The following is a 72,089-nucleotide window of genomic DNA, read 5'->3' as shown; positions in this document are numbered from 1 at the left end:
TGTTAGCATTCTATCCTCAACTGCTTGGTAAGATTTAGGTTTCGCTCAACTTGTCTCCATTACTTAGAATCTGGTGGATTTCAATAGAAGAATCAATGAACCTTTAGGGGTCCTTTCTTAGCTGCCTATTACCTTAGAAGGAAAAAATATCTGTATTTATGTTATGGTAGTCCAAGGTCCCTTGGATTTCAATTTTTTCCTTAGCCGAGACTATTCTTATTCCATGAAAGTTTTCATGTCCACACTCTTTCAAGTGATGGCTTTCGTGCATAATGGAAAATTTGTGATTGTTGACCAAATTTCATTCATTGGTCCTGATTTAACTGCAAATTATTTGAATTCCCTAAACATTCCTAATATGCAAGTGGTATCCTCCCCACCATAGGTTAATTATGTGGAAAATTGTTCCATGCCTGCACCTATCAACGAAGAAGAACCTCTTGTTGTTTAATTGACTTCTTTTAACCTAGATCTAGTAGACGATATGGTAAATTATTTATTGTGAGCATCAGAGCCTAATCTTCCCACCCCTATTAGATCCATTGGTATGTATTCCTTCCAGAGAATTGTTCTTCCATCCAATGAAAACCTCTTAGAAGCCATGATCAAACCCTTGATATGTATTCCTTCCAGAGCCTTGGCCTCTTGGGAGCCATGATCAAGGTAAATAGGCTATGAGCACGGTTCTTTTACTATGTCAAGCTTGTTAAAAAATGACACAGGTCACAACGAGCATAGTTTCTTCTATGTTTTAAGCTGACATAAAAATGAAACAAAGCTTTGAGCATAGTTCTTTACTATGTCAAGCTCATTAAAAAATGAAACAAATCCCCTCTAGTTGATTTGAATCTTTGACTAGATCTTGTAAATTTTGATTTTAGTTGTTTTTAATTGATCTTAGAGTTGAAACTTCATTCCATCCACCCATATCACATGATCCTCTTCCTTCCTTCCTAGTGAACATATTTCTATTTGTAACCAGTAGTATATTTGGGTCCAGAGAAGAGTTTTCAGACGAAACAAAGCTGGGGGTGTGCCTCTATCATTATGCATTAGATCGATTGTATTAGATCCATTTTGGTGTATTATATCTAATTGATCCAGGTGGATATTGGTGGCCACCCGCTAATTCCACTTGGATCCACTCTAGTGCTTCTTACAGTTTTTATCAGTTTCCTTAATTATAGCACAGTTTACTATTTTTAGCAGTTTTTCGGGTCCTAAACTTCCGGAGCCGTTTTGAGGCCCTAAACGACGTTTTTTGGGAAATCCATCGCCAGCGAATTTTCTAATAAAAATCGTCTTTTCCGTCGTAGTACTCGGAGAGATCTTTCCAACGGGCTATCATGCACGTCAAACGGAGATAGTATGACCAATTCACGACCCCGGGAAGTTGATGTACCAACTTACCCGAAAACGGGGCCCACAATTTGGCGTTTCATCTTCTAGGGTTAGGTTTTGGAATGTGAAGGGTTTTCCATTGTTTCTCAACAATAAATAGGCCCTCGAGCCTCATTGTAACACAATTCAAAACAATTCAGAGGCATGTAGCCGACACATCTCTTCTCAGAGATAAGCTACCATCGCCCTAGCTGGGTTATTTCTATTTGTAAGCATATTTCAGTATTCTCCATTAATGAAATGAAGTATTATTTCCGCGACATCTCTGTTTTTATGGTTATCGCATATTATTATTTCTGTTGCATCTCTTTTTTTATGGTTATCGCATCTCTGTATTTATGGTTATCTATGTAATCTATTGTGTTCCTGCTTAAATCCGAATCAGTGGTATCAGAGCGGTCTGATTTTTCTCTGTTTTTCTTTGCATGTCCCCAACGAGGTCAGGATATAAGGAGTTAGGGCTTGAACTAGTCGAACCTTTGCAAGACCAGCCTCGCAAAACTCGACGTCCTCCCATGGCGGATGAGAAGAAGGACAAGGGGGCAGGAGATCCTATCAAAATCTTGCTCGAAGAAGCGCTCGAGCGGCAAAGGAACGCGATGATGGATAGCTTTGCGCAGATCCTTCAGCGGCTACCCAGAGGCGACACATCGGCTTCCAACAACTACTCTGGAAACGCCACACCGTTTAAGGTACAAGTTAATTTTGAAATCCCCATCTTCGAGGGTCAAATAGACGCAGATGTCGTAGATAAATGGTTAAATCTGCTAGATGGGTATTTTTCTGTTCACGAATTTTCAAGTCGGGAGAAGATTGTTTTCGCTCGTCTCAAAGCAGCCCCCCACGTCAAGGACTGGTGGGAAACCTATTGCGAGCAGAACGATGAAAGTACAGGCTCACTATTTTCAACCGCACCCACTTGGAATGACTTGCGGGATGCCATCAAGGAGCAGTACTACCCCGTCGGAAGCTATGAGGACAAATACATCAAATGGACCACACTGCGGCAGGGACGAGACCAAGATGTGCCGGAGTTCACAAACATTTTTCATACCCTTCGCACACAGTTGGGTATCAAAGATTCTAAGCTGCATCTGGTACTCAAATACCGCGGCTGCCTACACAGATACATCCAGGAAGAGATGGAGTTCTCGAACATCTCCTCACTCGGCACAGCATACCGATACGCTGTCAAAATCGAGCAAAAGTTCAAACAGAAGAAGCGAGACTTTGGATCTGCAAATCCAAAGCCCAAAGGACAAAGCCAAGGCGGGGTGACCCAAGACAACCCGTCGAAGCTGCAAGAAAAGAACAACACCACGAAGCCGAAGAAGGACATAGGAAAGTGGTGTGAGTTCCACAAGAGTCCCACTCATAACAAAAGTGAGTGTCGGACCAAGCAGTCGTTGGTGGCCGAGTTGAAGGCTTCCGAATCAGATGCATGTTCCGACTCTGAGTCAGAACCCGACAAGGGGAATGACAAAGGGAAGCAGATTATTGATGCGGATCCCAGCGCCACTGTTGCTACTACCAAGATCCAGAAAAATGAGACCGAAGATCCAGAGGAGGGGGAACGTCTTTTCCACTCACAAATGTGGGTGAAGGGTTCGCCGCTGCAATTCATTGTCGACAGTGGCAGCCAAAAGAACCTCATTTCAGCAGAGGTCGTGAAGCGGTTGGGCCTACCAACTACACCACACCCACAGTCGTACAGTATAGGTTGGCTTCACGAAGGACGAGATCTCAAAGTTCGCCAGCAGTGCCGCCTTCCCTATAGCATCAAGCCCTTCACAGACGAGGTATTGTGTGATGTTACACCTCTGGATGTTTGTGATGTACTATTAGGCCAGCCATACTTGTGGAGGCGACATGCTGTGTATGAGTCAAGGCCTCGCGCTGTCATCATTTCTTTGGATAATTCATTATACAGGATACCAAAGGTAGCCCCACCTACCGCCACCTCTTTGATCACTGCTAAGAAAGGAAGCAAGCTCATCTCACAGACTAGGAAATTTATTTTCTGTCTGGTTCGTTCCCAAAGTAAGGGGAAGATCGTTGCTACATCCATGACCCCCGCGAAGGGTTCCTCCACACAGCAGCAGCAACAGAGGGATACAGTCAAGATAGAACACAGGAACAACTTCTCGTTACCTGGAGGGGTACCACACAAGTTTCAGGTGGGCGACAAAGTTTGGTTACATCTGCAGAGGGAGCGCCATACCAGAACCCATCAGAAACTCAGACCACTTCGACATGGTCCTTACACCATTACCAAAGCTATGGGAGACAATGCATTTGAGCTCAGCATTCCCCCATTCCTTGGCCTGCACCTGGTGTTCAATGTCGACCGCCTTCGGCCATACTTTCCACCATTACTAGACACGTCCGACATTGCAGAACAACTCACACCCACAGAGTTAAATCCAGCTTGCATGGAACAAGTTGCAACTGATCGGATCATGGACACACAGATCAAGCACACTCGCCAGCACAATATCCAACTGTATCAAGTTGTCAAAGCAGGACAACTCCTTCACCAGGGCAAGTGGCTCACCAGGGACCAAGTGCAGCAGAAGCTCCCTCATCTCATGGAGGAACTCAACGCAATGGGGACCATTGCTTCCTAAGGGGGGAGGAATGATCCAGGTGGATATTGGTGGCCACCCGCTAATTCCACTTGGATCCACTCTAGTGCTTCTTACATTTTTTATCAGTTTCCTTAATTATAGCACAGTTTACTATTTTTAGCAGTTTTTCGGGTCCTAAATTTTCGGAGCCGTTTTGAGGCCCTAAACAACGTTTTTTGGGAAATCCATCGCCAACGATTTTTTTGATAAAAATCGTCTTTTCCGTCGTAGTCCTCGGAGAGATCTTTCCAACGGGCTATCATGCACGTCAAACGGAGATAGTATGACCAATTCGCGACCCCGGGAAGTTGATGTACCAACTTACCCGAAAACGGGGCCCACAATTTGGCGTTTCATCTTCTAGGGTTAGGTTTTGGAATGTGAAGGGTTTTCCATTGTTTCTCAACAATAAATAGGCCCTCGAGCCTCATTGTAACACAGTTCAAAACAATTCAGAGGCATGTAGCCGACACATCTCTTCTCAGAGATAAGCTACCATCGCCCTAGCTGGGTTATTTCTATTTGTAAGCATATTTCAGTATTCTCCATTAATGAAATGAAGTATTATTTCCGCGACATCTCTGTTTTTATGGTTATCGCATATTATTATTTCTGTTGCATCTCTGTTTTTATGGTTATCGCATCTCTGTATTTATGGTTATCTATGTAATCTATTGCGTTCCTGCTTAAATCCGGATCACTAATGGGGAAAAATAATCCAAAATAAGATCTAATGCAACAAAAAAATCCGTAAGATGAAGCTTAAAAAGAACATGACCTTTCTTGAAAATATTTCCAAAGATAAATCATTTTTTCTTAGCAGAACCTTCAATTATTCACATACTTTATCAGAATCATAAGTGTCAAAGGCATCTAAAAATTCATCCAAAAATTGAAACCAAGTGAAAATAGAATAGGGTAGAAAAGGATTCAAACCCATATTTGATTCGACCCCTGAAATTGAAAGCGAATAACATTATACTTGACACTTTTACACGAAAACCTATCAAAATGTTTCAATTCAGATATACTCCCTTCACCATCAAACTATAGTTTTGAGAAGTGATGAAATGTGTCAGGTGGAATGTCAGGGAATGAAAAACTAAAATCATCCTCACATACAACTATCTAGGTAGGAGAAATTGTTTAGATGTGAAAATGAAGAAATTTACTCCAATTAGGTTAGATTTGCATCCAACCTACCTTCTAGTTTGTTTGGGATGATACAAATTAGAAGGATTAAATTTGGAAATATTAGAGGTTGAGGGTTAAATGATTTAGTTATTTAATTTACCATAGACCCTCCTTCTAGTGCCATTTGTTGATGGGAAGAAATGATCACTAGTCAATAGGAGGAAACAATGCGTTCCAGGTTCATTAATAACCCAATCCATTTAAGGTAGCTTCTCCTGATAGGTTTTAAGGCTCTGCTAACCTGGTATTTCTTCCTCTAAGGAGAAAAAAATCATTGAAGCTCAAGTGATTCTAAGACCTAAATGCAATATAGATCTAAAAGGTAAACATATTGATCGAATGCAATGAAATAAAAAAATAGTATTAACAACCATACCTTGATAATTGTAAAGAAATCACATATAATCTATTAAATCCAAACTAAACTAATCTAATCCTAAAAATAAACTAGAAAGGTATCCAATGCTTAAGATAATTATATTTTTAATCATTTAAAGACATTCAAATTATAACAATATATAAGCACATTAATATTTCAAGAAAGAAAGAAAATACATTCTCTTTATCTTCCTGAATATCACTCAAGCACTAGATTTGAATCTCTAATCGTTCAACACAATTAGATTAACATTTAAGCTATATACATCGCCGAATATTAATTTGATTATATATTCAAGTTTCATAAGTATACATACATCCTACTCATACGATTTGAACATGTGAAAAATGACAGCAATAGAAACAAAATGACGACTGAAGTTGTAGGCCAAGTCTCTCTTTCTTCCCCTTTGAAAAGTCACACTTTACCCCCCCCAAAAAAAAAAAAATAATAATAATAAGAAGAAGAAGAAAAGGAGAAAGGATCATAGTCATTTTCTCTATTTTCTGAGGCCTGTCCCTACTACAATAATGTGGTAAGCTTCCCATCGTACTGCAATATGGTCCTACATCTTTTATAATAAACATAGTTCTCCATTTTAAAATAATTACATCATCCCAAAAAAGGAAATGAGACAAAGATCCTTGAAATAAACCTTCATCAGTTTCCAGCAGTTGCATAATAGTTTTTTAAATCAAGAAAATATTAACATAATTCTTTGAATTGTTTTTCTAGCAATGACCTTCAAGCTGATATGTTGTTTGGCTATGAGATCGTATAGCTCTAACCGCTTGTAATTACGACACCTGTACGAAAAAAAAATATAAAAAATATTATCTTAAATATATTAAGAGTGACCACAAAACCTACAATTCTACATTTACTCTAAATCAAAATATTTCATTACCATTTAAAAAACAAACAAACAATAAAATTGAATCCAACTTATTTCCATGGTTATCCAAATATCCTTTCAACATTCAAATATATAAATATATATAAAATGCAAACTGATGAATCAATGGTTTTTTATTTAGAACTTATCACATTCTACAAATTTCAAAACAAATTAGATCAAATAACAACTACCAACCAACAAAAATAAAGTTGTCAATCATATTTGGCTAAAGATACCAAGATACGAAACAAACAAAAATACAAGAAAACTAATATTCACTATTTTCTTTACATCTGAACTAATCCACCACTTGTTCTTTAACAATCTTAATATAGTTTCTAGGACTACCAAGTTTTTCTTTTCATTTTCCATATATTTTTTTTATCGAAATTGATTCCATACAATCCTCCAAAAGTCTGCATACCAGTTCCTGACTTGATCACTTCCATGCTTGTTCTTGAAATAACAACCATGGAAAAAGTTATAGTTCAATCCTTGATAAAATTAATTTCTAACAGTTGCAAGTATATCAAATAATCAAAATAGAGCATCCTTCATGATTTCAAATCTTCAAAATATTTCATTTTTATGTAAATTTGAATATGTTGATTGCCTAAAATGTTAGCATCAATAATGGGGAAATCACTTGGTTGGGACTTTAGAGCATGTCCTTTTTTTTTGGGATGATTACTCCAACTGGAACTATGGGACAAGTTTCCCTTTATCTGAAATTATAAGAAAAAGATTGAATAAAAGTATAAAGATATGATAGAACTAAAATTGAAAATAAAGATTAATAAAATTAATATCTATCTTTAGAATGTTGTTTGTATATGTGATTATAGAGATTGCATAATTAACATGACAATTTAGATTATTGTGTTATTATAAAGTTAAAGAAAAGAAAGATAACTATTTAATTAGATAGTTAATTAAATTAGCTTATAAATTCGTCACATATATGAGATCTCGTTGTTCATACATAAATTTATGATTCCAATCCAACATATCAATAGTGATAATGCACGATTTCTATAACGCATATATAATGAAGAAAATTAAAATTCAATTCAAGTCTAAAGAAAAGAATAACACAAGGATAGTAGTACCCAATATATCATTTCTCTGCTCATGAGAAAAATGGCATGTTTCAATAATTTATTAAGAAAAACCTTGAGTTATAATAGTGCAAGCTTAATCCTTCTTTCCAAAATTCAGAATCCCTTCTCATGAAAAATAAAGGGGATTTATAAATTCATGATAAAATAGAGATATAGAAAATATAGTTAGGTGGTTTCAACAAACATAGCCAAGATAAACAAGAAGGGTCAAATTTAGAATATGTTACAACAAATTTTCTAAGCATGGGAGGAAGATTGTCCTCCGATTCGTTGTTGCATCCTGTAGATATCTACCAGGTTCTTTAACTCTGGTGGAGACCCTGGTTGTATTCACATTTAGCTTATGAAGACTGTGTTACTCAACATTGGCATCATTTTTGTGGTGGCATTGGAAAAACATTGGAGCCTCAACCATTGACTGTGTGGTTTGGCTAAAAATTGTCAATGACCTTCCAAGTTGATATCTGACAATGCTCCTTCAAGGAAAATTGATATGAGATTGGTTTGAAACAAGTTATCACTAATTACTTCAATGAGATTATTTTAAATATCCCATTGCATGAAATATTGCTACTTTCATTTGCTTTAGGCGAACTTCCCATTCTCTAAAAGAAAAATCTTTGTGTGATTCGTCAATTCTAGGAATATTGGCTAATATTTCATGCATGCTTTCTTGCCATGTGAGGAAACCAAAAATTTTCTCCTATGTTTCCTCAAAGTAAGTCTTGACATCTGATAGTTGGTCTACCAAAGAACTAGTTGTGTTGCATAGATCATGAATAGTTGCCAATTTATGGCAAAAGACAATCTTTTTTTGAGAAAGAAGAGTGTTCAACTCTTTTCCCTCCTAAAACTTAGTTAATTTAGGATTAACAGTCATTTTTTAATAATTCTCTGTAGCTCCTGAATCTGAAGGTGTTGGACCTATAAATCCATATCATATTGAACTTTGAGGGAGTTAAAATTTTTCTAGATTTCTGTGACCTATTATTTGTTCAACGATATTTTGTTTCTCAACTTCAATACTTTCTTCCAAAAGCAAAATCCTTTCTTCTTTATCCTTTAACAAATTCTACACTTTTGTAGCTTTTTCCATTGTAGCTGAAGCATAGGCACCTATGAATTCAGTAAGCCTACCCAGCTCCTCTTAAGGAGTTTCCAAAGAGCCTTTCTGCAATACCTCAAAAGATGCATTTCCAGGGACCAAAGCCTAGAACTGATCAATTTTCCTTCTCTTCCACTCTCTTTTGACCAAAACATTGTGCTGAGGGATGTAAAAGATGTCAAGTAGAGGAATTACTTCAACTCTTAACACAACCTCAAATGAAGGGAAATCTGGTATAATTTTAATATATTCATCCTCCAAAGGCTTCTCAGACGCCTTTGTTGTTATAGGAGTCTATTCAAGGCTTTTGGAAGTGTCTTGGACCTTCTCTTGTAGAGGAGTTTTAACAACTTGAGGTTCATCGACTTTAAAATTTAGAGCCTGATTATATTGTTCCAATATTTCTTCTAGCCTAGCATTAGGCATAATACCCTCCTCTTGGGAAGAAGAGGTGGCAACTATTTATCTTGACTAAGAAACATCAGCAGATTGTGTAGAACCAACAACTATGACATCTTCAGGGACTATCCTCTCTTGAGGAATCTATAGTGAATAAATAGGAAAATTTTCTAGCCTTGAGGCCCTGCACCATGAGAACTGAATCATTTCTTGTGGAGATAACTTTTTATCTTCTTGTTTCACAACCATTGAATAAGTAGAAGACTTCTCAAACAAATTATCAAACTTGTTTGGCTCATGGGAAAATTTCTTGATGCTCGATGTTGCTGTAATATTTTTGACAGTTTGATGAGGGTCATACTATCTATTGGGAATAGTGGGGAAACCAAGCTCTTGAATAGAATTAATTTCAATGACTGCATGCTTGAAGTTATCCAAGGTATATATACCACACTAGATAGGAAAAATAGGCCACACCTTTTTATTTGATTCCTTTAAAACTTTTGAAATACTGTTTCCTACGGTCTAATAATCTCTGTCTTGGGAAAGAAACTTGTCAGGAATGAATAAAGGTAACGCATGATGGCGATATAGAATACCAAATACTCAAACATAGGTAAATAATTCTTCACTGAACTAGTTTCCTACTTGGAGCAAGTCAGTTTTGGCTTCTGGAGATACCCATGGGGTCCTTTTATAAAAATAATCTGGTAGATGGGTAGCATGACTCCATGACAAATTTTGTAAAAACGTGGTAGATATTTTGGGGTTGGGTCTTACAAAGTCGACTTCCAACCCATAGAGGAAAAGGCCATGGTGAAACATAGGGCATCCATGATATAAGCACTCATGTAAAAGGGAGGAATTACATTCTTAGAGGCTTTGCGCTTGCCTCTAAAATGCAATATGTGGGTGGCTAGGTTATGTGAGAGTATATTACCCAAATCAAAGATAAAATTCTCTAAAGTCCCATCAATAAGTGGTTTCCATTGGTCAATAACCTTCTGTGAATTAGGGTAATAAAAAAGTCCACACATCATAGCAGCTCCATGGAAATAGGGACCAAAAAGGGAGTCAACAATATACTTACTTGTTTCCTCACTTGTGCTTGTTTGGATCCCTCCTCCATCCTCTAGTTGTCTCTAATGGATGTTCGTGTTCTTTCATGAATGATTCCACAAATTTCTTCTCATATTTAAAATGTGCTTCTGGTAGATGGTACATCTCTCTCAAATCTTCATGAGTAAAGGATCCGATGATCATATGCTTCATTGTCATAATCTTTCTATTATTGATGCTTAAATTGTCTACAACCCATTGAACCATGTCTGTATAAGGAATAATTTTAGGTCGGGTGGAAATCTCTTGCAATAATGAATTAGCGACATCACTGTATGTAGTGTTTGAGATCAGGGTAGAATCGTCGGTAGTCATTGTTCTTTGTGTGTCTTTGGGTACTTCATCTTCAAAAAGTTTATACATGGATTCCCATGAGGATTGTCTAGAGCCTTTAGTGCAAATCGTGTCAGAAAATAACCCTGGCATAACATTTTTTCTTCAGTGATTTCGATTGGAGGAGTGGCAGATTGTTGCTGCGCAACAGTTTCATTCTTTCATTTCCTTGATTTAGACATTTCTTCAGTGTTATAACGGTAGAGACTAGCTTGTAGCAAAAAACACAGGGATAAGTGATACAATTTTACCCACATAGTACTTAGCGCAAATAATGAGTCTTTACAAAAACTATCTTCTTCTTTAAATAAAATCTTGATAGAATCGAACTAAAATGAATGAAATTGTTTATGATTGCAAAAAAAATAACTTCACCACTCTCAAACATTAAGTGAGGAAATATGAATTCACTTGAGGTTTCCAAATCAGCATATTGGAGGTAAAATCTCAGAGAAATGAATCTGAGGGATGTGTTTAAAAGTTACGATAATGGGAACTTCTGATGAATGGAGATTCCTATGAAGTAACGGTTATTGAAAATAGGTGGGAAGCGATATCGAGAAATTCATATCAGAGGTGGAATATCAGAGGAATCATATGGGGGTTTAAGGAAAATGCTTCTGATGTGAAAGTTTCGATAGTGAGGTTTAATGGGAATATCATAACTATCGACAATGGGAGATATTGAAAATGAAAGGCATCGGAGGTGGGAGATATCGAAGTGCAAAATATTGGAAGTGTCACATTTTAAATGTTACGTTATTGTAGGCGTCAATATAGCAATTAACAGCGGTGGGGCCACTGAAAATTGTAATATTTATCTTTATAGAGGTGCGCATGACTTATGATAAACATTTAGTAAGATATATTTAATAAATAAAGTAATTATTGGGAAAGCTATATCAGAGAGGGATTTTATCATAACTTTCACAAAAGGAAAGCTACAATATAATAAGGATTTGATGGAAGTCTTTGATAATGCTTTGATAATTCTTTGACTTTTATGAAAGAGGGTTGATCAGTGTTTATGTTTAATGTAACATTTTAAAGGTGGAGCTCCAATATATGGGTTCTGATAAGGGAAACCTTCAAGCCTATCAAATTTTATATGAGATCCAAAAATGTCCTAAATTTATTGAAATTTGAAGAATTTTATTAAAATATAAGAAGGATCTCGAATATTTATTAATAATTAAATAAAAATAAATGGAGGGTTGTTGAATACTAAAATAATTGATGACATACTAGGCAAAACAATTATATCTGTAAAGGTAAATGAAATTTTAATAACCAAAGAAAAAGACATAGAAAGATCTAAATATTTAATATTTAGATTGATTAAGATTACTCTCAATAAAAATGAACTCATTGTTTTGTAAATTTTCAAAACTTGTTATTTATAAGAACCTTCATTATCTTTGTTAGTCATTTTATCAGTTGTAAAGATAAAATAGAGAACTATAGAATTTTAGTGTTAATATAGACTTATTGTCACTGGTAGAGCCACTGCTACTATCAGGCGTCCATAGGCTTGATAGGGTTACCATTTAACCTAAATAATACCATTATCCAATCCACTTATAGTAATATTTTAGAGGTATTAATATTCTTTTTGAACTTTTCTTTTCGTTTCTTGAAATCTATTGTCTTGGTTTGGTAGCTAGATAATGACAATGCCATTCACATGTTATAATGATATTTAACAAGTCAGCTCGTGATGAGACCTCTTGTCTAATAGTTATGTAGACATTAGCCATTATCTTGGCTTGGTGACCAGTCGTGTGTCAACATCATTAGTTCCCCATGATCATGTTAAGCTCGCTCATAATGAGACCCTTTATATTTCAAGTTTTAAATATTTTTGAATTACACTCTAAAAAATGTAAAAATAGTGGTTGGGGAGGTAAAATTACTCCTTCAGAGTTGTGGATGAAAATCAAAGTCAAAAGATGCTAAAACTTAAAAATAGTCTTTAATTTTTTAAAAGAAAGTATAAATTCTAGATCAAAGGATAAGAATATCTTTTAATTTTTAAAGTCATGAAATATTTACAAACTAATGGATATAAATATTTTAGATATTATAATAGATGCAATACTAAACTTCAATGTCATAATTTCTTTCTAAAATATTCTCCTCTAATTAATAAAACTCCATGTCAATGATGAGAGACCCCAATATGAAGTCAAAATAGTACTACTCAAGATTACTAACTTAAAGACATTTATATGTACATATAATTATTTACAACAAAATATGCATTTTCAAGAAAAAAAAAATTCAAAACTAGCCCATTTAGGGGAAGAGCATCTCTCTTTCCCTGTAAATATTGAAGGATAAAATTTGATGGGCCTAGTTTTTCAATGACTTGAAGTAGGCCGAGCCACAATTTTTGGAATTTTATGTGTTTACCTTTTTCTTCATGGGCCTTATCCCATTTTAGAAGAAAGTCACTGATTTCAAAACTTTTATTACTTAATAAACTTGTATCAAGCCAAGACTTGATCATTTGTTGATGTTGAGCATGAGTTTGTTTGTATTTATCTTTTCCTTCCTCTAACTTTATAATTTGAGACATTCTTAATTGTAAAGTAGAGTAAGGATGTTCCTCTATAGATTGCACTAGGGCTAGTGAAGGAAAATCTATGTTATGAGGTAATATAACTTCTTTTCCATACACTAAGTGATAATGAGAAGTTCCTAAAGAGGATTTATGAGTAATTATGTCATCCCATAGAGAAAAAAATAGAGCTTTGTGCCAGTTCTTTCGATTCTCATCAACAGTCTGCTTAATGATTCTTATAAAAATTTTATTGGTGGATTCTGCCAATCAATTTCCTTAAGAATAGTAATTTTCAAAATATTTGACTGTAAAACCTTTGAGTGAGAATTCAGTAATAGCATTTCGAGAAAAATAAGATGCATTTTTGAACATGAGGGCATAAGGAAGGTCAAACCTGGTAATTATATATTGATCGATAAAATCGATAACAATTTTAGAATTGACCACCTTCAGGGGTATTGCTTCCACCCACTTGGTGAAATAATCCATAGCAGTTAAAATATACTTATGTTGTTTAGAAGAGTGTGGAACGATATCACCTATGATATCCAATCCCCATTTCTCAAAAGGTTTCTCAATATTAACTGGCTGCAAAGGCAAGGCTGGCTTCTTTTCCTTCCCTGAAGCTATTTGGCAGACTTTGCATTTTCTTACATAAGCATGGGTGTCTTTGAATAGAGTCAGCCAATAGTAACCAACATGAAGGATATTATGAGCAGTAGTATCCTTGATATAATCTCCATCATCTAATCCATCTTGTAGATCTCGCAACACTTTCTCTGCTTCAGGTTTCTCTAAACATCTTAGTAAGACATAATCATAATTTCTTATCCACAAGACATTATTGACAAGTTGATACTGATTGGATTTAAGCCACAAATATTTTTTTCTTTTGTAATTGAGTTCCATTGGAGCATACCCATTTCTCAAATAAAAAATTAAATTAACATACTGAGATTTAGTGTCAATAGGACATATCTTTGAAACATGAACATTGTTACCTGAATCTTCTTTAACGGAACTCTCAAAATCTCTAATTATTAACATGCAAAAACCTTGACCTATGACTATTTTGGTTGGATTTATCTCTAGGTCATACTCTTGCGAGGAAGTAACCCAATTATCTCTATTTTCTCCTAATTCTCTCTGAATGAGAAATTGTCTAACCACTGGGAAAGGAACAATCACTTTTGTATGTAATTTCAAGAGAAAAGGTATAAACTATTTTATTGAAGTAAAAAATGCAAATTCTTGTTTTTTCACTTCCAAATAATTTAACTCATCTCCTTGTAGATTATAACTAAAGAGTCAAATGGGAGCTTCAACTTGTCCTTCATTTGGTTGTGCCAAAACTACTGCATAGGACCGTTCAAAAGAAAAACTATATAGAAAAAATTCTTTAGAAAAATCTAGTGTTGATAATGAAGGAGTGTTTTCAGGAAAAGTGTCTATTCAGAACGACCCTATCCCACTGGGTTGTGACAGAGACCTCAGAAACAAACAAGGAAAACTACTCTTGTATTCTCCTTTAAGAACTATAAACGAAGATCATATGAACCGACCTGTGTCTTGCGCTAGTTGTTCGATCCAATCTATCTTCTCTTTGTCAGCTTCCACTGATTTTCTCCCTCACTTTCCCAGCGTCACCAAGTTCCTGCAAGTTCACAGAAGAGAGAAACTACACAAAGACATGGATTTATGTTCATAAAAAGCTTAGAATCAGATTTAAGCTAAACATACAAATATAACACACATCAGATATACAAGCATGTAGGAGAAACTCAAGTAGTTTTATAGATAAAACAAGAAGATCCAGGAGGAGTTACAACCGATGATTCCTGATCTAGCATCAACCTCCCAGCATATAATCCCTTCTTCACCTCCAACAAAGCATAAATCACCCAATACTCTGATATCTATCACCAAACCAACAGCAATTCTCTGCAATGTACAAAATTCCAGCCTCTTGATCTCTTGGTGAGGGATCCATATATAGATGTATGCAGAGAGGATGAGTCAGCCCATGAATTGATTATTGGCTTCTCTCTATCAGTTCTTGCTTCCACTTGGAGACTGAGAGCCTCTTACTCATCACTGGTCGAATTCAGTGAGGCAAGTGTCATTAGAGAAGATTCTAGAAGCTTCCATTGTCTCTCCACCTCGTGGAATGACTTTGCCACTTGTCATTTCCCGCTCAACGCACCCTGGTAGTGCATTCAAGTGCGTTGCAACGCACCTAGCCAGTGTATTTGGGTGCTTTGCAATGCAGCCAGCTAGTGGAGCACTTGAAATGATCCTGTTTTGACTAGTTTTGAGCAGTTTCTAGTGGAGAACTTCTGGGAGAAGCTGTAATTTGTTGACCTTGTTTCTTTAGGAGCTGGAACAACACCTTTAGGGACTTACGATCCCTTGGTTCATGGACATTTCATGCTTATAGCTGTAAGGCACAAAAATGTCTATAACAAGGAGAATCTATGGTGTCTTTCTTTATTGATTCAAAATAATTTCTTTTGGTTTTTCCCCATTTGTAGACTAACTTATTTTTTATCATGGTCTGGAAAGGCAAGACAATTGTGAAAAATTAAGGACAAATGATTTGAAAAAAATGATCTCTCCAAGAAAGGATTGCATATATTTTTTGTTGTGAGGCAGGGAATTTCTAAAATCACCTTAATTTCTTTATGGGTCTATGCAATTTCCTTCATTGGAAACAATAAAGCCTAGAATCTTACCTTCACTAAGAGCAATGAATGACTTATAGGATTCAAAGAGATTCCCAATTTTCTGCATCTTTCAAAGATTTTCTTTAGGTGATGAAGATGATTATTCCTCTTTTTTGAATATATTGTAATATCATCTAAATACAACAAAATTGATTTATCGATCAAACCTTTGAAATAAATATCCATGGCTCTTTGGAATATATCTACAACATTTATCAATCCAAAATGCATCTTCTGATAAGCATATGTTCCCCATTTAGTTTTGAATTTGGTCTTTAGTCTATCATTGGGATGCAAAAGAATTTTATTATAGCCTAAAAATCCATCTAAAAATGACATCAATTCAAAACTTGCAACAAATTGAAAAATTTGTTCCATTGCAGGCAAAGGAAAGCTATCATTTTCACATGATTGATTTAAATTCCTAAAATCTAAGAAATTCAAATGTCTCCATTACTTTTCCTAACTGGCACAAGATTCAAAACCGAATTGGAATGTTTGAAAAGGAAAATGATTTTGGATCTGAGTAGCTTATTTAACTTGGTCTTAATTTGAGCATTAGGATTAGGGTGAATCTTTCTAAGTTTTTATTGAATTGGTTTTACATCTAGCAGCATAGGTATAGTGCATTGAATGATATATATGGCATAGGTTTTTAAATCATCATAACTCCAGGAAAATACATCTCTGTATCTCTTCAACAAATGGATGAAAATAGATCTCTCATCTGGTGTAGGTCCAAGGCCTAAATTGATGTTTTGGGGTTTCTGATTAGACCCTAGATTAACCAATTCAAATCTTAGAGTACTACTCTAAAGTTTGCAATTGGTAACTTTCTTGAATCTATCTTTCAAATCATACAAGCCTTCCAATTTCAATACAGGCAAGGGCAAGGAATTCTCTTCAAAAGACTTATTTAGTTTCTTATCATGTTCACCTTCATCAATGATTTGGTCAGAATAAGACCATTCAGAAGTTAAAAGCTTATGATGTCATTATCATCATTGAATACATGCCAATTAGTTGTGTTATATGGAATGGAGGGGTGAAAAATAAACTCAATCAAAAATATATCAAGACTAAAATATTTAGGAGGAATGAGCTTTGAAGCAACATTGGCTAGGAGATTAGCACTAGCATTCTGTAATCCTAGAACCAGAGTTATATTGAATGCAATGAAAATAGTAGTTAAATATTGGATCAAGGATTGATAATGTTCGAGGTGATTAGAAACACAATGAATATTGTTTCTCTCTTTCTTACTGAAAGAGTCTGAATCACCCAAAAATTTAAGATACTTTACATCAAGATTGATAACCCTCTACAAGACTTGTACCCATGCTTCATATTCAGAAATATTGTTGGTACAATCAAATTCCAATTTGAATGAAAGCATGGTTTTTTCTCCATTTGGGTTTACTAAGATGCATCCAGCTCCTGCACCATCATTAGATTTTTATCCATCAAAGTAAAGAGTCCAAAACAATCCATCACACTTATTTACAACATTATCTAAAATATTGATACATCTTGACGAATTTGTTTGCAATTTCTTTTCTATCTGAGATAAAATAGAATAAAAAAGAAATGTAGAGTTATGAGTTGAGAAATTTCCAAAGAAAGGTTATGGAGAATAAATTCCCAGAATATTTTTTATGAACACCACTGGTTCATTTTCCTCATCTAAATCGGTCACAGAGTACTTCATATGATTTTCCCTCTCAACGTGAATTTGATAAATTTTTCCGTTGCAGGGGACCAAAGATGTGACCAATTTGTTGCAAAGTAACAATGTAGTTTCTCAGACCAGTCCTTGCTTAAAATTAGACCATAAAATTTAGGGATGTATGCGACCAATATATCAATAATCTGAAAAACTTTTGGATTTGAAGATAGTCTAATTAAGACAAAATTCATCTCTCCTAAGACTTTGACTTTTGTTCAGTCTAATTAGACAATTTGAACAACAAATTTTTGAGGTGTAACATTCAATTTGAGACAGATTGAATAAGGCATGATATTGGATGATGCACCAGAATCTACTAAACAATTATGAACATTCTTGTTAAAGATTTCAAAAGTCAAGAGAAAAGGAGGAGTGTGAGAATTTGATCTATCTCCAATCAAAATAGCATTGAAAGAATCAATCTTATCTATAGGGACATTTTGGGATTTTCCTTCCCCTTTTTAGGATTTCGAAGTAACATCAATTGAAGGTAATGGATATGTAGGGACAACATTTAATTCATTGAGTAATAATTTCTACTACTATTTTAATTTACTGACCTCATATAAGGAAATGTTAGATTTGATATTTTTTTTATGTCTTCTACCATATTATATTCAATGTTATCTGAAACTAATAATGTTTTCAATGATGAGGAAGACTTGGAATTAGTTGGAGTAGAATTAGAAGATTGAGTAGAAGTCTTTTTTATCGTTCCTTCATCTTTAGTAGAAGGAGTGGGGGACTTTTGATTTTTACTTGATGAAGTAGTATTAACAGGTCCCTTGCTTCTAGTACTTACTGCAAAAGCTTCTTCTTCTTCTTCATTATCTGAAGTAGTCAAGATGAACTCCCATAAGCCATCAGCTTCAACTATTTCCTCTTCTCGTGCTCCATCAATAGATAGATACATTTCTTCTTGTTCATCATCTTCATCAGATTTTGTGTTTGATATATCAATAGGAGGTTGTGGTTTTGATGGTTGTTTCCTTATGAAAGGCCGAAAGGACTTCCTTGAAGATTGAACAACTTGTTTCTTGATTTCAAACATCTCATTTGATATTGTTTTCATAACGTTTTCTAATCCGTCCAAATCATAAGGATCTTTAGGAGCATTTTTCTTGGATTCATCTTTAAAAGTCACTTTCTTAGTCTACTTTCTTTCTTCAATGGTAATTTTTTTCTCAAGAGCCTGAACTCTCTTTTCCACAGATAAAAATTCTTTCATGTTTTCAAGAAGTACTATTTTTTTAGCTCTATATATGAACATAGCGACATTAAAAGGAATAGAGCTAATGTGCCATTCAATCTGCACATCAGTACCCAGTCTGGAAGTATCTGGGATTTTGTTTAATAATTTTTTAAATCTTGAGTTAAAATCCTTAATTTTCTCATTTGGGTTGGTTTTGAGGTTTGACAAATCATTGATTAAAGTAGTTGTTGTTTGATCATCCCCAAATTAAAAAAAAAAATTGTTTTTAAAAAATATCCCAGTTTTTGATTGATCTGACAAGTAGGGAGAAATACCAAGACCCTGCAGATCCTTCAAATGTGTAAGGGAAAAGTCTACAAACTACATCTTCTTCTGTAACTCCATTGAGATTGATGGCCAACATAAAATTGTGAAGGTGTTCCTCTGCAAGTAAACTATCATTTGGATTAAACTTGGGTAACCATCTCTCTGAATGTTTAGGAAGAGGATGTAATGGTGGTGTCATTTGAATTTCCCCCGGGTTGTTCCATGGCTTGTTTTCCATTCTAGAGTACCAAGAATAATGAAAGTTGTAGATGATGTAGAGGTTGTAGGAGAGTTGGTAGTTGAAGAGGTTGCCCCTATAGCACTACTGATTACAATAGCACTAGTTGATTGTGATTGAGGAATGTGAATGGAAGGAATCAAAGGATGATAAGAGGAAGGTAAAGGAGAATGAGAAGAAGCAAGATCGACAGAAGGAGTATGAGGTGGGGAAGATGATGTAATCCCACTAGCTGAAGATTGAGTATCTGGAGTATTTTTCTTTTTTCGATGAGTGGGTAATGGAAACTCAAAAGGCTTGACTCCAAGTTTCTCACTCTGAGATCTAGTTAAAACTCTAGAAGATTGTAGAGATGAAGTAACACTTCCTTCAGATAAATCAGTTTGAGCAGGTTTTTCTCCAGAAATTGAAATTCCTTCCAATCTCTGAATTAAATTCTGCACTTCAGGGGACTCTGCAGGTGATTTTGTAGAAGTTTGACTGACTAACTTTGGAAGTGAGCTAGGAGATTTAGTGATTGTTTCAACAACTTCATATCTAGGATTAGGAGATTTAGAATGGGATCTTGAAGTTGGTGGAGACATCGAGGGATACTAACTCTTAAAATGAATTTTGGATTTGGAATGAAACTTTGTTTCCATTCATAGTCTGATGGACTTCCTTCTAGCACAAAAAATGTTGATTTCTTGAAATATCAGCATCAACATTAGGGGAAACCACTCGGTCGATACCTTAGAGAAGTTTTTTTTCCATTTTGGATGATGGCTCTGACTGGAATCATGGGACTGATTTCCCTTTATATGATATTATAAGAAAAATATTGAATAAAAGTGTAAAGCTCTGATATAACTAAAACCGAAAATAAAGATTAATAAACTTAGTATCTATCTCGATAATATTGTTTGTATATGTGATTATAGAGATTTCATAATTAACATGACAATGTAGATTATCGTGTAACTATGAAGTTAAAGCAAAGAAAGATAACTAATTTAATTAAATAGTTAATTAAATTAGCTTATAAATTCGTCACATATATGAGATCTCATTTTTCATACATATAATTTATGATTCAAATCCAACATATCAATAGTGATAATGCACGATTGCTATAACACATATATAATGAACAAAATTAAATTGTAATTCAACTTTAAACAAAATGATAACACGAGGATAATAGTACATGATATATCATTGTTCTCCTCATGAGAAAAATGGTGATGGTTCAACTATATATTAAGAAAAAACTTGTGTTACAATAGTGCATGCTTAAGTCTTCTTTCCAAAATTCAGAACCCCTTCTCATGAAAAATGTAGCAGATTTATAAATTCATGATAAAATAGAAATATAGAAACTACAATAACAATTTCAAGTGATTTCAAAAAATGTAGCCAAAAAAAACAAGAAGGGATAAATTTAGAATCTGTTGCAACAAAGTTTCTAAGACTAGGAGAAAGATTGTCCTCTGAGTCGTTGTTCTAGCTCTAAGATATCTACCATGTTCTTTAACTCAGGTGGAGACCTGGGTTGTATTTCCATTTTCCTGATGAAGATTGTGTTCCTCAATGCTAGTAGCATTTGTGTGGTGGTATTGGATAAACATCAGAGAATCAATCAATGAATCTTTGGTTTGACTAAACATTTCCAATGACTTTCGAAGTTGTTCTTGGTTAGCTGATCCATAACTTTGACTCTCTTCTTGGAGGATTCTTGCCACAGTTTGGTAAACGGTTTGATATTTGGTAGTTCTCCTTAGAGGAAACCTTACATGAGATTGGCTTGAAACAACTTATCTCTAACTGCTTCAATGAGATTATTTGAAATATTCCTTGCATGAAATAATGTTGCTTCCATTTGCTTGAGGCAAACTTTCCATTCTAAAAAAACATTTTCTTTGTGTGATTCTTCAATTCTAGGAAGGTTGGCCAATCTTCCATCTACGCCTTCTTTCCATGTCACGAAACCAACAATTTTCTTCTCTATTTCCTCAAAGTAAGTCTTTACATCTGATAATTGGTCTACCAGGGAACTAACTGTGTTGCATTGATCATGAATAGTTTCCAATTTCTTGCAAAAGTTAATCTGTAGTTGAGAAAGAAGAGTGCTCAAATATTTTTTCCTCCTTAAACTCAGTTAATTCAGGATTAACACTCAGATGTTCAATCCTTCTTTGTAGCTCCTGGATCTGAGAGTCTTGGGCCTGTAAATACATATCATATTTAAATTTGAGGGAGTTAAAACTATTTTGGAGTTTTGTGACCTATCATTGCCATTGTTCAATTATATTTTGTTTCTCAACTTCAATACTCTGCTCCAAGAGCACAATACTTTCTTCTTTCTCCTTTAACAATTGTTGCACTTCTGTAGCTTTGTCCATTGTAGCTGAAGCATAGGCACCTGTGAATTGGGTAAGCCTACCCAGCTCCTCTGAAGGAGTTGCCAAAGAGCCTTTCCACAATACCTCAAAAGATGCATTTCTAGGGACCAAAGCCTGGGACTAATCAATTTTCCTTTTCTTCCTCTCTCTTTTGACCACAACCTTGTGCTGAGGGCTATAAAAGATGTCAAGTGAAGGAATTTCTTCAACTATTAACACAACCTCAGATGAAGGGAAAGACGATATAATTTCAATATCATCATCGTCCAAGTGCTTCTAAGGGGGATTTTTTGTTATAAGAGTGTGTTCAAGGATTTTGGAAGTGTCTTGGACCTTCTCTTGTAGAGGAGTTTTAACAACTTGAGGTTCATCAGCCTTAAAATTTAGATCCTAATTATATTGTTCCCATATTTCTTCTAGCCTAGCATTAGGCATAAGACCCTATGCTTGGGAAGAAGAGGAGGCAACTATTTCTCTTGACTAAGAAACATCAAAAGATTTTGTAGAACCAACAATTATGACATCTTTAGGGACTGTCCCCTCTTGAGGAATTTGTAGTGAATCCATAGGCTAAATTTCTAGCCTTGAGGCCCTGTACTAGGTGAACTGAATCATTTCTTGTGGTGTTAAATTTTTCTCTGACTGTTTCAAAACCATTAAATAAGTAGAAGTCTTCTTAAACAAATCATCAAACTTTTCTGGCTCATGGGAAAATTACCTGATACTCGATGTTGTTGTAATGTTTTTGATAGTTTGATGAGAGTCATATTGTATGTCAGGAATAATGAGGAAACCGAACTCTTGAATAGCATTAATTTCAATGAGTGCATGTTTGAAGTTATCCAAGATATATGTAACACACTGGATAGGAAAACAGACCACATCTTTGTACTATATTCCTTTAAAAACTTTTGAAATATCATTTCAGATGGTTCGATAGGCTATCTCTCAGGCAAGAATCTTGTCAGGAACAGATAAAGGTAACACATGAGGGTGAGATAAACTACCAACACTCGAACATAGGTAAATAATTCTTCGCTAAACCATTTTTCTACCTAGAGCAAGTCAGTTTCGTCTTTTGGAGATACCCGTGGGGTCTTTTATAAAATATAATCTAGTACATGGGTAGCATGACTCCATGACAAATTTTGTAAAAATGTTGTATGTATTTGGAATCCCAAAGAATATCATAGTATATGTGAATAGGGTTTGGGTCTTCCAAAGTCCACTTCCAACCCATAGAGAAAAATTCCATGGTGAAACATAGGGCGTCCATGATATTACATTCTTAGAGACTTTACACTTTCTTCTAAAAGACAAGATGTGGGTGGCTAGGTTATCTGAGAGCATATTACCCCAATCAAAGATAAAACCCTCTAAAGCCCCATCAATAAGTGGTGTCCATTCATCAATAAAATTTTGTGAATTAGGGTAAGAAGAAAGTCTACACATCACAACCACTACCTGGCAATAAGGACTAGCAAGGGACTCAACAATGTACTTACCTATTTCCTCTTGCTTGTGCTTGTTTGGATCCCTCCTCCATCCTCTAATTGGATCTGATGCATGGTCGTGTTCTTTCATGAATGCTTCCACAAATTTCTTGTCATATTTACATTGTGTCTCAGGCAGATGGTACATCCTGCTCAAATAATTGTTGGTAAAGGATTTGATGACTGTAAGCTTAATTGTCATAATATTCCTGTTAGTGATGCTTGAATTGTCTACAACCCGCCGAAAGATGTCTGTATAAGTAAGAATTTTAGGTCAGGCCACAATCCTGTGCAAGAATGAATTAGCCACATCAATGTATGTAGTGTTTGAGACTGGGGTAGGATCACCAGAAATCCTATTATTTGTGTGATCTTGGGTTCTTCATATTCAAAAAGTTTATACATGGATTCCCATGAGGATTGTCCAGAGTCTTTAGTGGAGACTTTATTAGAAAATAGCCCTGGAATAACATTTTTTTTCTTTAACGCTTTTGATTGGAAGTGTCAAACCATGAGGTAACTCCTCAAATCAGAACTATCTTATTCATTCAGGTTGTTCATTATTATATACAAGAGGGAGTGACTATTCGATTCATCTCCTGATGACTCTCTATCTTCTCTATTATCTATTTACATTAATTATAGTTGTTCACCCAATTCTTCCGATTAGGTGTCAACATTCCCCCCCGTTAATCTGAAGGGATGTTGGTGAGTCCAAGCATCGTTCTGAATCTTTCAAGCTTTTCTCTTCCAAGTGCTTTGGTGAAGATGTCTGCAATTTGCTCATTAGTGGAACAATGGTGGAGATGAATTGTTTTGGCCTCAACATGATGTCGAATCAAATGATATTTAGTATTGATGTGCTTTGTTCAATCATGGAACTTTGTTTTCTTCACCAACTTTCTTTCAGATGTATTCTCAATCATGAGTGGAGTCGGTTGCACTTGTTTACATGCAAATCTTCAAGAATTTTCCCGAGCCACAAAATTTCTTTTGTTGCCTCAGCAACTGCCACATATTCTGCCTCTGTTGTGGAATCTGCTAGAACTGATTGTTTGCATGATCTCCAGGAGACAAATCCTGATCCAAGATTCATAGCATAACCTGAAGTAGATACCCCAGTTTATTTGTCTCCATTGAAGTCCGAATCAGAGTATCCAATCAAGCTGAAGTGCCCACCTGTGTATACTTGATTCCAAAGTCTTGAGTCCCCTTCAAGTACTTTAGAACTCTTTTTGCAGCAGACCAATGTCCCTCACAAGGCTGTTGCATAAATCTGGAGAGGATTCCAACAACAAATGAAATGTCTGGTTTGGTAGTAGTTAGGTAGTTGAGACTTCCTACAAGTTGTCTATACTTTGCTGCATCCTCAAATTCTTTTCCTTCAATGGATGTGAGATTTAAGTTTTGTTCCATTGGAGTAGTCAGAGGAATGCATTCAGTCATGCCAAACCTGTTCAACAAATCTCCAATGTACTTCTTTTGAGAAAGGAATATGGACTTCAGATGTTGAGTTACTTCAATACCAAGATAGTAATGAACATAGCCCAAATCAGTCATTTCAAAACCTTTCTTCAATTCCTTCTTTATGGATGCAATGTAGTTTTCATTGTTCCCTGTTATAAAAAGATCATCTACATATACAACAAGATATACAACTTTTTTTCCAACCTTTTTGACAAACAAAGTTGCATCATCAAGATCATAATGTTTGAAATCGAGTTTCAGATGATGCTCAGTCAGTTTTTCATACCAGGCTCGAGGTGCTTGTTTGAGGCCATACAAGGATTTCACAAGTTTTCATACTTTATGTTCCTATCCTTTCACAGGAAATCCTTCAGGCTGGGACATAAAAACATTTTCTTTTAGATCTCCATTCAAGAAAGCAGTTTTTACATCCATTTGATGGACTTTCCAACCGTTCTGATCTGTTAGGGCAAAGAGTGTCTGCATGGTAGCCCATTTTGTTGTGGGGGTAAAAGTCTCCTCATAATAGACCCCTTCCTTCTGTGAAAAACCTTTTGCCACAAGCGTGGCTTTGTGTTTTTCAAGTGAGCCATCAGCTTTATAGTTGTTCTTGTAGACCCACTTGCAGCCAATTGGTTTGGTTCCCAATGGAGGATCAACCAGCTTCCAAGTGGCATTCTTTATCAAGGCATCATACTCCTTTTGCATTACTTATTCCCATTCATCATGAGAAGTAGCTTCTTTGAAGGAAGTTGGTTCAAAATCTGTAGACAAATTGAATTCACAATCATAAAAAACATCCATATCAACAGGTGAATCAAAGTCATCTACATCACCTCCATTTTTCTGGTTTGAATTTCTAGTTCCTGTTTTTCCAACCTCGTCAGGATGAACACTTTCAAGTGTCTTTGTTAGCCACTTTGGGGGACCTTTCTCAGATGGTCCAGGCTGCTCTATTGACTGATTTGAGATTGAATCAAGATTGAGTCTCCCAATTCTATCAATCACATCACTCAAAGTATCATCTATTGTTGGAGTTTCATGCAGGGGAGAGAGTGCTTTAAAAGAAGATTCCACAGGTTGATCTAGTATAGGAATCCCCACTTCAAGATGTGGAATTTTATTATCAAATTCTTGAAATGATTTCTCATTTGTGAACCTATCCAAGCGATCAAGTTGCCACTCAACAACATTGTCATTTTTGGATGATTCAAGAAAGATTACATCTCTAGACACAACAAAATTTTTGTTGACTTCATCATAAATATGGTATGCTTTGGAGGTGTTTGAATACCCAAGAAGATACACTTATGACTTCTTGCACCATGTTTGTTTCTATGTACCTTTGGTATCAAGGCATAACAGGTGGAACCAAAGACCTTGAGATGCTTTATTGAAGGAATGTGCCCATACCACATTTCATAAGGAGTCTTGTTTCTAATAGAATTAGTTGGACATCTATTCTTTATATATACAGCACATAGAACTACATCAACCCAAAACATCATTTTTACATTTTTGAAGAATAGCATGGAGCGTACCATATTTAAGATTGTCCTATTCATTATTTCAGCTACTCCGTTGTGTTGGGGATTATAAGTCACATGTGTTTGATGTTTGATCCCATGTTGGCGAAGTGTATTATTTTCCATTATCAGTGCGAATAGAGCCAATATGAGATTGTGCATCATTTTCAATCCATTTATGAAAGTTCTTGAATGTTTGAAAAGCATCAAATTTGTTCTTTAATAAATAAACCCAACACATTCTGGTGTAGTCATCAATAAATGTCATCAGATATTTATTTCCATTTGCAGAAGAAACAGGCATTGGACCACATAAATCTGAATGAATGAGTTCAAGTTTTCTATGTGCTCTGGAGTGTGAATCATGAAAGGATTATTTGCTATGCTTTCCTAGAATGCAACCATCACATTGCTTAAGTTTCCTAGGAATTGTAGGCAAACCAGTAACACCATTTTTCTTCAACAAGTGGAGGTTGTCATAGTTCAAATGTCCAAATATAGCATGCCATAATAAACTTTATGGAAGTGTACCTTCTTCATAATGAGAATTGTATGAGAAATTTTGTGCAAGAGAAGATGTACACTGCAGCTTGAGAAGCCTTTCTTCTTCTATCCCCATCATGACAAGTGAGTGGTAAGATGCTTTTCTCACCTCAAGCTTGCCATCAAACATATGAATGGAGTGACCTTGCTGGTGGATGTGGACCAAGGACAACAAGTTTCTCCTTAGTTGTGGGAGATATAGAACATGATGCAGAAGAAAGTCTAGAAGACCAAGCAATTTAAGCCTGATTGTGACAAGCCCTGATGGCTTAATTTTTTATTGGCCTTAAAAGTATACTGCACCATCAACATTATCAGTAAACTCTTCAAAAAAATCTTTTCTATGAGTCATGTGGCAAGTTGCTCCTGAATGAAGCAACCAATCATTTTTCGAAGAAGTAAGTGAAACATTAAATAAGTCTTCATTTACTCCAATATTACATTGTGCCACAACATAGTGAGCATATTCAGGTGCTTTACCTTTGTCATTGTCATTATTTTTACCTTTGGATTGGTTTCTTTGATGCTCAATTTTTTCCCAAGGTAACTTGCATGTTGAGGCATCATGTGATCCATTTCTTTTGTAGCGTATGCATTGCAAATATGAATTTTCTCCTTAAGATTGTCTGCCCCCCTACCTCTGAAATATATTCCTCTTCCTATTTGACTACCTCTTCCTCTAGAAGAATCTTGGGCAAGATTCTTTTCTTTATGAGTAAGGCACACAATGTCTTCAGAAGATTCAGGGGTTGTCTTCTTTCCAAAAGATTTCTCTCTTTCAACAATTTTTTTTACAAGGGAGTCAAAGGTAATATCTTTGAGATTTCCATTTTCTTGTAATGAATCAAGATAATTGGAGTAAGTAGGATAAAGTGCCTTGAGAAAATTGATTAGAGGAATATCCAAATCAACATTAGTGACTTTGATATCATGCATTATACTTCCCATCATGGATGAAACCATGCATGCGAAGAGTGTGAAGTCCAACTCAAACTGTGAAGCAAGTGAGGCTGCCTCACCTTCATATCCTTCCCCGGATCCCTTCTTGGACTTCTTCTTTGGGCAATTAGTAGCATAATGACCCAACTCATGACAACGAAAGCATCTCACCTTCGCCTTGTCAACCTTCTTCCCATCATTGGAAGAACTGGATTCAGAAAGAGAAACCTTCCCCTTCCCCTTCTTCGCCTTACTCGCTAAGGCAAAGTTCTCCTCATCCTGCATGGATGAAGAACCGTCTCTGGTGCTCCGTCTAATCTCCTCCTGTATCAAATCCAACCATGGTCGTTCCCAATTTGGCAGTTTCTCCCTTCCATTCACCGAGTCCTGGTAGCTATGCCAACTCTTAGGAAGGTCAAGGAGTTCTAGACTCACCATCCTCATCATCAACAGTAACACCCACACTTCCTAGCTCATCTCGACACTGAGTGAACCTCGTGAGATACTGGGGCATACTATCTCCATTCTCGAACTGAATGTTTCTGAGTTTTATCTCTTGCTTTGGAATTAAATTCGAATTCCACCAGCACAAAACTCAACTGCTTCCAATCTAGAATTCGTGAGTACAAAATATTTCTCGTACATAGATTGACTGTATGGGCTTTCACCGGATATTTCACATTCCAAAGGAAGGATGAATCCAGAGGCTACCTGGCCCGATTACAGGCTCTGCCTAGAGAAATAGAATGTAAACACTTCATGAATAGTAGATTTGATGATCAATCCTCGCTTGATATCCTGTAAAAATCTCTTCTACAAATCAAGCTGCTCCGATACCATGTAGAAATTTCCTGCAAATTCTCTACAAATCTAGCTCCGATACCATGTAGGAATTTTGAATAATATGACACATATTCAACAGAGATTATCCTGATCATACAATTTAAGCGGAACATGTATAATACATAATCTCCTCTACGTTGATCATCAAATTACAGAAGCAGAAACATCCACAGGCACACATAGAAGCATCAATCAAACTCATAAACACAGTATGTATCCCGGGGAAAGCATCTCGCTAAAAACCCCACACTATCTGTATATTATATTGATTGAATCATGTAACAATACAAAACATAATACTTCTCACAAGTATCTCCACCTGTTACACACAATACAGCTCAGATTTGATCTCCAAATCTCTCCCGCTGCTTGCCTGCCTCCACTGCTCAAACCTGCTCGAGAACTGATGAGAATAGCTTCCCAAACTCGATTTTACACTGCAAAATAGTCACCCACACTATGTTGGACGTGAGCAACAGCTATAATATCATGAAGATACGTGAGCAAACTCATTGGCATACTCAATCCTTTGATTGTGCAAATCATCATGCACAGCTATAGTCACAACTGATAGCAATCTGATCCTCTAACACCTGTCCCTGCTGAACTGAACATGCACTGACATGCAACTGAGTTAACTGATGTATTCTATAGTTGCATTATGAGTTAATAACTTGTGAATTAATTAATAACTAATTCACCCAACTCATCTTTAGTCTATTGATCAGTTAGACTAAATACAACCAGTTTAACAAAGCTAAACTGAACACAACTCCATCAACTGTACCTCCAGTCCACTAAACTCAACTCACTTATGTTCTAACTGAAGTCATGCATGCAACAACTCAACTGACTCATAAGAAAAACGAATTTCCTTCTGACAGCTGTATGTGCCACTTCCGTAGCTCAAACTGAAGTGCTCCAAGAGAATAAGATTAAGTTTATAGTCCAAATATTATTGTGAGATAACAATATTTGACTTTTCTATTTTTGACTTTGATCACTCACACTGTGATCACTCACACTGTAATCACTCACACTGTGATCACTCACACTTTCATCAAAAATAGAAGTCCATCTATTTTTCCCAACTTGATCAATCATCCATAGACATGATCCATATGTCTAAAAATAGACATAGTCTAAAAATAGACTTGCGCCAAAAATAGCCTGTGGGCCCACTTAGTGAAGGCGACTCTTTTCACTAAGCTCCATCATCTTGTTGCACTCTCAACAAGCATTTCTTGTTGCACACTTTTCAACAGCTTTTACTTCAGATGCAAGAGCAAGAGGATCATTATTTTGTAATTCAAGGGTGAAGAGTTTAATCATGAGTTCAACAACTTCAAGTGCAGAGTGTGAGTCATAGAGTTCCTTCAGCTTTTATAAGGCTTTTAATGCATTTGAAAATGGTGAAATATGTTGACTCACCTCTTCACTTACAGATGCTGCAATCAATGCATAGGCCTTGTTGTTATTATTTTCCCAAATGGTGAGCTCCTTGTCTGAGGTAGGCTGGACTAGCTCTTTGACTCCTCAAACACACACTCCTTCCCATAGCTCATTAAAAATGAGAGTGTGGTGGATTTTCTACAACGATTCAGGATAATTCTCCTTTCCATTTAGAACTACTCCCACAATAGATATAATTGAATGCATTGTAAAATATGTGTAATGTGGAAAAAAATAGTTCTGCTGTAAAAAATGATTGTTATACCAACAACGTTCAACTTAACAATATTCAACATTCACCCGAATACCAAAGTCTAACTGGAGCTATAGTTCTTTTGTTGTTGTGTATGGCAGAGATGAACAACGAAGATAAGCGACAAAGATGAATCAGCGGAGATGAGTGGTGGAGATGAGCAGAAGAGAAATACAGAGGAGGGTCGTCGATGGTAGGTGATCAACGGTTATCGCAAGAAAATCAAGTCGAGGTGTTAACCAAGACAAAGGGCGGTTTTAAAGTGATAAGCAGGATTTTGGGCGGATGAGAAATGGTAAGTGGTTTTTAGTGGAGAATGCCCGATTCCATTCAACAGTGGACACGTAGCATTTAGAGGAGAGAGAAAAATCGCTCATTTCGGGCGGGTGACTCTCGTGCAAGTTGTCCACCCGAAATTTCTATAGACTGTCGGATCTTGGGATTTGAGATCTACGGTGGAGAATGAGCTCGAGGAGAGAGAAAAAAGTGAACATTTTGGGCGGGTAATTCTCGTGTATGTAGTCGACCCGAAATTGATGTCAGCCATTGGATCTTGAGATTGAGATCAACGGTGGAGAACAAGCTCGATAAAGTGAAACCTTGGGAACTATGTCCAAGTGGGTTACATCATCACCATTGGTAGTTTATATGAAAAAAGATACGAATTGAATAAGAAAATGTATGCGGAGCTTCAAATACAAAAGGGGTAATGAAAGGTATGATCGCATTGCAAACATGCAGCGGTATTGATCGGGGCAAAGAGACTTGCGATATGCGATTAAAAGCGAACCCAACGATATTTACATATGCGGGTTTATGACATTTTAGATTTGGCCCAAGGGAGGAAATCCAAGTCACTATAGCACCTTCGGCTTCAATGCGGCATTTGACGCAACAAAAATGAAGGATATTTCACAGGGTTTTGACAGAGATGTCAGCCTGCAAAAGATGCAAAATAAAGGCAAAACATAATAGGAGTTACAAATTAAAAAAAAGGGGAAGCCAAAAAATGGCACCTTCTCTGATACCATGTCGGACCAGGAGGTAACACCTGAAATCATAACTATCTTATTCATTCAGGTTGTTCATTATTATATACAAGAGGGAGTGACTATTCAGTTCATCTCCCGATGACTCTCTATCTTCTCTATTATTTATTTACATTAATTACAACTGTTCACCGAATCCTTATAGTGGTAGATTGCTACTGCAAAAAAAAATTATTCTTTCCTTTCCTTTCTTTAGACATTTCTTCACTACTACGATGGTCGAGACTAGCCGGTAGTAGAAAACATAGTTATAAGCAATAACCTTATACTCACAAAGGACTTAGTGCAAATAATGATTCTTTACAACAATAGTCTTATTATTTACAACAAATCTTGATAGAATCAAACTGAAATGAATGAAAGTGTTTATGATTTCGAAAACAATAACTTCACCACTTTCAAACATTAAGTGTGGAAACATGAATTCACATGGGCTTTCCAAATCCACATATTGGAGGTAAAATCTTGGAGAAATGATTAAGAGGGATTCATTTTAAATATACGATAATGAGAACTTCTGATGAAGTAACGACTATTGAAAAGAGGCAAGAAGCAATATTAGAAAATTCATATTGGAGGTGGTATATCAAAGGAATCATATCAGGGGTTTAAGGAATAGACTTCCGATGTGAAAGTTTTGATATAGAGGTTTAATGGGAATATATGAAGTATCGACAATGGGAGATATCAGAAATGAAAGGAATTGAAGGTGGGAAATATCGAAAGTGTCACATTTTAAAAGTTAGGATATTGGAGGCACCGATATAACAAATGACAGTTGTGGGGCCAACGACAATTATAATATTTATATTTATATAGGCACGCATGAATTATGATAAATCTTTAGTAAGAGCCCTTTAATAAATAAAGTAATCATTGGGAAAGCTATATCAGAGAGGGACTTTATCATAACTTTCACAAAAGGAAAGTTATGGTATAATAAGGATCTGATTGAAGTCTTCCGATAATGCTTTGACTTCTATCAGAGAGGGCTTATTAGGGTCTATGTTTATCGTAACATTTTAAGGGTTGAGCTCCGATATATGGGTTCCAACCAGGGAAACCTTCAAGCTTATAAAATTTTATATCAGATCCAAAAATCTCCTAAATTTTTTTAAATTTGAAGAATTTTATTGAAATAGAAGAAGGGTCCCCATTATTTATTAATAATTAAATAAAAATAAATGGGGGTTGTTGAATACTGCAACATAATGATAGATAGAAACCTTTTGTGTTAATGATCAAATGTGTTAATTTAGGAATGCAATACAAAATGTAACTCGAATGATTTTCTTAGGTGACGATTTAAGAATGAATAGGTGGCATATTCTAGAGGAAAACGTGGAGGGTGATATTACACATGGCAAAACTCGTTGAAGTTGAATCTTTAGGAACAGGTTGCAAGGAAAAATACACGGTGAAACCTAAGTGAGAGGAATAGTTGGTGTAATTACCATATCTTACTTAGATTTTACTCACTGGAACATGATGTATGGATGAGAAGAACCAGTTGTAGTGTAAACCATGTAGACCTAAAAAGAAATTAAATCGATGATGTGAAAGACTAAATGAATTTGGGAAATTTATTATTTGTTGAATTTTGACTTGTGTATACCTGAATGAAATGGACCAACAACACATTGTGAAAAATATTGTCTCAATATGAAAATAAACCATGGTAAATCATGGTCAACCGTAGTTAATAACCATGCTAACATTAAGAAAAATATTGTCTCTTGGTCCAAAATCACATTGTGACAGCCATGGTCATCCATAGTCAACCATGGTCCAACATCGCATTGTGAAAATGATTGCCTCAATATGAAAAATAACCATGGTGAATGATGGTCAAGCATGGTCCTACATCGCATTATGACAATCATTGTCTCACTATGAAAATAACCAATGGAAAACTATGCTCGAACGTTGCATTGGGACAAAGATTGTCTCAATATGAAAATCAACCTTGGTTAACCATGTTTAGTTTATGGTTTGTAATATTTATCTTCTAGTTTTTATACATTGGGTTTATAATATCAATACCTTAGGTTTAATATTATTCCCTTGAGTTCATAATAATTTAGGTTTATCATTCCCTCAGGTTTATAATATTAATCCCTTGGTTTTATAATATTTAATAGTATTTTTATTAATATAATGATTGTCTCAATATAAAAATCAACTGTGGTCCTATGTCACATTGTAACAAAGATTGTCTCAATATGAAAATCAACCATGGTCAAGCATGGTCAAGCATAGTCCAACATTGCATTGTGACAAGGATTGTCTTAATACGGAAATCGACCATGGTCACCCATGTTTTTTAGGGTTTATAATATTTATCTTAGGGTTTATATGCCTCAGGTTTATAAGTTTTATCCCTTGCGTTTATTATTCACTTTAATTTATAATATCTATCCCTGGGGTTTATTAATATAAGTGTTCATATTCCTAGGATTTAATATTATTCCCTTGGGTTGATATATCAATCATGGTTGAACATCGCATTGTGACAAAGATTGTCTTGATATTAAAATAAACCATGGTTAAGCATGGTCCAACATCACATTGTGATAAGGATTGTCTCAATATGAGAATCAACCATGGTCAACCATGTCCATTTTAATGTTTATTATATTTTATCTCAGGGTTTATATACCTTGGGTTTATAATATTAGCCCCTTAGATTTAATATTATTCCCTTGGGTTGATAATCCCTTGGGGTTTTAGTATTAATCCCTTGGGTTTGTTGTTCCCTTGGGTTTATAATACCAATCCCTTGGGTTATTCCCTTTCCCTTATAGTATTAATAATGGTTAACCATGGTCAATCATAGCCAGCGATTGTCAACCATGTTCGCATTGTGACAAGGATTGTCTCAATATGGAAAATAACCATGGTCAACCATGTTTATTTTAGGGTTTATAATATTTATCTTAGGTTATATATACTTTGGGTTTATAATTTTAGTCCCTTGGGTTTACTATTCCCTTGGGTTTATAGTATGAATCCCTTACATGTATTAATCTAAGGGTTCATATTCCTAAGGTATAATATTATTTGTTGAGGTTTATAATCCAGCCAATCATAGCCAACCATGCTCAAGCATGGTCCTATGTCACATTGCGATAATGATTGTCTTAATATGAAAATCAACAATGGGCAATCATGCTCCAACATCGCATTGGGATGAAGATTGTTTATATGAAAATCAATCATGGTCATTCACGATCAACCATTGTCCAACATCGTGTTATGACAAGGATTGTCTCAATATGACTATCAACATTGGTAAACCATGTTTATTTTATAGTTTATAATATTTATCTTCGAGTTTTTATATACTAGGTTTATAATATCAATCCCTTATGTTTAATATTATTCCCTTGGGTTCATAATACCTTGGGGTTTTAGTACTAATCCCTTGGGTTTATAATATTTAATAATATTTTTATTAACCTGGTGATGAACCTAGATTTGGGTTCGAAATGTGTGAACCCTTTGTTCTCAATGTGTTTTTTCTGGAAGATTTGAACAATATATCATGAATCATAGAAGCATAAACTCTAAGAACATAAAAATTGTCTCAATATGAAAATCAACTATGGTAAAATATAGTCAACCATGTTTAATTTAGGGTTTATAGTATTTATTTTAGAATTTACATACCTTTGATTTAATATTACTCCTTTAGATTTATAATTAATTCATAATAAATTATTAAATTAATTAATAATGTTAATAATAATATTTATATTAATATCAATTAATAATATTATTAATATTAATTAATAGTCATAATTATAATTATAAACATTAAATGTATATCAACCATATTTATTAATATAATAAATATAATTGCACTAATATGTATTTAAATATAATATGTATTTAAATAAAATAAGAAATGAATAAAATATATATATTAAAATAAGAAATGACTAAAATTACAATGTTGTGAATTCGTTCTCATGAAAGGGTAGTTTTAACACGTGGATGGTCAAATGGCTCGAAAGAATATTAGTTCGCAACCCGTTAGTAAGACAAAATCATCCACAAATCATAACTTCGATCACATGCATTGTGTATTGACGTCTTCAAGTCTGATATCGTTCTGATATCGATTGGAAGGTGGTTTAAATAATAATTAACAAAATATAATATGAAAACATACTAATATTTGCAATAATATAGTGGCAGGTTACATAAGAGTTTTTGTTATTCCGTAATACACAGGATGAGTATGTCATTACGCCCTTCACATTGATGTGCTTTGTCATCCTTTACAACACAAAATGCATGTGACTTGGCCTGTCGTTTGTCGTGGCGGTGTGAGGCCTAAAGTTGGTCAACTGATGACATGGAGAACGACTACATTCTATTGAATCACGCATAAGTTACGTTTTCATATTCTTCTCTACGTGTATTGAATAGGAATAAAGTCAACAAAGAGCTTACTCATGAGTTTCCTATGTCTTGGTGTTTTTAATGGAACCCTATAATCTTAAATCCTGTGGTTAACGGCGGTGACCCAACATTCAATCGATAATCATACGGTCTTATGCATTAACATTTATTCATTAATTGATCCTGAAGTGGCTGGTGGGCCATGTTTTGAAGTGTTAACAACATGTGATATATATAGTTTTTTCAGAGAGAAAAATCAACATGTATATTATATTAAGGAAATATAATGAGCTGAAACATATAAAGGCGTATTAAGCCAGCCAAAAAACATTCCTGATGACAAAAGAGGGACTGCCTCTGCGCCTATAATAAGACAGATACTGATGAAAAGAGGTCTCAGACCATACCAGAAAACAAAACCATCATAACCATAATCACAATGGCCATCCAAAAATAAAACAGAGTGTAGAGAGACACATAGGAATAAGCAGAACCATATAGAGAGAAAAGAACATATCAATCCGAAGCAGTCTGAGCCGATATGGAGACCAGCACAGAATCAATTGGAGCATTTGACTCCTGAAAAATACGGGCATTTCTCCACTTCCAGAGAAACCAGCAGGTAAGTATAAATATCGATCTCCAAGCTGGACGCTGATCGCCCCACCACTGGAAAGCATCCTGTACAGAGGAGAAAACTTGATGAGGAAAACCATGAGATAATGAAAGTTCATACCATATTTTGGCCGATGCCGGACATTGGAAAAACATGTGGATATTTGATTCAGGCGCTTGACAGCACATGACACATCTACCAGGACCCGTCCACCCTTTTCTTTGCAGTACCTCCCATGTGAGGTTTCTATTGGAGAATACCAACCAGGAAAATAAAATAGCCTTGAGCGGGCACGGAGATTTCCAGAACTTTGAAGGAAAAAAAGGCATAGGAAGCGGCTGCAGAGTTGAAGAGACAGCTGCATATAAATCTTTTACAGAGACAGGCAGAGAGGAGCGCGACTTCGACCATACCAAGACATCATTAGTCCCAGACTGTTTAATTCCTGTGTTTTCAAAACTCTTTACCGTCGATGTCCATAGATGACGCAGAGAGGAAGGCAGATTGAGATCATCAGCGCCCATCCAAACAGGCGACGATGAGGACCATGCATGAATCAGCTTGTTCCATGTGAAAAGACCCCGGGAGTGCAGGAAGGAGATAAGATCTGGAGAGAGGGATCCTTCCAAACCATGAACAGTGGGGTCCAAACCAATAAGAATACTGGAGCCCGTATTAATGCGCCATCTAAGGAAGACAAAAAAGAGCTCCTGTATCTTTCTGAAGCCGAGCCAAATAGCAGATCCCCCTGATGAGCCCAATGATTTCATCCGATACCAGTATACCAGAGGCTTACCTTTCAGGTATTTCTGATTAATGATGGAGCTCCATTTGCCCACGCCGAAGATGCCATGTTTAAGAGAATGACAAAGGAGGGCCTTACCGAATGATCTCATGTGAGGCAGACCCCAACCACCAGATCTCTTTGATCTAGAAATTGAATCCATCTTGACTAAGTGAATCTTGGAAGGATGGGATCTGCTGCCCCATAGAAAGTTTGCAGATAAAGAGACCATTTTGTTGATTATGGAAGAGGGAAGAAAAAAAAGGTGAGCCCAATACACAGCAAGCTGCGATAGGACAGACTGAACAAGAATAAACCTGCCGCCTAAAGATAAAAACCGCATCTCCCACCTTGAGATTTTTCTGTAAAAACGATCAATCAGCCAAGTCCAATCCAGAGAACGGTTCCCCTTTGGCTTGAGAAAGAAGCCCAAATACTTAAACCCGTCTTTGATTAGAGCGAGATTGATACCAAATAGAGACGCAATCCAGAGAGCTAATTCCTCATTTGTATCATTATGAAATAACATAGATTTGGCTTTGTTAATTATCAGGCCCGATGCCGATTGAAACATTTGAAATATTTCATAGAGGCATATCCAGCTCGATTTGCAGAGCATAGCAAATATAAGAATATCATCAACGAACAAGTTATGAGACAAAGAAACATTCTTACAAATCTTGATGGGGGCACATCGGTTGTCTGCAACAGCTTTGTTTATCTGGGTACTGAGAGCATTCATAACCAAGATAAAGAGAAGAGGGGAGAGCGGACAGCCCTGGCGAAGTCCTCTCTCCGCCTGAAAGAAAGCTGAGGGAAGTCCGTTAATGATAACAGAGAATTTAACATTCTCAACACATGCCATCACCCAATTTATACCCTGAGTTCTCAAACCGATTTTTGCGAGGAGGATACGAAGGAACCCCCAATCCACACAGTCGTATGCCTTTTCCAGATCTATTTTTAGAATGGCTGCATCTGTGTTCTTTGTTGAGACTGAGAATAGACATTCCTGAGTGGATGCAACGGCATCAATAATGTTCCTGTCCTTAAGAAACGCATGTTGGTCCCTGGAGATGAAAGAGTTAAGGACCGATTTTAATCTCTCAGCAATGACTTTAGAAATGATTTTGAATAGAATATTGCACAAGGCAATTGGCCTGAAATCCGCAAAAGATTCAGGCAGGTCCTTTTTGGGAATGAGCGCTATAAAAGTAGCTGTAAGAGCACTATGTACATTCCCCGACATGCGAGAAGCATCAACCATCCCAAGCAAATCATCTTTGAATAAATCATAGAAGTGATGGAAAAATTCAATGGGCCATCCATCCGGCCCAGGACTTTTGTCCTTTTGAAATTTCTTGATGGCATCCTGTAATTCCGCTTTCGAGATGGGCTTAAAGAATTCCAAGTTTGCTGCTTCATCGAACATAACAGGAACATGCTCAATCATGCGAAAGACCTCGTCAATCTGAATAGCCCGCCGCTTGTATTGCTCCTGAAAAAACCTTGTGGCCTCCGACGAGATGTCATGTTGAGTGTATAGGAAACCCCCTTGTCCATCTTGAATCTTCCATATCGAATTTGAACGCCTTCTGGCATTTGCAAAGTTATGGAAGAATTTTGAATTTCGATCACCCTCCTTAAGCCAAATCGCCCTGATTTTAAGTCTCCATGCAAATTCTTCCTTTTGCAGCAGCGACTGTTTCTTTTTCTCCAGGGATCTGAGATGATTTTTTTGATCAAAGGACATACAGTCAAATTGAACTGTAGCTGATAGGAGACTTTGCTCCTTTTTTATGTTCTCGAGCTCCTGTTTGTCTTGCTTTCTTTTTTTGATAATCCAATCCTTTGCCACCTCCCTCAAGGATTGAATTTTTTCACGAAAAGTCGTGAAAGGAGCGCTCTCCGAATGTTTTAGTTCATCCCATTTTTTTGTTATGAGATCGTTGAAAGATTGGTCAAACAGATGGATTCTGTTGAATTTGAAGGAGTAGCCCAATCTAGACTCTGTTTGCCTCCAGGTAAGATAGATGGGGCGATGATCAGAAGTGTAGGCACTTCCGGTGCTTGCGTCTGGCATTCCCCATTCCTCAATGACACTGGCATTAATGAGAAATCGGTCGAGTCGTTTTGCGATATAAGCCATGCCAGTCCTGTTATTGTCCCAGGTTGGAGACATCTTTTGGGGAATAACATCGACCAGATTTCTATTTAAAAACTCCAAGCGTAGCCAATCTGCAATAGAGTCATGATTCCTGCAATGGCCCCAGCATTCATTAGAGTTAAGAGTGACATTAAAATCCTCAGCTATCAGCAAAGATTCAATGTCAAGAATTTTCGAAGCAAACAATAAATCCCAAAAAGATGATTTGTTCTTGTATGGCGCGTAGATGTTCAACATATGTAAAATCCTAGGCCGACCTCTGACCAGAGCAGAAATAAGAATTCCCACGCAACATTTATAGGCTTTCGCTTTTACCCATGACGGATCCCATAAGACTGCCAAACCCCCCGACAAACCATCAGCATCTGATGCAACCATATACCATGTCGGGAGCATTCTTCTGAAGAAGGCAATAGCGGCCTTACTGGAATGCATCGTTTCCTGTATAAAGATGATGTGAGGCTGTGCTGATTGGAAAATCTCTTTGAGCACCAAGAATTTTGGGGATGCGCCCAATCCCCAGATATTCATAGAGATTAAGAAGGTCATGTTGAAGGCTGACCAGCCATATATGCTCTAAGAGGCTGGGATGCAGAGGAGTCAGTGACTGGAACTTCAACCAAGGAAAGATTCATAATACCATAATCAGATACGATTGTTCTGCCCCTAAAATGTCGAGAACCTCCTCTGTGTTTTTTGTGGACTGTGATGTTCTTTGCAGAATTTGGGCTAATGGAGGGAAAGGAGGGTTTATGTATGGTTAAAGGTTCAAGGACAGAGGGATTCTTCTGAAGAAGGGTTTCAATATCACTGTCAGATTTATTCACCGGAGACTCAATCGGTGAGTTGAAAGGGGTAGGAGAAGGCATGGGATCCTTTCCTCTGGAATGACCCACAGGAGGAGTGACCAATGAGGGCGTCGTTGAACTTAACAAAATGGGATGAGTTCCAACCACAAAGTCGCCTTTCTTCATGGGGGATGGGGAGGGCACCGGGATATCTTCAATTGGCTGAGGAATGGGAGGACAGTCTATGACCGGGGAGTGTGGCTCGACCGTTTGATCATAAGAAAAGAACTGAGAATGGCAGGAGGCCTTTTCCTGATAATTAGACTGCTTGTGATTAATACCTGTGTCTTCCGACAAAGATTCTGCACCAGAGGTTCTTCCCCTGAAGATAGGACGGCGTTTTGTTTTCCTATTAAAGCGCATCCTGCAATTATTAATGAGATGGCCAGTTCGATGACAGAGAGAGCAATGGAAAGGGATGCCCCAGAAATCGAGTCTTTGGCAAATAGTGGTTCCATCCCATGAAATCTCAATGTGCTCCGGATAACCACCTTTGAAGGGCTTTTCAATCAGTATCCAAGCTATCCTTTTATCTTTCTCCCCCTGACCCAAGGATCAACATAAATGGATTCGCCAACAGAATTGCCGATATCCATGAGGGTTTCGACAGACCATAACTCCAGCGGAAGGTTGGGTAACTTGACCCAGATCATAGAATTGGATGGAGTGTTTTTTAGGGGGTCGAAACCCATGTACCAACGGGATAATGATAAAAAGCTCCTACCATACACCCAGGGTTTATTAAGAATCGTTTCAAGATCTGTTGGTTTCAAGAAATGAAAAGAGAACCAATCTTTCATCATACGGGAGATGACTGGAGTGTATCCAATCAGAGGGATCCACTTTGATGATAGCCACGTTCTCATTTCCTCTTCTGTCATCTCTGGAAAATGCCACTTTCCGATAAGTTCTAGCCTTTGAAGACTATCAATCCGTTCGGACAGAGTCGCGCCTGAGACAGATACCACCTTTGGAGGAGGTGTAATTTTAACTGGGTTCCAAGATTTCTTTGCTCGGGCCTCCTTACGAAGATCAGTATTGAATATGGGGGAGGGGGACTCTTTTTTGTCCGCTGCCTGCATCGAGCCATTTTGGAGGGACCCAGCCTGACATGATGTATGAATCATCTCTTCCACCGAAGCGTGCCAATTCGGATCCAGGGTGGCATGTTCACGTGCCTTTTCTGACTCAATGGCAGCTCTGAAAAGAGCTACCGTGGCAGGTGAGTCACTATCGGTCGACATATGGGGAGCTCAGATATTTCAAGGAGAGAAGGACGATACGGGAGTTGATAAGATGGGCAATAAGAACGTTCTGCAATAAGAACCTGGATGACAAGACACCCAGATAGAAGAAAAGTACACCATGTAGGTTCCCGATGGATATTGTCAGAGAGGCTAGATATGGACTTTAAGAGTATCAGCAAAAAAGTACATAAGACCCAATAAAGAAACTATTCTAGGATCAGCTAGAATAAATGAAGATGGCATAAAGCCACCGTCGGAATGTCAAATTAAACAAGGATCGAGAAACTTCTAAGCAGAAAAGATTAAGGAGACTGTATTTAGCATCAATTGTAATTTATGGACTGTACAGTCGCCGGAAAACTAATTTGAAAAGAGAGGCATGTAGGAAAGCCGACAGAGAAATCCGACGAAAACCCCCAACTCCCTTCCCAGAGAGCAGAGCGACAATCAGGATTCGATCATGCATATGCTTGATACCTATTCTGAAGGCTCATTTTGACAAATGATACAGCAGCAATATACATGAATAATAAACCACCACCTCCCTATGCGAAATCTAATATCTGTGCAGGGACTGTATATAAAAATGGACGCCTTTATCCAATTTATGATAGCTTTCAGCATCTCTTAAGGATAAGTTACCATAAACACATTTAGACAGCTATATTAAACAACATTTCAAATCTCTGTAGCTATCAGTGTGTAAATTATATTCATAACTAGATAGTCCCAGATAACAGAAACAGAGAAACGAAACTAAGTAAGAAATACTGACCCGGAAAGGAGAACCGGAGGCACGTCAGACGACCGCGTAGCCATGACTGAAGGAGCGAAGGAGGCATACAAAACCAACTTATAACCAGCGATAAAACGGAATGAGGGAGAAAGAAAAACCTAAGAAAGGCTTCTCCACCTTCGAGCCGGAGCAGCCCAGAAGGAAAGAAAAATGGTAGATGATCCGCTTTGGACTATTTAAAAAGAGTTAGCTGAGGAAGATGGAAAAAGAAGTGAGCTCTCTGCATGACAGAGCATCCATGAACGTGTCGAAACGAAGGAGAAGGTGGCCATACAATATCCTGAGAAGTAGACCCCGGCCTTTGTAGGTTCTAGGCATGGCAGATAGTGATTGGTGAGCGCACAGAGGATGTCAAAAGCTGGTTGGATGTGCCCATGGCATCCGCGTCCCGACGTGCTCCGGCTCTCCCAGGCTCAACAGAGCGTTTGACCACCCCATATCTTCCTCCAAACAAACAAATGAATTCATACGATGTATTAAGGGCCGAAATTCCTCATGTGATATATATAGTTAATGGGAAAATAGTGTGATATTCTTATTTTCATATGTTTATAAATGTACGTACAAATATCAACGCTGTATAGTTAGCGTTTTTTTTTTGTAGTTTAGTTAGATTATTGAATTTTGAAATTAATAAATTAAAATTTTTTTTTAATGTATATAACATCTTGTTTAGTTTGATTATTGAATTTTGAAATTAGTAAATTAAATGTTTTTTCAATGTATACAATTTTTTTGTATGTTATTTTAGATGTATTTTTGCAGATTACAGTGTTGAAATTTAAGATTCTTACTTCTACAATTTTGAATATAGAGTGATTTGGAGTTTAAAATGAACTTTTTATTTAAATCACCAATTAGGTATTTCTGTGTAATAATATTGTTTCTACAGAATTACGCCTTCTAATTAATAAAAAATTTCACTAAAAATCCAAAATAAATTAATTCATATTATTCATCAAATTTAGAAACAAACCACACCTACCACTAGATTTTATATTTTTCTATATTATTAAGTAAAACAATATTAACTAATTAGAAAAACCATTTCACTACATTCCAAATTCTAAAATAACGATATATGCAACCTAGGTAAAAGAAAATTACGTTTTTAATTTTTTTTACATTTGTTGTGAATAAATATCATAAAATTAAGGAATGTTTAATTTTAAAATTTAAAATTTAAATAATATGCAAAATATTTTAATAAATAAATAAGGTTAAGTTAATTAATATATACAAAATAATGAAAAATTGTATTTTCAAAATGAAAATAAAATATAATTAAATAATTTATTAATATTTTAATTTAATTGATATCCACTCTCATGGTGAGATCACAAATCGATTTTAAAAACCAGCTTAAAGTATATTTGCTTTTCATGGCCATTATGCCTTGACGAAGGATGTCTATTCCTCTCAAGTCAGCAAATACGCACCAACGCGGATAATTTTACTAAGGAAAGCATGGAAAATAAGTTTCTTAGAGAGCTTTGTTTATATGGGATGGAATGATACACCAAGGAAAATGATAAAAAGATAATTTTACTAAGGAAAGCATGGAAAATAAATTTCTTAGAGAGCTTTGTTTATATGGGATGGAATGATACACCAAGGAAAACGATAAAAAGATAGGTGGCATGAATCACAATACACAATGACATGAAGTATCGTTAATGTGAATTTATTGGCTTTTCGTTGATCTTTATACTGGAAACTTGTATTCCATAATAAAATACAAACTATTAAAGTTGTTGAACACATAAGGACTATGCCATGTGCAATGGGACAATGACTCAAAAGTGGCATCAAATCCAAGGCATGCTTATCATTTTTTTTAAATGATGTGAAATATAAAGATGCAAGCTAGTGATTAATTTCATACCAGTACCGAATTATGCTTTAAACACGTAAATACATATGCAAACATACAATATTGGTGGTGCAAATTGTCAGTACTTTTCCATAAAATCCATCTACTGCTCTTCCTAACTCCTTACTCTTTCTTCTACTATCCTCTAGCTCTCTAATCCCTAGCCAGCCTCTAGCTAACCTCTGGCTAACCTCTCGAATTATTCAAAAGATCACAATTTATACAAAATATATTCACGAACCAATTTAGTTCAAATCCAACAATCTCTCACTCTCTCCAAAAGTATCTCTCCAGCTCCACTTTTTTCTCAAACAGAAACACAAATTAATCATCTAAATCCCTCAAATCCTCACTCTTCCTAGGATTACTCAATTGTCTCTAGGATCTCTACATTCACGACATATTGTCCATTAATCAAATTACATTCCAAACTCTTCAAAACTCAAAATAAACTTGGGAAAATAAATAAATAAATAAGGGAACCTAGTCCCTTTAGTAAATGTGTGATAAGACTCTTAGGTCTTATAAACCTTGAAGAATGCTCTTGCATCAAACTCTCGAGGTTGAAATAATTCATGGACTCTTGTTCATGAGTCTTCCCACTTCCTCTGTAGTAAACTTCATCAAATTTCATCTTCCAATTAGTTGTCTGACCTTTTCCAATTGCAGGTGCATTTACTGCCTTCTCTCTTTCTCCTCGATGCCAAACTCTGTGTTGTGGATGTCCTAAGCATCTCCTTTGCATAGTGTTTTAGTGCTGATATCATACATAAATAACTCCTGAGACAACATAAATTTTTGTTTCTTTGTTTGTTGCTGTCTTGTCATCATCTCAATAGAATTGAGCTCCAACTTTATGTACTTTCCATTGTCTTGTACCTGACTGTTCATTCTAATTTCCGACCCAATCACCAGCATCCTCTTCTATCTATAAACCATTTTCTTTATGTTTTTGCCATAAGAATCTCCTTTTCATAGTGTTTTGGTGTTGATATCCTGCACAAACAACTCCTGAAACAACATAAATTTCTGTTCCTTTGTCTGTTGTTGTCTTGTCATCATCTCAATAGAATTGAGCTCCAACTTTATGTACTTTCCACTGTCTTGTACCTGACTGTTCATTCTGATTTCTGACCCAATCACCAGCATCCTCTTCTGTCTATAAACCATTTTCTTTATGTTGTCCTGTATATCCTTCCATCTTTCCTTGACTTGCTGACTTTGACAATTCCTCATGCTCATCACCTTTGTAGTTTTCATCATCCACCTATCCAATATCTTGAGTAGAATCCTCTCAATCTCAAAGAAGATTGGTTCTTGTTTGATACAAGAACATATAACCTTTCAACCACATACTATCCACCAGCTGCAAAATTTTTAGTTATTGAACCTTGTTCAATTGTCTCTGTATTCATATTAAATTTAACTGAATTGTTCACCCAATTTTCCAATTGCAAATTCAAAATAAACTCTCTGTATTCAAATCTTCTTTGGATTAAAAGCAAAATCTGTTTGTGGAGTGCACTTTCACATCCTCTGTAATTTTCTTTCTCTTCTGCAATGACTTGTTTAAGAGCTATGCCAACTCTCCTTCCTCCATCCAAAACTTCTGAGTCAACTAGTTGCTTACTCTCATCTTCTTATTTCCATAAGGGAAACTCTCTTTCTGCAATTTTGGAACTTACATACTCCTTTATGTTTACTTGTGCAACCATATCTCCAAGAGTAGTTTGTCCTTCATCCTGAAAACCACATTCAACAAATGAGAAAATACATTACATGTTCCATTAATTCTGCTCCATAATTTCTCTGATTTGTCATCTTCTTGATATGCATATGACATGCCAAACTTGTCATGTTGTCTTGTCTTGAAAAAGCCTTCTTTGTCTTCACTTTGTTCTTAATGTTGTCTAATTTTTGAATTTTGTTCTCTGCTGTTCTCTTTGGCCTTCCTTCCTTTCACACTCCTTTTCATTCTTCGTTTTTCTCCTTATAAATCTGTAAGCCACTAAATTGCCTTTCCCATTCCTTTTTCTTTTCAAACAAAATCTGCCAATCTCTGATTTTAGAACCTAAAGTTCTATTTATTCCTATACAAGAGTCAAAATCACCATATACAATAGATTTTTCTTTCCACTGTAGAGTCCCTTTTACAACAGTAAAAATTACTGTCAACACCATGAATATCACATTCCACTGAACTCCTTTGTTGCTCACTGCATATGCATAGTTCATGAAAGCATCCTTGCCTTTATCCTATGAGATTGCCTGTCTATTTTCAGTTTTTTGATTTCATTCACCTTTACTCTTTTTGGAATTTGTACAAATAACATTGTCTTCAAATTTCTATTATGCACCAGCTTCTGCCAACCTATTCTTAAGTTCTTGGCTATCCTCCTTTCCTTTCTTCTTCGCGGCCTTTAATGGATTAACTGTACCTCCTTGGACTGAATTCTCCTTATGAATTTATGTTTTGTCATCTTCCATAGTGAAATCTTTAATAGGAGTCCTTTCCATTGATGCTTCATTATATCCTTCCAAGACAATTTTTTCTCCATTAACTATCAATATAGGTTCATAATTTTTTAATAAAAATTGAAGAGATAATTCCATTACATCAAGTGTTTGTACTGCACATACACTCTTGCATGCTCTTGTCATAAGGTTATCTTCATACCTCTCTTCTACTTCCCCTTTGCAATCTGCACTTCCTTTTGCCTTCATGTCATCTGCTATATTTTTGCCAAGTCTTACTAGATTCATCATCCTCAGTCTCCTTAGTAGTCTTCAACATTTTTCCATATTTAGTGTCTTTGAATACGTTTTCAACCAAGAATCATTCTATTACATCCATCTCTTCTAACAATTTCATTTCTTCACCAACCTGCATAAACATATCTTTTAAAGGTTGTTAATCACTTGCATACATACACAAATCATCAGTTTCAAAAATACTAGGCTCCTCTTTCTTTGATGTTTCAATCATCACATCTCTCTGCTGATCTGAACTTGTCCAATAATTTAGAAAATCATTCATAATTCTTTCCTCAACAAGGTAATCTTCTTGCTCAGGTCTATAATAGTCATCTTCCATCTCTAACTCAGTTGCTCTGAGTTCTTCTCTTAATTTGATATACATTCTCCTCTTTATTTGTTTCTGCAACAACTTCCACTTTATCTTCTTTCTTTTCATAGTCCAACCATAACTTTGGTCCTTTTCACATTTTTCTAGTAGCATTATTATGGCATCCACACTTGCTTTCAATTCTGCAATGTCTCTGTCAAATATCTCTTGACTCATCTCCTCTCCTTTGCCATTTTCCTTGGCATCTTTCTTTCTTCTATTGTGGCTTCTCTCTAAACCCCTACTATGACTATCAATAGTCATTTCCTCATTATCTCTATGAGCTCCTCACTCACTATGAGCTGCACTAAGCCTCTGCAACAACAAGTCCTCCTTGTTGTCACTTACCTCACCAATCCCCTCTCTAGACTTGGTCTTTTGGCAAGCACTGGTTCTCTATCTCTGGAACCTCTTGAGCACTCTCTTCGGCTCTCTTTAGGCTTATACCCTCAACTCACCTTCTCTTGAGAACAATCTAACTGTCCTCCATGTCTAACCTTTAACTAGAATATTTAGGTTCATTGCCACTAACACAACTCCTCTCTTTCTTTACACAGTCTGCTACTATGTGTTGCTGCTATCATTCTCTTTCACTATAAAAACAATTCAAATGAACCAACATCAAAATACAACTCATACCTGATGATATATCTCTTTAACCTTTCATTGGCTTGGCAATACACATGTTTCTTTACTTTTCACTGCCTGCACTTCAGTTCTTCTTTCAACTGAATTTTTGTTCTTGATGAGTACATCCATATTTACTTTATTTCCTTACAGTATCTCTGCTGCAATTCCTTCACTTTCTCCTTTGTCATAGCTACCTGGCTACAACTTCATTACCTTCTATTTGCATTCACCTACATACATCATTGAAGTTTTAAAACCTACAATATCCTTCCTGATCCTACCTTCCTCAAATCCCTTTTCCACAGTCTATCTTGATTGAACCGACTGAAGTCTTCATTGCCTATAACATTTCAGAATTCTTCTCTGCATAAAATCTTGTGTTCTAATTTCCCAACACCAATTCCTTTCAGATCATATCCCTCTATATCTGAATCTATTACCAATGAAATTCTACACATTTTGAGAATAAAATTCAATCTTTCAACCATTCTCTAGAGAGCATTAGTCTTTGCTCTGATACCAAAATTATGCAAAGCTATAACTTTAACCCAAAAATCATGTACGGTTAACACTAAGCCCCATTGTATAACCTAGGTTAATGCTCTGATTCTAGGTGATTAATCATTAATATATTACTATGGGTTAAAAACAAACCCTCTTCAACCTTACTCCCAATTCTCATCAATCAATTCTATAAGCGGAGACTTTTCCTCTATATTAATTTTATTAAACGAAATATTCCACAAACCTTTTCTATGTGGCTTATGGGACCTCTCGGCGTGAATACCCATAATAGAACTTTATACCATAAATTAAGCGCTAAGCGAACACGTGTCCCCCTTTTTTTCCAACGCCACGATCTCCATTGTTGATTCAGTGCTAATCCAACGACTATCGCATCGTCCACTCACCAAGTAGCCCAGACAATCTCCACTGTCGATGTGACCCATCCAATCGAACGGCTATTGCACAATCTCATGCATATTCTAGCACAATCAATATTTGGTTGAGAGCACATGAGAAAGGTGGTTTTCCTTTTCCATCGTGTGCTACATGTCACTCACTTAGGCTAATCGCGTGAAATTTACAAATACAGGTTACCACTTTCTTACCCACGCGAGATACCACTTACCATAAATGTTGTCGACTGCTGACTTGTGAAGTGTTGACTGATTTAACATGCGATCTACGGTTTAATATGAGCCATCCATCCTCCATTTTCAACAATGTGACTTAATATCCACTGTTCTTTCGCCCTTCACTGTCTCTTTACAATCCTTTAGGAAGTTGAGAAAAACCAATTGCGCTCGCTTCCAGGTAATCCCTCCATCCATTCAAAAGGGAAATTCCGATCTCTACATGCCTATACATAGGTTTTCGTAGACAATTAAATACTAATCCCGTAAAGGAATTTCTGTCAGTCATTCATGCTATTCAACACAAAAATTCCATAGTATTTCTCGGATTCACAGTCAATGCACCATAAGGCTATTAAGACACATACAGACACAAATTCCCACACAAGATATATACAAATCCAAATTGTTTTGGTATTTTTATAAAATATTTACAAGGAAAACAATCACATTCATCTGTTTCAGTTTTTTTCTATAAAATCCATCTACTACTCTTCCTAACTCCTCACACTTGCTCTTACTATCCTCTAGCTCTCTAACCCATAGATAGCCTCTAGCTAACCTCTGGATAACCTCTCAAATTATTCAAAAGACCACAATTTATACAAAACGGATTCATGAACCAATTTAGTTCAGATTCAACAATCTCTCACTCTCTCCCAAAGTATCTCTCCAGCTCCAATCTTTTCTCAAACAGAAACCCAAATTAATCATTTAAATCCCTCAAATCCTCACTCTTCCTAGGATTACTCAACTGTCTTTAAGATCTTTACATTCACGACATATTCTCCATTAATCCAATTACATTCCAATCTCTTCAAAACTCAAAATAAACTTGGGAAAATAAATAAATAATTAAGTGAACCCACTCCCTTTAATAAATGTGTGATAAGACTCTCAGGTCTTATAAACCTTGAAGCATGCTCATGCATCATTCTCTTTCTATTCGACAATTTTGTTGAATACTTAAACGTTCATATCACCTTGTGTTACCAACTATGACAAAGTCAAGAATAGAAGAAATTACAAGCCATGGAAGCCTTTTCATAAATATGGTTTGAGTACAAAACATTTTTTTGAAGAGAAATTCGATGTAATAAATAGAAATAAATTATAATTGTTAATAAGTATAACTAATAAAAGTGAAATGATATCTCAAAGGACATGATTGTCAATGAAAGGATACTCTCGTCTAATCTTTATAATCATATCATATCATTTCTGCTCATACTTTTATATATTAATTATTTATAATAACAGATATATTTATATAACAAGATTTCAGATATCTTATTGTGAACCAAATTTGGTTATTATAAAGTTTGTTATTAAAAAATCAGCCATTAAAAAGAAGGGATTTTCTCCTTGTTTCAAATGGTGAAATGTTTAGCCAAGAAATAAAATTTACTTAACAAATTGGCTTTAAACTAAGTGTTTGACTTTCATGTACTAATACATATAAGTTACATAAAAAATAAATAAATAAATAATCACATTGTTATGTTCCTATACCAATAGCTGTCATAATGTATGAATGTATGAGGTCAAAACTGTAATATGTACATACCTTTGCTTGCTGCAAATGTTTTTCATATTCAAAAAATCAAAAAATTAAAAAATGTAAAGAGGGTATGTCCTAAAAGAAAAAATCAAAGGACAAAAAGAATAAAAAGGTCAAAAAAGATTAAAAAAAAAATATGAACTCCAAGAAAAGAAAAGACCATGAAAGTGTGCAAGTCCAAATGCCACTACTATTTTACTTTTTGTATAATAATGATTGTGTGCAACTTGTTACTTATGCCACAATCCATGGTAACCAAACAGTTTAATATTGGTTATTCCATGTTTTGAATTTCATGCTTAGGGATAGAGAATAAAATCTAACCAAACTGTTTAATATTGGCAGATAAGTAGATAGGTAAAGAAAATAAAAGGAGCTCAATAGTTTAATCTGAGCCCTTTGATGTAATAAGGATAGACTAAGATAGATTTCTATTGTAAAAGAAAAGAAAAGTTTGATAAGGGTTTGCTAGTTTAAGTACACCCTAATAAAGAGTAGAAAAAATGGTAGGATGAGTAGATGGGTAAGTAGTTGGATGGTTGCAGAATTATGATGAATGATTAGTTGAAATCATATCATTTACTTTCATCATCAAATTGTTTAAAGTATGGATGACAATGAAACAATTACAAAGTCAAGTGATCAAAATTCCCCCATTCATTTCACCTTTTCACTAATTTCCCACAAACAAAAATCAAAGTACCTAAAACCTTAAGTTAAAGGGGCTCAAAGCATTTCTCTGACTTCTGGAGGGACCGGACCCTCGGCCCAATAACTTATAAGGGTTAAGTACTTCAACCCCCTTACAAACATTCACTCCCTCCATAAACATTCATCTCACCTAAAAATCCCTTTTCCTAAGGTGAAATTACCATTCACCTAGGGAAAGTAATAAACCTTACCGAAAACCCCCTTTGTTTACATAAAAACCCATAAAAAAATGTTAATCCTAAGTTATAATGTGTAAATTTAAATGCACGAACCAATGTGTCAAGACATTATACTTAGCGCAATTTGTTCTCATTTCCATTTCATATTAACTTTAATTTTTATTATATTTAATTCCTGAAAATACACCCCTTTCCCGTATATTTAATTAAAATCCCATCTGCTAAATATCCCGCCCCAATGGTTTGAAAAATAAAGCATATTAAATAAATAAATTAGATAGATTAATTAGTCGATCTGCCACTAATTAAGTGCCATAACACTCCCGCTTTACAAAAATGGATTAATTGATCAAACAGTGATTAATTAATAACCTTCCTCCAATCACATTGCCCCATACGTCATTAAGCCACCCTAACCCACAATTAAAATCCTGACGGGCCCCTCCATTAACTCCCCAATAAAATCACACTCCTGATCATCGTACGATCTGACCCCTTCAGATCTAACGAATGTCGCTCATATCGGGCGCCCTCTAATGTCAACTTTTACCTGCTCGATGTGAGCGGTTTTATTGTTCACCCCACTGCTACGCGTCGCCCGATGAACGGCATCAGGTGGACCTCTACCAATACCGCCAAGTCCTAAAAATTGGTGCGATAGAGTCCGCTTATTGCCTCTGCTTGCCACCTCCACTACACAACAAAACATCGCCTCCATCAATTAGCGCCAGCTGTTGTTTTCCATTATACCTGCCAAAATCATTGACTTTGCAAATAAACCAAAAATACTCATTATTTTCAATTTTTACCAAGAAAAGGACCTTTTCTTCTCCATGCAAACACAGAGTATTTTCGAGTTGTCAACCTGCTACCAAACGTCAACCTTCCACAGTCCCTGAACTCCAGACCACTGTGCAAACCTGTGCGCTTCCTGCAAACAGTGCATAGCCACCATTTTACCATTCAAACAACTAAAACCAAGTATTTATCCTATTTTCGACTTAGAAACCCTGTGTTCGTTTCAGACTTGAGCTAAATTGCTTTAAAAATTAAGTAATTGAGTTAATTAACCCACCTAGTAATGCTGAAATACTCTGAAATAATCCAGTTTTTCCATATTTCCCTAAAATTCTTTGCCCCCCGTCCTTGAATCCACAAGAACCTGAGATGGAAGCCCCAATTTCTTTGAATGTCATGCCAATTATTACTCCCCATAGAGATTTAGACCATCTTCCCCTGACTGACGAGGATTTTCAGATTAAAGACCTCGTCTTTGAAGAAACCCCTTTGAAATTACATTGCAGAGACCAAGATAACTACTTGAACCATGCAGATAATATAGGCCTCTGGGAATCAAACCTGCCCCAGTATCATATCCCCAGTGTTCATGTCTTCTCGGAGATTGTTCACTATTGTCATGCAAATTATGACCCTATCATGAGGGTTGTAATGTTCCCAAATCAGAAAGTCCTATTCACTATCACTGCAGAATCCATAAATGAGATTTTACAGTTACAACCTGGTGAAAGCCTCACCACCCTTACCATTGTTGACTTGCTTGACATATTCTCCAAGCTATCTAGTTCCAAAAGTACTCAAATCCTCCAGACTTTCATTTCTGAAGAAAAACACATGCCAAAGGACCCCCCTCCTTACATGTCCTGCTTCTTTTCTGATCTTGGCAAAGACATCACATCAATGATATCGTGCATTTTAGGTTCTACCACTAGTGAATATATAGATGATATCATTTTTTCCTACATTTCTATTTTTACCCTTGGCCAGCCTCTTGTAGTCAAATTTGATTATGCAAAATTCATCTCAGATAAGATGCATGATCAATTTTTGAGGTTGGAGAATGAAAGAGTGTTCAAATATTCATCAGTCCTATACCATTTGTTTCTCCCCTTTCCAAAAACTTGATACCAAAGGGAATCTTAGATCTGTCATCTTCTGGACCCCTCTGTTCCACAAATATAATTCTCCTTACCCATATACAAATTTCATTGACCTATTTGTGGACCCAGTGGCTACCATGCTGCTAGGAAGCCCTCCACCTAAAATCAGTGCAGACATCGAGAGGGTCTTGCAATCGTCAAAGCAATACAAAGTAGGGAATTGGTACTTGTACCAAAACCATACAAAAATTAGAATATATGGATGAGAGTTGCCACCTTACAAAATGCCAAGGTATCTCCCCATGAGATTATTTGCTTTAGAGTACTACAGGAAAATGATCAATTCTGGTGAGATTCATTTTGTTAAAAACAAGAAGAAGGCCCAACTAAGAATCAAATATCATCTTGGACGATTCATTTATAACAGTAGAGAAGTAGGAAAGGAGGCAGATGAAATCCTCTAAATGTTGAAATTAAAACAAAGTTTCATGTGGACTTGTGATCCCCACAACGTTATTTGCAATAGGAGACAAAAAATAAGTTATCTCCTTACATCCACCATAGGATCCCTGAAATTGAACAGTATGTCAATCAATCTGAATGGGTGGAAAACACATTAGTAGATCAAGATAGTACAAAGGTTGCAGTTGACAATGTATTGATGGATTTAGATAGGAGGCTTGATGAAGATTTATTTGTACAGGTGCCTGGAGAAACTCAATCTCAAAGGTAGTCACAGGAACACAGTGGACAAACTTCAGAGCAAGCAGGGCCATCAGGCCAACCAGGATCATCAGAGCAGGTAGAAGATTCAAAGCTACCTGAGATTTCAGAGGAGCTCAATCAAACAGAACATAATATGAGCAATACCCCCATTTTTTAGGCTCCTCTAAATGAGGAAAGAAATCCAAAAAAGGACAGAGAGGAGGCCACTCCTTCCACCATACTTGTTAATCAAACCTATGCTAAGAGGCGAAGGTTAAACCCATTTTTTTAACAGGAATATACCGAGGAAATAGCGGGCAACACAGTAGCATAAAGAACTGATAGTGTGCATACTACCCCTTTAGAAGGCACATCGTCTACCTCACAGTTCCAGGTATTAGAAAGGCAATAGAGCACAAAGGTATCTTCCTTCAGGGCTCCTTCTAGTCAGAGCCATCATATCAAAGAAAAGTATAAAGAAATCAAAGCAAGGAATGAAAAACTAAAGGTCCTGTTAGCTCTGCTACAAATTTTGACATTTGAGGGTCATTGACAGCTTGGTCGTGTTGTTTTATGCTAAGAGGTAGCTCGTAGTTGTCGGTTTACCTTCTTCTCCTTGCTTCTCCTTACCTTCCCTTAACCTTCCGCTAGCCCTGTTTTCCTTCAAATTTTAGTGTAAACCCATGTTTTTTAACTCTTGGGCGCGAAGTTTAAATTGCATAACTGTGCGCCTTATCCATTTATTCCTCATCATTTAACCGTAGCTGTTGATCGTGATGATCCAACGGTCAATTTTCGTTTTCCCGCACATTAAACCCCACACACTTTTCTCGTCATCTGATCGTCCGTCGCACGATCGAACGACAGTCTCAAGCCCCAATCGCGCGACTTGCGCCCGCGTTAACTCGCGAGGGCGGTGGTTTTTTTTCGCCACGCGTCTCAATATTACTACATCATGCCCCCATATACGAAAACCGCCATTGCTCCATAGGCGATGCAGGGAATACCGCCCGTCTCGAAACCGCCTGTCCCCCGGTCGTTATCGTCCGTGCACCTTTCATGCGCAATGATCGTTGGATCCGCTGCTGCCTGATCTGACGGCCTTAAATTAGTCCTCGCCCGTTTCCTCCCGATTTTTTCCTTTGATAGATCCTTGCCATTGATCCACGCAATCCAACAGCTGAGCTTTATTCTCGACTTGCTCATACTTCCACCATGAAATCTTAGCTCCTTTGACTATCTTGAGCTCGCGAAGGACAGCAACGATCAATTATCTGTACCCGGCACATTCAATCTGCAACCACCGCATTCAAGGAATAGCATGGTTGAGAAGGAAAAAGGACGACCTTGAGCAGTGACAAGCATTTATCAGGCATGTAATTTCATCCTTTTCTCACTCCATCTGCTTAGAGAAGGACTGCAGAACACTAGAGAAAGGTTGATTTGTCCATTAAAGTAGTAGATCATGTGATAATCCCATTCCAAAGAGTTAATATGATTGTTGGCCCATTATTATCCTTCCTCGTATAACACAGCAGAGTGTTTTTGTAATCAACTTCTATATATACCAGAAACAGAATGTAATAGGGTTGATGAATGTTATTTTGATGTAAGGTTAAACTTCTGGAGACTGTAACTACTATGATACCTGCAGCATCTGGTCTTCATTTTTAGCTAATGCAAGCTTATTTTGCTGTTAATTTCTCACTTTCCACTTCTTCTTATTTTTTCTAGGCTATGCCTGTTATGCATTTATTCATGTGTTGTAGATGTTTAGCATTAGAGGGGCTGTCATCCCACCTCGGTGTTAGAATCTAGCTTGTATCATTGAATTTGTATGCAGGTTTCTGTTGTTTTAATGCCAGAGAGTTGTCATCTTGTCTGTGCATTAGGAAATAGATTTACAGACCTTTTAACTGGTTGCAGCTGGCCATCACAGGGTCATGTGCATATGCTGGTGTGATCAGTGTTCTCCATCATCACATTTTCCTTAAAACTGTGAGTAAATGGTGGTCTAAAGCCTTGTAGTCTGAAGGTGCTCACCCATGTCTAGGGTTAAGCACAGTAGAAGTGGTTATTTGGCTTGAATATTTTATTCATTCATCCACCATTTTCCAACATTTTGTTGAGTTTGTAATGTTCCCGAGCATCTCTAATATACAACCTAGGAGAGTTTCTTGGGGTGATAATAGGTCCAAACCTATGCTCATTATCTCAGAATGGCTCCAACCAACGAGACAAGGCTGATGTGAGCCTTTGATATAAAAGAAGGCAAAATGCAGATGAGCTTTCTTAAACCAACTGTGCAACAACCAAGATCGATGGCTAACTATTTGAAAACTGATTTTAAAGTTTTGGAAAAGGATATTCATCCTATTGACCAAATAGAGCTGCATAAACAAACAGGTGAAATGGTTTACTCTACATTGACCAACAAAGCAATCACAGCTCATCAACTGTAGAACTCACTGAGTAACACATCTGCACAACTTCAATTGGAAAAGGCCTCATCTCAGGCCAAAGACACCAGAATAAAGACTTTGGAAGACTTGATCATAGAGTTGGGACATGATCCCAAGGATGTCAAAGCAACAGAGAAATTAATAAAGAAGAAAAATGATGACATAGTTGCACTGAAGAAGCAGCTCAAGATCCCTCCTCTTCACCATCCTCAAACTGCTGAAGTTATAGAAAAACAAAAGGAGGAAGAACTTATGGACCTAGTCCTTAAGTTGAATGATCAATTAAAAGAAACTGAGAAAGAATTGGAGAATGTGATACGGTCTAAGCAGAGTGAGCTGGCCACCGCTCCTCAGACTGTAATACCTACAGTTTCCATAGTAGTACCCTCCACCCTAGTAGCTTCCTTGGCACCAACGATTCCAATAGTAACAACATTTCCAGTAGCAGGTACTACTTCAGCCACAGGTACATCAACCAGTACAGGGACAACAACAGAAAGAACAAATGAATTGGTTAAGGCTATGGAACAAATGAGCATCCAGGCCATAGAACTGAAGAAGCTCAGAGACCAAGTGACAAGTTTGGAAACAAGTTGTGAACTTGCACAGATTCAGAATAAAGAAGAAGCACGAAAAAACCAAAGGATGGTGGAAAGAATAAGAATCCTTGAAAAGGATTTGACACTAGAAAATCCATTGGGAGATATCAAGGATATACTATGGACCAATATCATTGATTCCATCAATGATATTTGGCCTTCCATTCAGGTTATTTTTTAGCAAACTGAATTAGTCAAAACAGCCATGGAAGCCATACAGAAGACAAAGGAAGAACTGGGAGACAAGCCTAAAGAAGCAAATCAGTTGATAGATTTTTTGAACAGTAGAAACAGGTACTAGCTGGATGAATTAGAAATTCAGGACAGAACAACAACTATTATTGAGATTAAGAAGGTTCTTACTAAAAGGAACCTGATGCTTAATTTGGAGAAAAGATGTCAAAGCATTCAAGCAGACATCGACAACTTCATGTTAAAATATGGCATTTTGAGAGAAAAATGACTTCCTAGTCCTCTGGTCATACATGACAAATGAATGACACAAGAAGGTTACATTGACAGACTGCACAAACAGTCCAAGAGCCAAGCTAGTTCTTCAGGAGTAAAAGCATTACCTATAGGAAAGGTACTTTATGACGGCCTGGAGAATCTATTCTACATAGAACTTGAAATCAAACACTTATTCACCAGCAAACCCAATTTTTCCAAATATACAGAAGCCGATGAAGTCTACAGGAAAATGATCAGAATAAAATTACTATATAATGAATGGTGGATCAATTTTACAGATTTACTATAAGTTACTATAGTAAATCTAGAGGGTAATCACACTGCCAGGTGAAAACAGGTAATTCAGGATTAACCAGCACAGGTAAAGAGTATCAGTAGGTGAAAGATAAGAGTGAACCGAAAACATAACTACCAAGGCAACTGCAAGAGCCAAATCTAAATTCTAGTAGCCAGCACATTCACAAATAAAGGGACAACAAGGAAACAGATTTCCATCTGCCTCTATCTTTGTGTTGAAGATATTTTTGTTTCCTAGATTAATTCTCATATAGTTATGAGATATTTTGTATCAAATTTTGTATAAATACTTCACAAGTTGAAGTAATTAGGGTGGATTAAAAATCATTTTTGGAGACATTTTTTTGTAAGATAAGGAGCTATTGTACTCAAGACTGGACGAGTTTACTGGATTATGAAATAAAGTTGAGGACATTTCACTTGATTCTTGTGCACATTTGGAACAAATAAGTATCATTTTCTCATGTTTAGATATTGTATTCTCTTTATGTTATGAATTATTCATATGTGTTTCTTATAAAATCTTAAAAGCAAACAAGGAATGATATCATCAAAATTAGCTTAAGTGCTCTCTATTTTAACTGTTTTCTTTATTTATATTTTTTACTAAACTTCCTTGGTCTGGAGATTCTTAATTGCCTCCTTACTTCCATAGTTTATCCCCCTTTGGCCCATAGTATAGGATTCTTCATTGCCCTTTGCTACTAGCCATCTTTCCCTTCCTCATCTTAATCCTTGTTAAGGATTCTTCATTGCCCTTAGCCCTGGTTAGGAATTACCATCCATTGAAACCTGCAAATTTGTTCTTGTTGTGTTAGCCTGCCTTGTGGACTCTTACCTTAGTGATAGATCAAATCCAGTTAAGCCTTTCTTGATTGACTCCATAGCCCAATGGCTTAAATATTTGCTCTGCCCATTTGTTTTCTTAATTCCACCACTCAATTAAAACAAACAACCCTAAACATTAAGAACTAGCTTGAAATCTTATTTAAACAAAGTTAAATATTAAAGAGAGAGCCCTCTCTGGACTTAGGTTGGCTAGAACCTAAGTCTAAAAGATTGGTTTGTGGTTACCTTGGGCCATTCCTTCTTTAATAACTTCTAAGGAAAAAACCTGAGTGATAACACACACAATGATGAAAGTAATCAATCACAAGATATATATGTATATATATCACAATACTTGTTTAAAAAAATAAAAAAAATAAATAAAAATATTCCAAACTTATAAGCATTAATTAATATTATATTTCAACAATATTTATATTATAAAATATTTAATATTTTTTTAATACAATTATAATAATTAATATTATTTTCGACCATATTTATATTAGATATCATTATTTGGGATTCAACTGCATTAAGAAATTTATTCATCTATGACCATTTCCATGAGAGGTAGTCGTAACTAACTAATTTCTCATGATTTTTTTGAATAGTCCACATAGCACTCATTATATTATAAAATATTTCTTTTTCAAATTAAAATTTAAAATTATTACAATTAATTTTATATTTCAAATAATTTTATATTACAAAATATTATTTTAATTAAATTACAATATTAAATAAATTTAAATTTAATATAAAATTTAAATTTAAAACATTTTCTATATATTAATATTCCATTATAATAAAATGAAATATAATAAAATCCAAACTATCATATTTGCATAATCTTTCATTTAGTGCAATTTTTAAACAATTCTTTTGGTTACACCTGTCCTATGCCTATGCGTATGCCCATTCAAAGCACTCTATGAGGCTCAACCCTTCCATAAAAAATGATAGTACAAAATAAAGTACAAAATTTTATGAATGGTAAAGAGGTACCATCTCTGTAGCAAATGCGAAGTGGAGGCTGATTAATGGATTGTAAGTACTAATTAATAATTTAGTATATTAAAGTTAATTTTTGTTAATAAGAAGTTAAACATTTGAGTCAATAATAATTAAGATAAGTTACTCGTGAGAGTAACCAGAGTGTAATAATTTTAAGTAAAGAAATAATATAGGTTTTAAAAATAATAAATTTTATTTCATAATATTAAATTACAAAGAAACTAATAACAAGTCAACAAAAAACCCAACACACCTTGCCGCAGTATAATAATATGAGTGAAATTGAATATTACAATGAGATGACGCAACAAATCAAATTTAAATAGACGAACTTCAGAAAGTTAAATACGCAATTCAAAAATTGAAATTCAATTATTCTGCATTGTGATCGTAGCAGAGATACTAGCATAGGAAGCATCATCACCGAGGCACTAGCATAGGAGGCCTCTTTGGCACATCGAGACTTTTATGATGACAAAATATAAAAATAAGGTTTGGAAGGCCATGGAACTTTTTCACTTGATTTGGGTTTTCAATCAAATTTGTGTCACCCTTCGATTCCTAGAACGCACTTAACTAAACTAACATTAAGCACACTTTCAATCTTCCATGTAACATGGTTGGACCTCAGTAGATTTATTCGAACACTGCCAAGCATGTTCTTCGATTCATTGGAACACAATGACAAGGTGGATACCAAACAACTTGAATTTGAACTTGATTTGACTTTTAAATTTTAGAATATTTTTGGGAATATAATAATAAGTCGATACCAAACCACTTGAATTTAAATTTAATTTGACTATAGACTTTAGACTATTTTTGAAATTTGACAGAAGTCAAACAATTTCTTTCATATTCCAAAGTCTACACTGAAACAAAATTTAAATATATGAACTTGACAAAGTGAAATACACAATAAGAAAGTTGGATCTCAATTTCCTTTACCATGGGCCCTTCATGAAGCCAGTGCAAGAGTCTACTTGTCTTGCAAGTTTTAGGAGACAAACTGTAAGTACACCAAGGATGTCATATATTTGTGACTCATAGATGTCAATTGGAGCAGATGTGTCACGCCCCTATCCTAGTGGTGGTCTTTCAATTGCACATAGGCAGGTGTCGCGCTGCTACCCAATTTCTTTTCACGAATACTCTTGAATACGGACTATGCCTAACATTCAATACTAAGAATATTTTCCAACTTTACTAAGCATTCATCATTAATTTTACACAACAGAAACATTCATCATCATCATCATTAAAGGCATGCACATCGAATTAATAATTCTTTCAAAGGGAGGGGCAACTCCCTCGTTAGAGCTTGCCCAAATAATAATAGTAATACAAATTTTACAAGAATATACAATATTCATCCTTTGTAAGACAAACCCAAAATTTCACCTTTACAAAAACTTCAACTTGACCTTCGTTTAGGTGTGACCCACCCTGGGTCGCACTTCGTTCAGCCTCGTCCCGACCTAACTCATACTCGGGTAGGAGAGCCCTCGCTTGGGTTGCCTATCTGATGCCCAACTCGTTGCCTACTTATCATGCACGCACTTGCCTTAGCCCGTCATGTTCATCGTTTTGTGTCATGTCCTGTCATGTCGCTCCACCCTTGGGTAGGAGCGCCCCATGCTCACCTGTTCACTGTTCAACTCACCCCGTCTCGTCTGTTCACCTCTACCTCTGCTCGTCCATTCACCTCCACCCTGGCATGTCTGTTCACAACACCAACCAGTGCGACAATTCAAAAACTCTACCCACTCGATTGATAACTCGGCTGGCCTCCTTTCACCCGCTCACCTTCATTGAGAGTTCTAGATAGGTGTGCCTGTGTGCTATGACAGCTTGCCCTACGGCCCTTCACCCGACTTGCCACCTGCCTTGCCACCTGTGGCTTATCTAGCCAACCTTCGACCTGCGTTCAGCTTTTCCTGTAGTTCTACAGCTTTGGTGTTTCGGCCCTCAGTCCTCCTACCCCTTTGCCCAATATTATGCATTCATCTTCCTTGCTTCTAAGTTCGCTTGGTTATGCTTGGATATGACTTGCTTCTTGAATGCCTTTCCTCTATGCATCCACCGCCAATATATATGTGTGCTCCATGGATAATCATGGGTCGGCCTGCCCAGGCCAACCATGTAATTCGGTTTTCGCACCACCGTGTTAAGTCGGCTTGTCCCAACCATGCAGCATCTCCACCAACCCCTTTGATTTTTCAACCCTCCTATAAACTCGTCACACTTCTCCACACTTAGCCAAATTTCACCTTTTGGTTTTTCAACCCTTGTGTTGGCTCATCACAACTCGTGTCTCGAGCGCTTTTAACTGACCACCCAACTCATCCCATCGTTGCAACTCATCGCACATTCGCCCAAGCGCATTTAACCGACCACACAACTCGTCCCATCGTCACAACTCGTCGCGCGTTCGCCCGAGCGTGTTTAACTGAATGCCCAACTCATCGCACATGTTGACTTGTTGCCTTTAATTGAGAGTCATGCCACCGCCCATCGCACATTGCAAATGAAAACTCATAGGCATGGCGTACTCCCCCACTCCAAACAGTTGTCGTCCTCGACAACATCATCCCAACAACCACCATCGCCAAGGCTATAAATCCACACAAATATGTGTATAGGTATCTAGATGTGCCCACTTCTGACTTGCCTCGTGCCATCGACATGCAAAACTCTACAAGAAAATCATGTTCTGGTAACCCTTATGTTCATGACTAGTTGGGTAGCTAATCCAACCATACATCGCCTCCATAAGAATGTATGCCCATACATCATTATGACTGATCTCTTCACACTGCTACCAACTGTGTCCATCTCACCCCAGATGTCTATTGAGACTCATTGCCATGAATAGCTAACAATGAGCCTCATCCCCGTGTTAGTCTAAGAAGAGGGGGAGGAAGTGGAGGTCAAAGGCTCTCCCTCTTCCTTTCATATCATCTCTATCCATGTATCAAGATCTTCCACCTCTAATATCTGCAAGCATCCTTCCCAACTCTCTATCTGATGACCCAGTCTTGCATCCTCATCCTTCTCCATTGCCTCTAGTCTATTTGATAGATCCAAAATACTATCAGATAACGCTCTAATCACCTGTGACTACTGCATAAGTTTTTCCTCTGTACAAGAAAACCTCTTATATATTTCTTCATCTCACTTGACCTCTTCCACATTCATCATTGTCAACTTACATTCGACTGTCATAGCCCCTATGGTTGGTATACCAATGGGTACTTCCTCACGCCCATCATAAATGTACAACTTCTTCATGTGTGGAACTATCATAGCTTCAAATTGCTTCATAAATTCCATGCCCAGTACAGCTTCATAGTCATCTATCTGCACCACTGTGAAATCGACCTTCCCTGTCCATTCACCTAGTGTCACATCGACCTTCTCAGCTACACCAATCATAGAATCAGGTGGAGAATTCACCGCTTTCAATTGTGCTTGAACTGGTATAAATTTCAGCCCAATATTCCTTGTAGTATCTTCACTCATGAAGTTATGAGTTGCACCACTATCCACCATAGTGAGAATAGTGCCTTTCCCAATCTTCATCTCCACATATTCCAACTGGTTCCTTTCAGGATCTCTTCGTGAGATCGCTTCCGTAGCCACTGCAGCTCCCAAAATCTGCATAACTCCAACGAAAGTTTCTTCTTTCTTCTTCTTCACATCAGATTGTGCCATTGCTGCCACTTTCAGTCTTGAAGGACAATTCTTCACCGTATGTGGTTCTTCACATATCCAACACTTCAAGGGCTTCTTCATCTTTGTCTTGTCATACGATCTCGAAGGCTCTTCTTTCGTAGACTTCTCTTTCATCTTATCAGTCTTCTTCTTTTGTTCTTCAATTCCTTCATCATAATGTTCTACCAAGTGATCAATTGCTGCAAAAGCTTCTTCAAGTGTCTTAATCTTTTGCCTCTTCACCTCATTGCGTGCCCAAGGTTTCAATCCTATAATGAAATTGAACACCTTGTCCCTTTCCACCATATCAGGTAACTCCAAAACTGCACTTGAGAACTCTCGTTGATATGCTTGTAGACTCCCTATTTTCTTTATGTATTTTATCTTCATCCTTTCATCCCATGTCTCGTCTTGTGGACTAAAATGAGCTTGCAAAGATTTCTTCATGTCATCCCACAAAGTGATTTCCGCAGCATCGCCACTAGCAATCTGGTCCATATTTCTTCGCCACCACATCTTAGCATCCTTCATCAAGAATTGAGTAGCTACCTTCACTTTGGCCTCATCATCAGACATACCCAAACGCTCCAAGTATTGCTCCATATCCCATAGAACTTTTAGAAGAGTTTTTGCACTTCTTGTCCAGTCATAAGAATAAGGTTCTTGACCTTCACATGAGCAACTCCTCCACTAGAACTTTGCCCAATTGCCTTCTTCAGAACCACTATCTCATTTCGAGCATCTCCAAGATCTTTCTGCAACTTCAAGATTTCTGCCAAACCTTGGTCCCTTGCAGCTCCAATCTCTTTGACTTCTTTATTTGTTTGTGTATACATCCATTCCATATACTCGTATCGGATTTTGAGGTCTTCAAAATCTTCCTTCAACTTTGTGTACTCAACCTGCAACCTTGCTGCCATATCCCGATGTTCGAAATATTCAGACTTCACCGAAGCTAAGTCAGAAGCCAATTCCTCAATCCTATCCACCACTCAATCCATAAGGTCTGGTTCAACATCCCTACAAGATTCCCCTGTCATAACTTGAGGTTCCTCCACTTGACTTGTCATAAAGTTCCTTTGTGATCTAGTAGCGACCATATACTTCTTCTATCATTCAACTTGGCCATTTGTTTTCCCCTGTCAAACTTCCAAATTCTGCAAATCTGGTTCAACTGAGCTTGCCTCTCATACCACTTGTCATGCTCTTATCCAGGAGGTGGTCTTTCAATAGCACATAGGCAGGTGTGGCACCGCTACCCAATTTCTTTTCACCAATACTCTTGAGTACGGACTACGCCTAACATTCAATACTTAGAATATTTTTCAACTTTACTAAGCATTCATCATTATTTTACACAACGGAAACATTCATCATCATCATCATTAAAAGTATGCACAATGGATTAATACTTCTTTCAAAGGGAGGGGCAACTCCCTGGTTAGAGCTTGCCCAAATAATAACAGTAATACAATTTTTACAAGAATATACAATATTCAGCCTTTGTAAGGCAACCCCAAAATTTCACCTTTACAAAAACTTCAACTCGGCCTTCATTCAGGCATTACCCACCTTGGGTTGCCCTTCGTTCAACCTCACCCCGGCCTGACTTGTACTCGAGTAGGAGTTCCCTCGCTCGAGTCTCCTACCCAGCACCTAGCCCTTCGCCTGCCTACTATGCCCGCACTTATCTTTGCCTAGCACATTCACAATGTCATGTCGTGTCGTGTCACCCCACCTGTGGGCAGGAGTGCCCCACGCTCACCCATTCACCATTCAACTCGCCCCAACTCGTCCGCTCACCTGTGCCCCAGCTTGTCAGTTCACCTCCGCCCCAATGTGTCTGTTCACTACTACACCCGATGTGACCATTCAAAAAATCCACCCGCTCGGTTGATAACTCTCCTGGACTCCGTTCACCCACTCGCTTCATTCAGTTTTCCAAGTAGGCACGGTTGTGTGTTGCAACAGCTTGCCCTACAACTAGAGCCTATGGCCCTTTGCCCAACTTTCCACTCTCCTTAGCACTTACGTCTCATCCGCCCAACCTTCAACCTACGTCCTGTGGTTCTGTGGCTTTGGTGTTTCGACCCTTGGTCTGCCTACACCTTTGCCAAATATTATGCGCTTGTCCTCCTTACTGCAAAGTTCTCTTGGTTATGCTTGGATATGACTTGCTTCTTGAATGCCTTTCCTCCATGTGTCCACTGCCAATATATATGCATCCTCCATGGATAATTGTGGATCACTCTCCCTAGGCCGACCATGTAATTTGGTCGTCGCACCATCGTGTTAAGTCGGATCGCCCTAACCATGTGTCAGCTCCATCAACTCCTTCAGTTTTTCGACCCTACTATAAACTCTTCACACTTCACCACATTTAGCCAAATTTTGTCTTTCGGTTTTTCGACCCCCATGTTGGCACAACGCAACTCGTGTTTCGAGCATGTTTAAATGAATGCCCAACTCGTCCCATCGTCAAAACTCGTTGCACGTTCACCTGGGCGCGTTTAACCAAACGCCCAGCTCATCACACATGCCGATCATGCCACCGCCTGTCGCACATTGAAAATGCCAACTTGTAGGCATGACAAGATGGGTCTAATTGACTAGCGGATCCTAGATACTTTCAATTTTGTCAGAAAAGATTTTGGATAATTTTCCATGGCATGAATACAAGTCTGGGAGACCATCATTGACTGAAGAACTGTTGAATATCCTCCGGAGGTAAAAATGTCCGTCAAATAAAGTTCCATGGATCAGGAGATTCAACATGGAGCTTTCGATCTCTCTTGAGGAATGGACAAATCTAAAATAGAAATAAGATCAGCATTGCGGTTGAATTTGTAAGAAATAATGGGGAAGATGTTGATATCTGGGTTAAGCATAGGAATTGGATTTCTTGGACTTGCTTAGTCATTAAAACATAGATGGATAAGACTCTAGATTGCTTAATGAGGGAAATATGTTAAAGCCACATGGTTTGTTTGATGTAGTTAATAATGTTAGAGAGTATAATTCTTATTTGTTTTTATGTGCTCATTAATTATAGAATGAGTTAGCCCCAGGGGTTAGCATAATTGGTTGAGTTCCCGTTGCTAAGCATTTCACCAGTTGTGAGGTCACGGTATCAAATCTCCTCGATGACCTTGGGGTTAGGTCCTGCTTGTTTGGCCTATGGGTATTTTCCACCTAGTGTCTGTTAGCTCTGCTATAAGCTTCAACGTTTAAATGTCAAATTTAGGACTGATGGTTGGTTTGTGCCGAGAAAGGTGCTCGCAGCAGTCATTCTCCTCCTTCTCCTTCTGTTTCCTCACACCTTCTTAACCTCCGATGTCTCTGTTTCTTTCATAAACCTCTTCATCCCGCACCTTTCCCTATTCCCCACTACCTTTGTTTTATCTTTATAAACTCTGCATAGCCTCTTTTCTTTTCACCTCCTCGCCGTCGATCGCAGCCATCACAAGATCTGACAGCAGTCGCACCTCCCGCCACTGGAACCTGCGCACGCGATAAATCGCAGGGAAAGTGGTTTCCCCACCATCCCATCCACCATGCATCGTACTTATACTAGATCTCTCCTCCATGTACATAAACCGCCCAACGCTAAAAGCGGTGTGGGGAATACCGCTCGACCGCGAATCCACCGTCCTCCCGCTTGTTAACGATTGCACACGTCTGCTGCCCGATCGCCGTCAGATCTGCTTGACTGCGATCCGACAGCCCACATTCGCCCATCCGCTAACTCCAAATACTCCTCATCTAGCGATCTCCACCATTAATCTGTGCAATATGACAGCTGAGATTGGTTCTTCTGTTCGGTTTGCTCCCAACATACTATCAGTATCACTCCAGACTGCTCTCTGCTGCCAAAGAAGGAAGGAGGCCAGCTACCTGTACCCTGCGTAATAAAGTTTCAATAACTGCAATTAACCAATAGAATGGCCGAAGGACAAAAAGGACACCCTTGAGCAGTTCAACCATTTATTAGTGATGGAGCATGTTCCATATTATACACCACCTGCTCAGAGGAGGACTGCAAAGCACCAAAAAAGGTCGATTTTTTCCATTAAAATCAGCAGATTGTAGCAGAGCCCCATATCTGAGAATTAATGTGTTAGGTGGTCCATTATGACCCCTTCTCGTGTAACACATCAGATTGTTTTTGTAATCAACCTCTATATATATCCAAAAGACAGAAGGTTGATGGTTGATGAATGTTATTTTGATTTAAGGTTCAACTTCTGGAGACTATAACTACTATGATACCTGCAGCTTCTAGTCTTCATTTTCAACTAATACAAGCTTCTTTTGTTGTTAATTGCTCACTTTCCACTTCTTCTTTGTTCCAGGTTGTGCTTGTTATGCATTTTTCATTTGCTCTTGATGTTTAGCATTAGAGGGGTTGTCATCCCACCTCTGCGTTAAAATCTAGTTAGTATTATTGAATGTTTATGCAAGTTTTTTTTGTTTTAATGCCAGAGAGCTGTCATCCTGTCTGTGAATTAGGAAATATATTTGAAGACCTATTTACTGCTTACAGCTGGCCATCATAGGGTCCTCTGCATCTGCTGGTGTGATTAGTATTCTCCATTTTCACTAAATCCTCAAACTATGAGTAATTGGTGGTCTAAAGCCTTGTAGTCTAGGGGTGTTCACCCATGTCTAGGGTTAAGCACAATAGAAGTGGTTATCTGGCTTGAATATGCAACATTTCTTTCATTCATCCACCATTTTTCCAACATTTTTGTTGATTTTGTAATGTTCTCGAGCATCTCTGATATACAACCTAGGAGAGTTTCTGTTATGAAACCAGCTCAAGAAAAGATAGAAAAGATAGATCAACGCCTTAGAATTCAGCCTCTTTAAGGGGGAAACCTCATTTACATTACATAAATGAACAATTATTCGATGATACAAATGAAAAGACCTCCTTTCTATATATAGGAGTCTAAGGGGTCATAACATAATCAGAGCCGACATAACAATAATAATGTAAGGGCACAATAATAACAATAGTGGGCTTTTATGGGGCACAATAGTAACAATATGGGCACTACATGGGTACATCAATATAATAAGTGGGTTATACTAATAACAATAAGGGGTTACACTAGTAGCATAGGGGCCTAACATGCCCCTCTCCTTCAAAAAGCGTTGTCCTCAACGCTTGAGTAGTTCTTGATGCTTCTGTATAAAATTCTTGTCCTCCCATGTGGAATATTCAGCGGGTAAGTTCTTCCGCTTGATGAGATACTCTAAAATTGATCGATTTCGTAGCTGTCGGGTTCTTGTTTCTGTGATTGCTCCAGGTTCCAATATGATTTTTCCTTCCTCTTCAATTTCTGGCAATATTGTTTGAATTGGGATCTTTTGCAACTTTTGAATAAGTGGCCATACTTCTTCGTCCTTCTTCCATTCATCCCTTGCTTCGTTTATCCAATCTGGTTGGATAATATAAATAGCACAAAACAATGCTTCCACATCCTCATCCTTGAAGAGTATTCCCATTCGGTAAGGTCGCCATTTTTTAAGTGCATGTAATATTGCCAACATTTCCTTCTCATAAATAGCTTGCTTGAGATGTAGCAGTAAAAATACCCAATCACCTACATCAAAACATTTTTCACTACGATGTTGATTTACCTGTTGTTTCGTTTGATTTTGCACCGAAGTGGCGTTATCCTTTAAAAGTTGGAGAACTTGTTGTTGATGCTCACTGTGATCTTTCACTGCTTGAACCTTTTTCCTCTTGATATGTCCTTCTATCTCTAGAGTTTGAGGAGTGGTAATTTCTTCCAATCCTTTACAAGATATGGTCGGATTCATTTCTTGATGCTCACTGTGATCTTTCACTTCTTGAACATTTTTCTTCTTGATATGTCCTTCTATCTTGATAGTTTGAGGAGTGGTAATTTCGAACAATGAATTACAAGATATGGTTGGATTGATTTCTTCTTTCTCGATGTGATCTTTCACTTTTTTCACCTTTTTCTTCTTGATATGTCCTTCTATCTTGAGAGTTTGAGGAGTGGTAATTCTTGCCAATGCTTACAAGATATGGTCTGATTCATTTCTTCTTTCTCTAGGGTGGGGTCCTGGCGTATATCTTCTCCTTTTGATGTTTCTTGATCCTTTTCTTCCTCCTCTTCATATTCTATGTAAAATAATTTCTTCTCAGCACACTTATGACCTTTAGTGCATTTGCTATCACAATTGTAACAAAGCCCTTTTTCTCTTTTTTCTTCCAATTGTTGTGGTGTAACCCTTGTAGGTTGTGGAAGGCTAGGAGAAACAACACTTCCATCTTTATAGTTGTGAGGGGTACGGTTCTTGGTTTCCATAATTTTTCTTTCCACTATGTCACAAAGCCCTTTTACTCTTTCCAATTGTTGTGGTGTTGCTCTAAAGAAGGTGTTGTTCTTTGTATCCTCATAATGTGCTATCATTTCCTCCGTGAAAATTGACCACGTAACAAGTTGTTTACGAGAACAAAGCCCTTCGTACCATAAAAATTGATCTGGTTATAAATATGAAGATGCAATACATACCTTTTGTAACAGTTGTACACCATGTAGATCAAAATATTGCTCCATCTGAAGTATCCAATTTACCGGATCCTTGCCATCAAACTTCCTCATCTTTCTTTTTCTTGATTTTAGGAGATCGACCTTGAAACGACTGTAACTCTGTACTTTCGAATCTTTAAGTTCTGAAATAGTGACCTATAGTAGCCCTCTGTGTCCTCTTTCCAATGCCACCAGTCTGATCCAAATTGGATTCTCTAAGAAAGAGTTATGCACAATCTGCCAAGATGACCTGATTATAGACCTTTCCAAAAGAGCGAAATTGTAAGAAGTTCCACGTGTCACTGTTTCGACCTTTGGGTATAAAAAAATGCATACAAGAAACTATAGTCCGTCCTCTTTCTGTACCTTCTGATAAAATTTCAATCCGATCCCCAGAGAGAGAGTTATGACAATTTTCCCGAGGTCACCTGTTTGGAATGTAATTCAAGAGTCTGCAAAAAGACCAACTTCCTCAGCTCATATCTCCACAAATATAGTGCAAAATGCTCTGAAATTCAGACTCGAGGTTCAGCGTGATTTCTTCTCAAAAGGGTTTCTTTTGAAACTTCTGAAATGTTGCAGAAAAAAAAGATAGCGAAAATTCCACGATGCCCTGTTTGGAGTAGCGAAACCCTAGAATCCAAAGCTCTGATACCAAATGTTATGAAACCAGCTCAAGAAAAGATAGAAAAGATAGATCAACGCCTTATAATTCAGCCTCTTCGAGGGGGAAACCTCCTTTACATTACATAAATGAACAATTCTTCGATGATACAAATGAAAAGACCTCCTTTCTATATATAGGAGTCTAAGGGGTCATAACATAATCAGAGCCGACATAACAATAATAATGTAAGGGCACAATAATAAAAATAGTGGGCTTCTATGGGGCACAATAGTAACAATATGGGCACTACATGGGTACATCAATATAATAAGTGGATTATACTAATAACAATAAGGGGTTACACTAGTAGTATAGGGGCCTAACAGTTTCTTGGGGTGATAACATTAATTGACGCTGTTGCCGGGGAAGGAGAGTTGAAGCTCAGCTTCCTTGGGTGAATGACACAACTTCAAGCTTTGATAATAGACAAGGTTTGAACACAGTTTATGGTTGTAATCATCTATCTGGTGACTCCATGGGAGGAATACCAAGCTTCAGCGACTCCACATTGCAGTTCTGGCTCAATTTGTGAGGTATGTTCACAGATATCTTCAGAAATCACCGGTTGAACCAGTGCCTGATCTTGAGAAGATCGTTCAGCAGAAGAAAATATCGCAGTAAGGAGCACCAAGATTAGGTAAGCCTTAAAAGTTCCATATATCTCTATTAGTGAATGTCACCTTCAGAGATTCATTTAGCTCCTTAGTCATTCATTTCCCTTGCGGACCTCAGTTCAAAGAAGCATCCATGTTGTCCATTATATTCCTCTGTCTCTGTCATTCTTTTCATTGATCCATTCCACTCAATTTACCAGTATCCTTCCACTTACCTTAGTCATGGCAGGCCAGAAAGCTCTCACAAAGATAGAAAGAATAGTTGATGTTAGGTATGGACCTCTGGTCTTGCCTATCCCTTTGAATGCCATGCCTATAGGAGATTATCAAGAATTTATGCCAAAGTTTACTAGTAAAGAAGGAGTATCAGCTGAAGAGCACCTCGAATCTTTTTATAGCTATGCTGATAACTTGGATATCAATGAAGAGGATGTTTGGATGAGGGTTTTTGTCCAAAGCCTAGATGGGGAAGCTAGAAAATGGTTTAGAGAATTACCCCCTAGGTCTATTGCAAATATTGAGGCCCTAGATGATGTGTTCCTAAAGCACTGGGGGAATAATAAAGATCTGCTCTTTTATCATTCTGAATTTGGTAACTTGCAGAGAGAAGATGGTGAGCTGTTGTCTGATTTTAACATCAGATTCAATCTTATGTACAACAGAATGCCAGCTGAAGTAAGACCCACCCCTGCTTCTACCATGCTCACTTATGCCAATGCCTTTGATTCCCAGTTCTGCCTGCTGTTAAGGGAAAGAAGATGTACTTCTTTGGCTGATATGCAAAATGCAGCCTTTGAGGTAGAAGCAAACATCATTGCTGCAGATAGACTTGAAGGTGATGATGAAAGGAGAAGACAAGGAGGTGAATCCTCATCATC

General features: G+C 37.0%; 1 long non-coding RNA gene across 1 annotated transcript; it reads right to left on the bottom strand.

Moving 5' to 3' along the window:
• Positions 1 to 36,032: 36,032 nt before the first annotated feature.
• Positions 36,033 to 42,247, bottom strand: LOC149230982 (uncharacterized). Its single transcript, XR_016247406.1, has 2 exons — positions 42,136 to 42,247; positions 36,033 to 36,379 (listed from the first exon to the last, which is right to left on the bottom strand). It is a non-coding gene; the product is annotated as an uncharacterized LOC149230982 (long non-coding RNA).
• Between the last annotated feature and the right edge of the window lie 29,842 nt (positions 42,248 to 72,089).

This window comes from Pinus tabuliformis, chromosome J, assembly GCF_031772625.1.
Source record: "Pinus tabuliformis cultivar Carrire ecotype Pingquan chromosome J, CPIR1, whole genome shotgun sequence".
Classification (NCBI taxonomy): domain Eukaryota; kingdom Viridiplantae; phylum Streptophyta; class Pinopsida; order Pinales; family Pinaceae; genus Pinus; species Pinus tabuliformis.
The sequence above is the reverse complement of the archived record's forward strand: the minus strand, read 5'-3'. Positions and strand labels throughout refer to the sequence as shown.